The sequence below is a fragment of the Rhamphochromis longiceps genome, linkage group LG15 (assembly GCF_057381845.1).
Source record: "Rhamphochromis longiceps isolate RC_006_pf linkage group LG15, R_longiceps_female_GT1.1, whole genome shotgun sequence".
NCBI lineage: Eukaryota > Metazoa > Chordata > Actinopteri > Cichliformes > Cichlidae > Rhamphochromis > Rhamphochromis longiceps.
Genome location: NC_140571.1, coordinates 24443660 through 24514031, shown reverse-complemented (window position 1 = coordinate 24514031; position 70372 = coordinate 24443660). Strand labels below are relative to the sequence as shown.

The window sequence follows — 70372 nt, the reverse complement described above, 5'->3', positions numbered from 1 at the left end:
CATGCCATCAACTGGGTTAAAACCTCACAGAGCCCTGAGCTGCAGTCAGCCCTGAGAAAATAGGATGTTCAGCAGGATGTTCAACAGGGTGTTTTACATACAAGTTAATGCTGATTAAGAACTTTGATAAGAGAAAACACATCTCAAAACCTGTTGCACGAATCCCTAGAATGATGTTCAGCTCAGAGACCATAGCCAGAAGTTCACATGTGGTTCCACTTCTCAATGTATTCCAAAGAAAAGGGAATAAACACAGCGAAACAACTGCCACAGCTGTACTTCTGCCGTGCAGCTGTGGCACGAATTAAAGGTCTAAATGTTCTTTTATAATGTTTAAGAAACTTGCAGTATTTTAACTCCAATGTTCGTGTAGCTTGATGGACAAAATCTACAAGACATGGAAGTGTGCAAAAATAGAAAAGAGGTGTGAATGTTTTGTGAAAGTCTTGTTTTTTGTAACGCTTTCATTAACGCTCTTCAACAGGTGGCACAAAATAGTGCGGCGTGTCTAACAGAGTAATGGCAGAGTAATAAATTCAATGTTCTGGCAACAAAACATACTCTTAAATCCATCACTTAAATGCTACAAACAGATTTGCATAATTATATAGAAACTATGTAGAACTGTTCATGTGCAGAGGCCTGCAGATGGAGGGGCAGTAAACGTGTGAGCAAAATCACCACAATAAAGGAAGAAACTTGGATTTAACACAAATCACATTTTAAATAACCCGTTTTTGCTTTATATAATTCCTTTTATGTTTGCATGCAAACATTTCCTGTTTCCCTACAAAATAAGGTTTAGTAAGGTTAACAGCAGTCAATCGATTTAATACCAAAGTTAGTAGTTTTCTGTCTCTCAGCTAATTTAATGACTAATCACATCAGCATAACAAAAAAAAAAAGACGCTCGTATCAGCTCGTATTTTCAAAGCAAGAATGAGATACTATTGTGGAAATAATATTACACTGTATATCCCTTCGTGGTTACCTAGCATGTGGGCCACAGGCTAATATTACAGGATAATGTAAACTGGCTGAAATCCCTTATTAAGAAAATTAAGTGAACGATCTTCCGTTTAACAGGAAAGTAGGACAGCTGATGTCAGATGATGTTATGCCTGTTTCTAGAAATGTAGCTCTCGGGCATCCGCTGGTGCCGCAGTTCCATTTCAGCGAAATGCAGATTTACCAGAATGAGTTGAATCACTCAGATCGAAAGTGCAAATGATCCGGGCCGGCTGCCGTAAACTCGAAAACCCGTTTACCACATTAACAATATACTGTAAGCCTCGCATTAAGCATCCACCCAACCGCCGTGTTTCACGCCCAGATTCTCATCAGTGGGAGGAGGAAGAGGAGACCAGAAGGGCGGGGGGGGGGGGGGGGGATTTCCCGGATACCCCGTGAAGACGATGAAGAACACGAAACAAAAGACGGGGAGGAGGAGGGCGAGGAAGAACTGCAGCTTCCCGGAAAGAAAGGGAAGGGCAAAATGAGGACATGATGAAGAATTAAATTAAGCAGATTAATAACACAAAATAAAGTTGGGTTGTTTTTTCTTTTTTCTTTTTTTTGTTCTTCATTTTAATTCACTAAGAATATAAAATGTCATGAATTATGATAAAATATATTGTTGTGTGCTAAAAGGTATATGGTACGAATCTCTACTATGAGCTGCATATGTAAGTCTATTGCGTTTCTTTAAATATTAGGGATTCTACTGTATCCTTTCCGTTAAATTATAGTAATGATTATAAATAAAAAATAAATGCAAATAAATACAACGCAAGCAAGTTGATGAAAATGACTCCAGTGGAAATCTTGTATAAATTAATATTGTTAAATTATAAATAATACACAAAAAGTAGTTCATGTTTCTTTAAAGATAAATAAATAAATAGAGTACAATTTTTAGAACAGCTAAATAAGGCTTTAAAAATACAATAAAATGTATTGTGCTTGTTTTTGTGTTTTCTTCAGAATATTTATTTATTTATTTATTTCCCCCTTGTGGTGTAAAAACTGTAAACAAAAGCTCCTCCGCCTCCTCATCTTTTATTATTCCCTCCAGGATTACGTCACCCTTTCCGGGAAATAATGCCCCTTATCCTCCCGGTGGCTTTACCAGGCAACCAGCTGGGAACCGGGAAGAGACACCGGCAGGATAAACAGCCTCCTCCTGTTCCAACACTTATCGTTTTCACCATAAATACTTTTATATTATTATCGGAACATTTTAAAGGTGAAACAGGAAACAGGAAGGCTGATCTTCCCAAAAAACAAATCATTTGTTCCTAATCTGGAAATTTGAGTGAGGAGGTGTATATTACGTTATAATTGCTATATATGTTACTGTTTTAATATAGATTTTTTGTTTGTTTGTTTGTTTAAATTGAGCTTTAAAACTGCAGGTTTATATGGGTAGATTTCTCTGATACATATGCAAAGATGAAAACGATGTCCGATCATGCTCCATGATTCAATTAAACAGTGCGGGACTCTCGTGAGTTGTAAGTGTCTCTGAAAAGTGTTCAAATAACTGAACGTGGCCTGTTGTTGGAACAAAGGGATTTTTTCATCCCACTGTTATAAAGGTAATAAGCATTCTATGTGATATCGCTATATCAAAGTTATGGACTCATTTTAGCTTTTGCACCTCATTTAACTTTAGAAAATAATTACAAAACCTTTCTGTTTATTGGTAACTTTCTTGTGGACAAGCATACTATACAGACACAATCCACCACATATATCACAGCATCATTAAACGCCAATCATGGGTTTGTGCTTGTAAAATACCCTGTAAATAAAGGATGGATGTCACCAAGTGATGTTACCAAATAATTTCATAATTTTTCACCTTTCGAAGTGAGAATTAATCATATCTCGACAAATGGGTGCTAAGATATCAGTTAACACAGAAATTTGTCAGATAATTAAATTAAAAGTGGTGCGTGTTCAGTGACTCCATTCAGCACAGGTAAACCACTGCAGGTATGCTCACAGCTTCCTGATCAACACACCTGTCTGTCAAAGCAGTGACACATTGATGTGTTCAAAACAATATCTGTGTAGTTGTCATCGAACTTTCCAATGATGCGCAAACTGTCTTCTGTACCAGGCAGTGAACTCACTATTTATTGCTTCACAACTGGACATTTGAAGTTGGGAGGAATGTCAGGCTCCATGATTTCGGTCCTGAATACAACATATTCATCTTTTCTCTGAGAACAGTGTTTGCTGTTGGTGGACTGTGTCTTTCAGCAGCTGCAAGTGGGCCGGTGGGTTTCTGGTTCCAGTTGAACAAATTCAGCCTGGAATAACTGGTGGGTGGATCGTCCTCTGTATGAAGGAGGCTGAAAAACTAGGCTCTCCCTTCCAGATAAAGAAACTCTCCCGCATTCTTCTTCTTTTTTCTTTAGTTTCTTTCTTTTTGAGGGCAGATGATTAGTTTATTTTCCTCATTTCTAGTTTACATTATGCATCATTTAAGTCTGGGAGCTCCTTTTCCCCAAAACCTCAAAATCATTTAAATTATTTTTTTCTAGTATCATCTATAAATCTAAATCAAATGTTAAGGAACTGAATTTAACATAACCTCTTAGTGTTGCTGTTACAGACAGTTCCATTTAATTTTATTTATATACCACTAAATCACAACGACAGTTGCCTCAAGGTGCTTTGTACTGTAAGCTAAAGACCCCCCAACAATCAGATGACCTCCTCTGAGCAAGCACTTGGGAAAAACTCCCTTTAACAGGACGAAACCACCTGCAGAACCAGGCTCACAGAAGGGCGGCCATCTACTGTGATCTATTGGGAGTGAGGGGAACATAACTGATTGAGCCCTAACTATATTCTTTAGCAACAAGGAAAGTTTTAAGCCAAATCTTAAACGTAGAGATAGTGTCTGTCTTCTGAATCCAAACTGGAAGCTGGTTCAACATAAGAGGGGCCTGAAAACTGTAGATCATGGATCTTTTCCTTTGATTGTTGCAACACTGCTACTTATATTAGTTATTGATTATGACAATTTCCCCATGCCTCACTGGGTCTTGTGAAATTCCAAATTGTAAGACTATGAAGCTACCATTTGTTCAATCCAAGTATTGATCTCAAAGAGTTTTTTTAAAAAAAACTGCAGCATTGTCCGGTGAATGCGGAGGAAAAAAACAAAGAATTTATAAATGAGTATCACCACATGGATATATAGATGGTGCTGAATATGAGGCGTGTCCATGAGTTTTCTGTCTGAGCTAAAATTACACATGTAAGGGTCGAGATAGGATCTGAAGAAGATTTCATTCTTCATACAGTTCAGATTAGAGCCAGAACTATTGTTTTATTGATCTGTTCTCCATGTCTATTGAAGTTATACTAATAACAAGACAAGGAAAAGCAAAAATCCAGACCATGAGACCAAAAAACAAACAAAACAAGGAAAAAACTAAAAACTAAAATAAATAAATAAATAAAATGGGGGTAAATAAAAAAAACTAAAATGAAAATAAAAATGCCCAAACAAAACAACCCTGTTTCAGAAAAAAAGTATGCCATCAAGCATGTGAAGCTTTTTATTTTAATTGAATTTTCCCATCTCCTACACTCAGAAAAGGAAAGCTAAAGTGGTTTATTCCCTTTTTCTATTCCTTTTTTCTGTTACAGTAACTGTGACAACCGTTAACGGTCAGTTACTTTTCTGTTTGCTAACCGCCTTTGAGTTTCAATAGCCATAAATCACATTTTCAGCCACAAGTTTCTTGTGACACGTGCACTCTTGTTGGTAAAATATAGAGCCACTGAACATGCAGGACATTGTCTCAGTATGCGGCGTGCTGTCACACAGCAGCAAAAGCAAAGCCAGCCTGTAAAGTCCTAAAAGGAACCCCCGTTGAATCATTATTAGGGCTGCAGTGAGTTTTTACTGCTATTTAACTTGATTCCAGTGCAGTGGGTTTGATCCCTTTCTTTGTAACATTTTCTTACATTTTGATTAAGTTAATCCAACATGTAGCCCTTTGTTTACTTTGTCTGTGCAGCCATTGCCCCAGTTCTACTCACTGCCCTACAACCCCAGTTAAGGATCTGAGGCTGTTAACCTGCTCACGCGGAGGTCAGTATTTCTGTCATGTAGCTTGAACGCAGACGCTGACACACTTTAACACTAAATCTTAAAATCAATTCCAAAACGTACAGGGTGCCAATGGACAAGAGCCAGGACATGTGACAGCATGTGCTAAAACCATTAAGAAGCTGCTGCTGCATTTAGAACTGGCTGGAGGCAAGAAGGTGACTTTTTTAATAAGACACAGTTGCAGTAGGGAAGCTTTTACTAAACAGAAGCATGAATGAGGTGTGAGTTAATGTGCAGCCTGAACCACGAATTGCAGGGTGTTTAGTGTTTAACTGAGGGTTTAAAAAGTAGGCTTTGCTTCTCTAGACTGCTGCACATGGGCTTACGAATTCTTCTTTGGTTTTCACTTTCTCTTCCACTGAGAGCAAACTCTCAGAATGAGAAACTCGCTCTTATTCACATTCCTTTCTGTCATAGTGAAACCCGTCCTCTGTCCTGTTTTCTTTATCAGCTCACATCAGGAACTGTTTTGGAGATTAGGTAGGAGTCCAGGATGTGAACTGTAAGCAGAATAGCAGGTGAAAGTGAGAGTTTTGTGGCGAAATCCTGCGGTGCCCTTATTTACAACTTGTAAGAAGAACTGTTTTTTTTTTTAGGTTAAACTGAATAGAAACAAAATGATTTATTATCACAAGGAAAAGTTATGGTTAACTGGCCAAAGACCCACTTACATATTATACATCACCCTATGTACTTTCTGGGATTAATATATTTGTTTTCATATGTTTTTGTAATGTGTTTACACCAGATTTATTTAGAAACCAGCTAAAATTCACTGTTTATCTTTTAATTTAGCTTTTTAAAGTCCACCTGTTTCCATTATTGGATTTTATATTTTAAAAAGGTATGAATTTTTTGAAGTTTGACATTAAGAAAGTTAATCTGATAGACTGTATTTTCCTTTTTAAAAGCTGCCCAAAGAGCCTGCTCCTCCATACTGTATGTGGATATGAGCACACGTAGCTCTTTGGCATGAAACACTTGAAACATAAAAATAGAGAATGCAATATTTAGCTGAGGAGGGTTAGCACTCCGATCATATGGTATTAATAAGCGACAGTGTCAGCAATGACTTCATGTCGCAGCATCAATCTGGATGACCACACTGACCTCATAAACTTTTCAACACTCGTCTGGCTGCTCGCGGAGAAAGACAGAGGAGTGGAAATGCGAGCGTGAGCATTTTTGCCATTCAGCTCGAGCATTTTGACGATTGTCTGGCGTACTAAAAATAAAAACTACAACTCCAAGCGTGTCAGCTTTTAATTAGATGCAGTGTAACATGGATGTATTTTGAGGCGAGGTCAAGCATGCGCCACAGTAGATCTGTGAAGTGATAATCAGCACAGGTAGCATTTCTAAAAGGCACAGTTAACTAATGGTACGGTTTAAAATCAGAGCTGGGAACAAACGACACTGGACTTTATATGTCGAGTATTTCTCTGGCAGATTCAAGACAAGTTGACAGAAATTCAACTAAACTAGATGTGAAAATAGCTCAACTAAAAATATTTTAGTAAAACCTATAACATCTCTATTCATAATGTTTGTATATGTTATTGTGAATGACTGTGATGTTCTGCTCTTACGTTAGTTGTCTGGGCTGGTGACCTTTTAAAGGAAGTTGTCAGCTGTAAAAGATTAAATATGTTTCTTTGGAAAACTCTGGCGCATTTATGTTGGAAACACCTCCCTCCTCCCGAGCACCTTTCCAACGTCAGGCTGAGGAAGGGGAGTACTGTAACTTTCCAGAACAGCGTGCACACCCGGGCCTGAAGTTCTCCATCTGGGGCTCTGAGCTATGAGACATCACATACTATAGGACATAAACATATTTTGACAGGTGGATAACCAGAGCTGGTGGGAGTTTGCAAAATGTGTTGCAAAAGCCAAGGCTCCGCATTCCACTGAATGTATTCACTTTGATAGCAACAAACTCAAAATGTGCGAAAACACTTTTCTTTTCTATTTTTTTTGCTTTTGTCAAGATAAAAATCATCTTTATTTATAGGTTTTGTTGGTTACGCATTTTTGCTTTTTATCATAAGAGTTGTTCTGAATTAAGAATAAAAATATATAAATAAATTTCCCAATGAAATGAAATCATCACTACAAGCTTAATGTTTTAAAACCATCTAAACAGTATTAATATAACCAGTTAAACGGGGAAAAGTAAACTGAAACCAGCGTACCTACTCTATGAGTTAACTGAAACTACACTGAATCAAAGCATACATTGAGTCTCTGCATGACTCACTGTTATAAATGTAAGTGATGGCTAATTCAGATCATGTGACTCTTTATGAGGTTCAGAACTGGACGTCATTTCATTTCCTTCAGCTAAATTCAGACGAAACTTGCCACCAGGTCGTAGGTCACGCTGAACAGATTCTCCCACCGGCTGCTTCTCGGCCTGAAAATTTCAAGCTGGTTGCAAATTATCTTGAAATCTGATTTAATTAAAACCTAAATTTCGAGCACCACATTGTGAGACTAATGCAGTCATGCTTTTATCATCTTAAAAATTAAAAAAAGATGTCATTTAAGATTTAAAAGTGTGCTTTTACATGTGTCAGCCTTTTTTTCTTTCCTGAACTAAAACTCTATTTGAACGACTGTAGACTATAAAGAAGTCAGCAGCCTCCCATCACTCCCATTTTGGCATTTTTAAACTGGCTCCCAGTATGTTCTGGAATAGTCTAGATTTGTCATTTTGATTACTTTTGAGGCTCTTCCTGCTCCCAGTAGAGCAGCTGAGCAGCTCAGACTCAGTCCCTTCATTTAATTTGCCCCTAAAAGTGTTCTTATTAATATATTACTCTTCTTACTTTCATTTTTATTTAGCCTGCCTCTGATTTGTCTGTAACAATTTATGTTTTCTTTCTTTGAGTGAGTGAGTATTCTTCGTTGGAAGAGCTTTTTAGGATCCTAAGTTTGCTTTGGAAACCCCCTCCCCTATCCTCTGTGATGTCTGATTGAGCAGGAGTTCTGAGTCGGAGCATTTTCTTAACTTTCCAAACAGCAGTCACTCTGCATTTATGTTTTCCATCTGGACCAAAACTAAAAGCACAAAATCAAGCCATGTGACTGTGAGTTAGCACATACATTACATGTCACATGCACAGGAAACGTAGACAATGCATTGAAGAATTCAAGGGCATAAGTCAATGAAGTCACTTTCATTTAGTCTGAGGCCGACAAAAGCATCTGTGGTATGTTTTTATTTATAAGAATATATATGCTGGGTTAAATTATATTAAAATAATTTTTATTAGAATTTATTTTAACCTATTTCAGGGTTTCAGATTTACAGCTTGGGGAAACAGCAGATCTTTTCTTTCAGTTCCTGGCAAAGAGAAATATTTCCCTTGTTCAACTCGGCCTTCAAACTTACCGTCTAAAAATGGAGAAAACACCTCAGCAGGTCACCACTACATAACCTTCTTTGTCAGGGAGTGTTTTTTCAGAGGTTCACATAAGGCCAGATGTTTTCCTTAGCAGTGGAAACTCATTTGTTTAATTATTAACCATTTTATGGCCTTTACAACTGGGTGGGATTCATAGTTACATGAATTTCTAGATCAGTCATGGCAGTCATCGTTCATGTGACAAGTCATGTCTCCTTGGCTTCATTTCAAGTAAAGTTAAGAAAAGATGAGATGCAAACATAGTGACCACTTGATGATCACTCGATTTTGACATTTCATAATTTCATGAAATAGTGAAGCAATATTGTTTCCAAGAAAGTCTTGAGTTGGCAAAACTGAAAGTCAATTTTGTTGGTACACTCAGAGAAACTGGGAGTTTCAAAATTACAAAACCGAGAGGGCATTATACTGAAAATGGCAGGAAATGAGAAAAGGAAGGAAAAGATAGAAAGACTACAAGGAAATAGGAGGGAAAGAACCTTTTCTTCAGTGTGTGAAATCACTCGAACAAATAAAAAAAACCTATGACACTTACAAGTTAAGCACATAAACTGCAGTAGAGGTCAACAAGATGCCCAAAAGCTTGCATCTTTTAATCAGAATTAAAACATCCTCATGAATCAGGTCACTTAAAATCTAGTAGGAGTAATCTAGTGGAAGCAGGATTTTACAAAACTGCAGAGCTGTTGTTGCATGGTTCGTGTTAGATAACAATCTATCAGGAAATTATTGTATCATGTACGCAAAAGTTGAGCCGAGTTTTCTGCTTTGACAGGATATGTAGGCATCATAACAGACACACACACACAAAATAATAACGTTGTTCTGTTTTCTGACAGAAATATTTGAGACAAAACAATCTGTTTCTTTTCTTTTCTTTCTTTTTTGGAATGATTCTGAATCAGGATGACGTCAGCATGCTCTGCTTGTCTTTGCTAGATATGTGTGCACTTTAAAGCCATGCTGCTTTCTGCTTTATGGCTGCACATTAAAACAGCCCAACATAAACAGCTGCACCTGATGTGGGTCAGCCCATATGGAAAAAAATAGAATAAAATAAATGTGCGTTTCATGAACCATCTTCTTTTCCAGTTTTGGACAATTCAGTAAGCATAAAATAAACATTATGTTACAGTAGCAGAGTTTTATAGCTAAGGTAAAACCCTTTAAAATGTATTTTCCTTTAATCTGACTGCTAGGACGAGGACATTACTGCTAGTGCTGAAGTTGCAGGTGTAACTTTGAAACTATTATCAATAATAATACATAAAACTAGTGTGAAAGACTGCTAATAATATCGATTATTATGTCTGAATATTATTAACATATAGATGCTTACTAGTTGTGTATTTCCACAGCTGCCACGACTTACAATTTAAATTTAGATGTTAAATAGTGAAAATTCGCACATATTTTTGTATTCTGAAGCCAAAAACCAACATTCTCACAGGAAATCTGTGTCAGCAGTCGAGTAAACAAGATCATCTGATTACGACTAATCAAGAAAATCCCTGCGTGTAGATTACATTTACTGGCAGTCTACAAATCTGTGACACACACACACATGTAAAAGCACAAGTAGTTCAGAAATGAAAACATGCAGAAAGTTTTCTTTACCTGTCCTCACATGACAGGTAAATGTCATCATATCATCAGACAGGAAAAGGAAAATCATTATAATCCTTCCATCCATCCATCCATGCAAAGGTCCATATCTGTCTGCATGTCTGTCTAACCTCTTTTATACCCCAGCTGGTGAGTGTGGTGTAACCGCACAATAAATAACCGTCCACTGTCACTCAGCCTGAACGGCCTTATTCACTCGTTAGTGTGGAATGCCTGGAATGGAAATCCATGTCAGTGTCAAAACAGGGAGAGATGACAGAGAGGGAAGGGAAGCGTGTGAAGAGGTGATGCTTATGGAAACAATAATGGAGGGCAAAGAGGAATAATAAAATGAGGCTGATTAGTACAAGACGGGACATGTATGGGGGTGAAAAAAGTGGAGGAAAGAGAGAGAAGAGAAATAAGATAAAAGAAGTAGAAGAAAGAGGGCAAAAGACTTCAGGTGAATAGAAGAAGGAAAGATGTACAAGTACTATGATGAAAGAATATAAAAACATGGATAATTAAGAAAAAAGTATCAAAGTAAATACTGGGAAAAAGTGAGCAGAAAGAACTTGGAAATATAATGATGGAGGAGTGAAAAAGGAAAAGACGTGAAGGTTTTTAGTAGAAAACAGGAGACAAAATAAAAAGGGAATAAAAGAAACTGCAATTTTAAAAAGAAAAAGATCAAACAGGTTAAACTGGTTATCTGTAAATACCATCAACCTACCAGGTGTCGCAGAGGAAAATTAGCCCGTATTTCTAAATTTGGTAAATTTACGAGACAATAACAAAAAAAGATTCAAGTGATTAGTGGAGATGCGTGTGCAGGAGGTACAGCAACGAGTGGAGAAGAGACAACTGGAAATAGGATGACAGAGATTAGATGGGAGGGAAGATAAGAGAAAAACATGTTATGAGAGTGGCAAAGAATAGAGGGATTTTGGGACATAAACCATGGAAATTTGTGAAAAAGGCCAAAGCTGATGGGGGGGATTAAAAAAGGAGGGGGATAGAAACTATACCAAAAAAGAGGATTGGAGATGATGAATGAAGTGTTGAAAAAAGAGACAAATATAAAAACAAAAAAGGAAAAAAAGGATTAAAAGATTGGGAAAGGAATAACGCGTTGGTGGGAAGAGGGTAGGAAGCAGAGAGGAGGAGGAGGAGAATGAGGAAGAGCTGAAAATCTGCGGGAGGATAGGCAGAGGAGGAAAAAACATGAGGAGGAGGAGGGAGGGGACGCCTGTCCTGTTATGGCAGAGAAGAACACTCGGGGTTGCTAGATTGCATCATCGCCGGATCAGCCTTCTAAAAATAGGATGACGTCACCCCCCCTACTCTCAGGCTCCCAACCCTAGCACCCTCCCTCTCTCGCTCTCTAGTAGCGTTGCGTTGCGTCATGTGTCCCGCCCCTTCAACCAATTTAAAAGCGCGAGGTGACGCAACGTAAAGGCCACAAGAGCAACCGTAGCCAACGAGCAGGAAGCCGACACAGGAAGAGCGGAACGCACAGACATAAGAGAAGGTTTATTTTCTTCACGGCGCACTTCATCCGATCCGGACACTCACAGCTTTAACAGGTAGGCTGGAGATCTGTTTCCCGTGGAGGAGGACGGGGGTGTTTGAGCGTGTGTGTGAGGGGCAGAGAGGCGGTGTTGTCGCTCTTTGATCCCGGTGAGAAGCGCAGAGAGCCGGTGTCTCCGTGCGCTCCGTCCCGGGACACTGCGAAAACTTCCGCGCGTGTTTTTGCGTGAAAATATAAAATATATAAACAAGCGCATCTTTTTGGAGCAGTTTGCACTAACGATTTTTCTTTTTTTCTTTTTTTTTAATTTTAGCGTATTTTGTATTTATAAAAACTTGTTATTGTTTTTGTTTCAAATATGACATCATGCGACGTTTTTCTTGGATTCTGCTTGAATGCATTTTGTTACACTTTTTTTGTAACTTATTTATAATCAGGTATTTCGGATTTTTGCACTTGTTTCCTCACTTTTGACGAGACTTTTAATATTGTTGTTTCTTTTTTTTCTTCTTTCTTTTGAGTTAACTTTATAATAACAAAACCAAAACAAACATATGAATAGCACAATTCTCTCTTATAATTACCTGAACACATAATAACGAAACTGAAGGGAACAGAGGGAGGCGGTGGTAAAATATTTGTAGAGCTAACAAGACTTTTTAAAACTTTTTTTTTAATTCTAAGAAGGTGCAGCTGTGTGCAGACTAATACAAACCATATCATTAATGACTTCGTTGCAAATGATTTATTACTGGAGAACATAAGAATATAATATAAATGTGCTTGTTTTGGTTTTGGTCTCAGAGCTGATGTAAACACCTTCTTATCTGGCTGATGGCCATAATTCAACTCTTTTCACTTCTCCGTTTAGATAACAAACATCCACACCTCCCTAATTAATGAGCCTTTTTTACAGCATGTTTTCCACAAAGCAAATATTTGCTCAGTTTTGAATGACACAGCTATTTGTCTTGTCATCACAATCTGTTTGTCCTCCTTAACATGCCATGTTGACCTTTCAAACCGATCTTAGCTTTGGATTTCCTTCTGACATTTGTGTCATTGTTACTCAGCAAAAAGTTGAACATTCCTTTATTATTCTTCCCACATTATTTATCTTGTGACTTTCAGCGTTGGGTTCATAATGACTTTAGCTCAGTTTCTTTTGAATTATATTAAGTGTTTCTAACCCACCTGATGATTTTCATCTCTTGCGTTTACAGAATGATGCTTCAGCACTCGGGTCCTTCTCTGGCTGACATCAGCTGCTCCGCCTTGGTTCCTTGCTTCTCCCCTCAAGGCACACTCACCCTGGACGACTTCACCAACTTCACACCCATCGTGAAAGAGGAGCTCCGGCTGGCAATCCAGAGCAAGCGACTGTCCAACGGGCTTAGCACCGACATGAGCTCCGATGGTGCCAGCTCCAGCTCGGATCGAGCCTCTAAGCTAACTTCATACAGGAACGGGGTCAAGCGAGAGGTAAGGCAGAGGGGGAATTACAGCATGTAGTTATCTGTAATGTGTCTGTTATATACATACATACATACATACATACATACACAGAGAGAGAGAGTATTTTTTTCTTAATGGTCTATATTTCTCACTTTTTTTTAGTTGACATCTGAGGAGCATGAAAGAAGGAAAAGGAGGAGGGAGAGAAACAAAATCGCTGCCGCCAAGTGCCGCAACAAGAAGAAGGAAAAGACTGAATCACTCCAGAAGGTAGTTTTCCACTTTCATCAATCTGAGCATTGGTTATTCTGCACCTACTCTTAGCTTTTTGCACCCTCACAGTTAGACAATTTATAAAGCATGACATTCGCAGCTTGCGGTGAGAAGTAGCTTATGTTTCTCGGGTGAATAACAGTCTTCTTCTTCCATCCTTCTCTGCAGGAGTCTGAAAAGCTGGAGAGCATCAATGCCGACTTAAAAGCTCAGATTGAGGAGCTTAAGCAGCAGAAGCAGCAGCTGGTCTACATGCTCAACCTGCACCGGCCGACGTGCATCGTCCGAGCCCAGAACCCCCAGACGCCCGAGGACGAGCGAAACCTTTTCATCCAGCACATCCAGGAGAGCACCTTACAACTCCACAACCTCACCTCCACCACCACCTCATCCGCATCCACGTCCACAGCAGCGCCTCTCGGCGGAGGACTTCTGACTCTCGATCATGTCCAGTGCCCCAGTCACTTATGATCGCCCAGAGTGTTATCTAGGGCTTGCAATTCTTCCATCTCCTGCTGCTGATGTAGGACTGACTGGTTTCGCAGGAGGTGGAGTTGCCACATACAAACTTATGACCTGAGAATGAAACGCCACCTATGACTCCTCACGCCCACCTGCCGTCCATAATGCTGCTAGAGAAAAAGAGAGCGGTGTAAAGTGACCTCAGCACCTTCCGCTCCCTGAACCCGTAGCTGCTGATTGGACAGGAGTGAGAAATGATGGACAGCACTTTGACTTGCATTGTGTTTCTTTTTTTTTTTTAAACATTTTAAACAGTCAGGGCCAAGAACAGATGCTAAAGCACTTAAACAAAGTTCAACAGCTTTTCTTGATTTATTAGTATTTTGAATAGTCGATGGTCTGATTTTTGTACCAAAGCACGATTTCAAGGTGATCAAGGCACATTATTTAAGAGTTCACCCCGACAGTAAGGAGATTCAGAATGACTGTGTGAGTGTGTACAGATGCAAGTCACTGACTTTAAAAAGAAGCGGTCTCTGTTTAGTGTACAGCAAAGATGACATATTTATTAAATGATTACTGTATGTTAGGATGTTGCTGTTTTAACCCTGTCTGCTTGTCCTGTATACAAAGTGAATTACTAAAAACGCTGCTACTACTAACCACTCAGGACCTAGGTATGCTATAGACGTCCGTTTTGTTATACATAATATGAGATGACTCGTCCAAAAGCATGAGTACGGGTCGGGTTCCTTGCTGTGAGTGTAGCAGACACAAAAGGGAAATGTACGTTGCAGGCAGGGTTTCTAATTCTGCACTTAATGAAAAAAGCCTAGTACAAAAGACAGTGTAATCACATGTATAGATAAGTGTTTTGTTGTGGGGTTTTTTCTTAAGAATTCAATATTTTATGGCAATCACAATTGCCCAATGGACACTTTATTTATCACTGTGTTCTCTCTTAAAGCAAAGGGGATTTTTTTTCAACCTGTTCTGTGACAATGAAGCTACATAAGTGTTATTTTACAGATGTGTTTTCTACCCAGTGTCTTGTATAAAGTATCAAATGCATATTAACTATGTGCTGCTGTATGTAAACACCAATGCCTCCTTTGGTCTCAACAGAGCAAAACCAAAAGTTATTTTTTTAAAAATGTATTTATTGAAAACATTTGGTCCGGATGTTGTGTTCATTAGATATCGTTAGCTAGGTATCAGAAGCGCTGCATCAGTTTACTCTGAAGTTATGCAAGATTTGTTGACACGTTAGAATCTAAGTGTGTCGTGAACTTCCACTGTTTGAAAACGAACTGCCAAAATAGTTGTTGTTCACTTGCACACCCTTTTCCATTGTAAAAAAAAAAAAAAAAAATAGCCCAAGGAAAAAAGCAGTTTATTGCTCAAATTGCTGTTTGTTGTTTATTGGCAGTAAAATAAAGCCAAACATGAGATCAGAAGCCCTTTATTCCTGAGCGACACTCTAACTTCTCATTCTCAATCAAACTGAAACTCTGACGCACAAAGCGAAGGATGAGTACATACCAGAAGGGGTTTCCTTTGACAGAATAATAATGAATTTTGTAGACTGAAGTTGTATTCCTCTGTTAGAAGGTTTATATTGTTGTATGTGTTGTGTGAGAGTCACATTGTTAAAGGGACGCAGGCGTCTTTGTGGTCATAGTACTTTTGTCACCTGTTGTCCCGATGCTAGTCATTACTAGATAGTCACTGAGCACTGAGTGCATGTATTCATATTGTGCCTATTTCTACTACTGAAGACTTTTTTTTTTCTCTATAGCTGTGTCATAGCAGAAATAAATAAAGGATGTCAGGTACAACTGCACTGCTACTATCACTGTGTAACTACTTCCATCTCTGTTTTGATTTTTGATACTTTGATAATTAAAGATGTGAACTGAAAATGCGACCTGTGAGATGCCTTTTCTGGAAATGGATGGGCAGATGTGACATCAGGAGTTTCTGGTAGAGAGCAGAATTCATGTTTCCATCAATTACAGCAACCAGTGAGGTCCTGAAACAGGACAGCAGTCCCAGACCGTCACCCTGACACCACCATGTTTGGCTGTCGTTTAATGAAATGCTGTGTTAGTTTCACACCAGATGTAACGGGACTCATTATTGAAAACATTTGGCTTTGTCACCCTGTCCAGACTGATAGATGTTAGCGACTAGTTATCTCTTTCTAATATTATATTTTGTTTGATGATCTGAAACATGTAACTGGGACAAAAATGCAAAAAAAATTGTTATTAACATATCAGTAGTACATAATAATAATAATAATGGTTAGAGCTTAATAAATGTGCAGCAATAATTGTAGAACCAAAAACAAGCTCCCTGAAGCTCAGTGGAAGTGGGCTGAGTAGCTGATTTCTTATGATAATCTTAAATTAAATTATGATATGATTATTGCTACAGTGAGCTCACATGATGCTGTTGGAAAAAAAGCTGTGATAGTACGTTGATAACACTAAACAGAGCAGAAACAGAAATATTAGCGCCTTGCTCTTCGCTGTTGGAGCTGTACAATATCATATACCTATAGACTTTCTGCACTTATGAAAACATGTGCCATCTGATGCAACACGTTGTAAAACAAATGTTTGCAATGCTTATCATCAATAATCACCACTTTCTGACAATGCAGTTGACCGGTCAGTTGCTTTGGATTGCATCAGATCAGTTTTGAAACAATGATTTTCATTTTGTAGCCATTAACCCGCTCGCGTATGTCTCATGTTCTCCATGTCTGAAAATGACAACAGCAGAACTAACAAAACTCATGCTTGATCTTTAGAAAACTAACTCTGCAGCTGTGGTCTTCTGCTTTACTTTAGGAACACAGTTACATCAGCACCGGGCCCTCTCTCATTAAAATAAAGAGTGTGTTATGAATATCAGGAAAAATAACACAGTTTCCTTGAAGGATACTCGGTTTTAAAATGTTTTAAAAGCTTACATTCCCAGATGTACTAGCAGCTTCCTAGTACCCATGGGTACTAGGAAGCTGCTGTACTTCTATCACCATGTTTTTTTTCCACAAGTGGAACAATTTCACAACATAAACGTTTGCTTACAAAAATCTCCGACAGAATTCCTACATGTAATCACAGAGCAACTGTGCATGTGATGGAGCTGAAGGACAAGACTGAACATGTTCTCTTCAAAGAGGTAGAGGCAGGCAGAAGGGTGAGGTAACACTGCCTTGTTAGATATGACTGGATGTTTTCTACAGTATCTGTCCAAGAAGGCTCTGACATGCAGTTCAAATAACAACAAACCCGCCCAATAAGGCCACTGGCCTTAGAGATGTGCGGTACATCACACCGTAAACAAGCGTGTTCAAACACGAGCCAATATGTGGAATGTGCAAAATCAAATCCATTTGTTTCCCGTCTTTTTTTCAATACATAGTTATGCCAAAGTTGCAACATAGAATGATGTGAATGATGTGATAGGGAATTAATCCGATGAAACCATTCAAATTAGCTTTCTGATGAAACGTGACATATGTGTTCTAAACAATCCCGGCAAACTGAAAGTGTATAAACAGATAATTGCCAGCCCGAGATCTGCTATGGTTTGACCCCACCTAGCTGTCACTGAAAGTGGATGAAAGCAAACATCCAGGTATACAATCACTGTAATCAATACTTTGCACCTGTCCTAGTGAGTTTCACGGTACCAATAGTTAGTATTCCGGTAAGCTGCCCAGAACCTAGAGAACACATGACGTTCCGCCTCTTTCCTATCACAAGTATTCTGATTTCCTGTTAAACTCCTTAAAGAGCAAGTCATCTCATTTCAGGAAACCATGCATGGAATAAAAGAGTGAAAACAATCAATAAAGAAAGAGTTCAGTTCACAATTGTGCTGATATTTTCAGAAGAATCCTTGTGAGTAAGATTCTCATAAACCAAGCAGCGTGAGAAAAAGTGGGTGGGGCAGCATTTTACCGAAGGTGATGTCTAAACCTGCCCATCAGTTTAATTTACACAACTGGTATGTTAATTACAACTCATCACAAACCAAAAATAACATTCCAGTTACTCTCAAGTTTCTTCCCGCTCTGTTTCCATATTGACATTTTAATAATTTCCCCAAATACTTCTCCTAATAGGGAGAAGCAAACCTTTTTGATGTTGAGCTCGGTGGCATTTTTTGTGTTCACATGTCAATTATTCAAGGCCTTTCACAACAGCTCTTATCGTTTATCAATCTAGTTGTTGAAGTGATGAAATAACGACACTCTTTGAGTCTATTGTACACTGCAGCCCTACAGGTGGTGTCCCAGCCTCCAGATATATGTGGACATCAGTAGTATCAGTCTTGGGTTACCTAAGATTTCAGTGGATATTAAGGTCAGGTTCAGGATCTTTGCGCCCATATATAAATCTCTAACCTTGTGCTGTGTGTGTGCTCATCTCAGGCATTTCTTGGCTGGCGTTTAGTCCATTTTTGATGTTTTTATGCTCTCAAATGATGTTTGAACACGAGAGACTTTCAACTTGTTGACATTTTAGAGAAATGTATCCTTCTACAATTTCCTGTAAAAAAAAATAGCTCACAGATCATATCTGCTGGCTAGTCCAGGTTCACTGACACTCACTTCTGTTGATACCTGTCTCTGCTGACATTCAGAGTTGTTCATGAGACCGCTGGGATCTGCTTGGCTCTGAGTCATCAGACATTGAGACCGAGGGTCCATGTGGATGTCTGCATGCTTGCCAATTTTCGTGACTGCACAGACTTGTCGACAGATCATTTACATCACGTTACAATGTACCGACCATACGATATGACAACTTTTTTGACTTCAAAGGAACTACTTCTCCAGCTCCGGCAGCAGAGTACAATTGAGGCCTGGATTTTGGATGTAGTTTTTTATTTTTTACAGATGGAGCTCCCAGACAGAAGGAGGAAAAGAGGAAGACCACGGAGGATTTGTGGATGCAGTGAAGGAGGACGTGCAAAGACTTGGTTTGACAAAGGAGGATGATAGGGATAGAGTTAGATGGAGGCAGATGATCTGTTGGGAAGACCCCTAAAGGGAGCGACTGGAAGAAGAAGAATTTATCTTAAGTCCAGAATTGAATCCACACCCTAAACACTCCTGTCTATAAATGCCTCTGTGCCCACATACGTTTCTCATTGTTTCTATGCCCTACCCTCTCTCACGCGCACTTTGTCAAAGGTATCAGTCAGGGAGCTGCTGCCAATACTTCATAAGGCTCCAAGCTTTGTTGCTTCATTATTATAAAACATTCACATGTGGGGTTTTGGTACTTGCTAGTGAATGATGAGTGCAACAAATAGAATAAAAGAGGACTCCACTCCTCATTATTCAGTTTATTAGAACGCTGGGATGAACAACAACGGGGCTGTGACCAATTTATCACATCTGTATAAACACCTTAGTTTCATTATTATCATCTTGTAAAGAGATGACTTCAGATTGGCTTAAGGTATACTCCTGTGTCATAAAAAACTACAATAAAAAGTTCAAAACTGTGTATGGGATCTTTTCAGAGGTGAGCCAAGGTTCAGCGTTCTTCAGCTGCAGGCTGTAATTAACAGGTTCAGTGGGAATGTCAGGAGGAGATACATCAGCAGAACAGCATCTCACATGAAGGCGTTTGTAATGCAAATGGGATTTCTCCTTTGCTTTTGAGAAAAAAAACAGTTCCAACTATTTGGTCAATCTTTTTGTGCGCTCGTTAAAAAGGAACTAAGATTGCACTACTTCACAGTATGCAGGCATGGGGAGTGTCGTTATGCACTGATATGACAATAGTTTTCAAACTCATTAAAGTGTTAGTAATGGTAACTAAGGTGAACTCCCAACTCTTGAGCCACGATCTCCCCGCAATCTCATTGCACACAATCACAAAATTAACAAACATTGCTAAACTGTTATAGTGTAAGGGCATAATATGTGGCAGATAACATTATTTCTGGCCCATAACTTTTAAGTTGAGTTTTTATGTTGCTTGTTGCCATGCAGGAATGTTTACTTTTGGCAGGTCAACAAAGTTGTTGGGACAAGTTTAATGGCAACACCATTAAGGGCAGGGTGGCTTACATAAGTGTTATGGTTTTATAAGCATGCACACATCTGTTTGGGTCCGAGTTGTGCTCTGAGACAAGTTACGAAAAAATTGTGCGTCCGTTCTTCAGCCTGATTCTAAACAGACTTTAAAAATAGACAACTACTTGTCCCTGGCTCTGTTTCAATTCATTTGACACTATGTGACATAATAATCAGTTTGTTTGAATTTGTACTTCCCCTCCTCTACCAATCCTAAAGTTCATTGCTCTATAGTGCCTGCGACCTGTTGATTACAGTGATGTTTGGCCATGTTTTAGGAAATGTCAGACACCAATGATGCTGGAGATTTAAGAATATTTTCCTTCTGTAATCATTATAGTTTGTTTGAACATTAGTCTATGAATAAAAGTTTATTTACAAGAAGTGAAAATGGCTGATGTTTTCAACCTGATGAGAACTGTTCTGCTTCATTGCTCAGTTTAATGTCATTTTGAATTCATTAATAATAAATAATTAAGTTAAAAAAAATAAGCTGCTGAAATAAAGTTTTATATTTTCAACAGCAATCAATCTGTAACTTAACTTAACTCAAAAATAACTGAAACACAAATTAACATCCTTTATGGGTTGTTTCTCTTTAAATTCTTTTTTTTTTCTTTTTAAAAAGTAACTTTGTTTCTCAAATTTCAAGCGGAAGTAGAAGTGGGAAGTGCATGCTTTGACACACCCTGAGTGCTGCGAAATCAGAGGACAGTTTATCCTTGGGTCTTTTTGGGGTCAAAAGGTGACATCATGTTAAGTCATTCCAGAGGGCGAACTCAGTTTCTACCTCTATGTTTGATCATAGTTGGTTGTTTCACTGGCAAACACGTATTGCTGCCTGTGGTCTCAACTGCTGGTTGTTTGTCTTGAGTGTGTCCCATGAGTTGTTGGCTAATATGGAGCCAAAGTACACACAGGCAGGAAGAAGGGGGGTTGTAATGGAGAGGAAGGATGGTTGGTCACTTGCTTAAATGAGAGGGAAACTGAGGCAATTCAGTGACAAGCAGACGAAAGACAACTGATGAAACAGCAGTGTCATAATCTCTAACCAATGTCACCCTGTGTGGTCAAAAGGTCCAATGAAGACTAAAAGGTCATTAAGGGAGCAGTTCACGGTTAACGAAACTACATTCAGTGCATTCGCTGTTCTAATCATCACAGCTGCTTACTTAGCTACTGACGCATTAACAGAATACGAGAAAGATGAGTGTGAAATATGAGGAAAATCTGGCATCCAAAGGGCTCCATTTTTCAAAGAATCTGTCTGGGTAAGTATCCGCTAACATCTGGGAAATGATTTGGTAACACTGGAATGTATTGCATTATTAATGTAGGAGTATCCTGTCAAAACATTTGATTTAATTAATATAGTCACCCTGGTGTCAAAACCAGTTTCAACAGCTTTGATTGTGTATTTTGTATTTTGTGGTAAAAACACAGCACATCCTCTTATAAGGTTTGATTTAACAGCACAAAAAATATTGGTCATTATGAGGTTTTAAAAATTACAACCTGTGTCATTATCTCTTTATTTGTCAAAATACAGAAGGAGAGTGTAGATAAACGGTCTGATTTGGCAATGGCCCAGGCAAAGTCCACATCTTGAACTGATTGAAATGCCGCGTACAAATAAATGCCTGTAGTCCTGAATGAACTGACGCAATATTATCAAGAAGGGAGGGCCAAAATCCCCCCCCCCCCCCCCCCCCCCCCCCCCACTGAAATGTAAGAGATAAAGATATGAAATTACACAGATGAAATAATAAGATAAAATTACACAGAAACGTATTACTTACTTACTCAGATTCTTGTTACGAAGGGTGGTTCTACATTCCTGTTCCTAGTAATTCAATTCAATTCAATTTTATTTATATAGCACCAAATCACAACAAAAGTCGCCTCAAGGCGCTTCATAGATACAGAGAAAAGCCCAACAATCATATGACCCCCTATGAGCAAGCACTTTGGCGACAGTGGGAAGGAAAAACTCCCTTTTAACAGGAAGAAACCTCCGGCAGAACCAGGCTCAGGGAGGGGCGGCCATCTGCTGCGACCGGTTGGGGTGAGAGAAGGAAGACAGGATAAAAGACATGCTGTGGAAGAGAGACAGAGGTTAATAACAGATATGATTCAATGCAGAGAGGTCTATTAATACATAGTGAGTGAGAAAGGTGACTGGAAAGGAAAAACTCAATGCATCATGGGAATCCCCCGGCAGCCCAAGTCTATTGCAGCATAACTAAGGGAGGATTCAGGATCACCTGGTCCAGCCCTAACTATATGCTTTAGCAAAAAGGAAAGTTTTAAGCCTAATCTTGAAAGTAGAGATAGTGTCTGTCTCCCGAATCCAAACTGGAAGCTGGTTCCACAGAAGAGGGGCCTGAAAACTGAAGGCTCTCCTTCCCATTCTACTTTTAAATACTCTAGGAACAACAAGTAGGCCTGCAGAGCGAGAGCGGAGCGCTCTAATAGGGTGATATGGTACTACAAGGTCATTAAGATAAGATGGGGCCTGATTATTTAAGACCTTGTATGTGAGGAGCAGGATTTTGAATTCAATTCTGGATTTAACAGGAAGCCAATGAAGGGAAGCCAAAACAGGAGAAATATGCTCTCTCTTTCTAGTCCCTGTCAGTACTCTTGCTGCAGCATTTTGGATTAGTTGAAGGCTTTTCAGCGAGTTTTTTGGACATCCTGATAATAATGAATTACAGTAGTCCAGCCTGGAAGTAATAAATGCATGAACTAGTTTTTCAGCGTCACTCTGAGACAGGATATTTCTAATTTTAGAGATGTTGCGCAAATGGAAGAAAGCAGTCTTACATATTTGTTTAATATGTGCGTTGAAGGACATGTCCTGGTCAAAAATGACTCCAAGGTTCCTCACAGTGTTACTGGAGGCCAAGGTAATGCCATCCAGAGTAAGAATCTGGTTAGATACCATATTTCTAAGATTTTCAGGGCCGAGTACAATAACCTCAGTTTTATCTGAATTAAGAAGCAGAAAGTTAGCGGCCATCCAGGTCTTTATGTCTTTAAGACATTCCTGCAGTCTAACTAATTGGTGTGTGCTATCTGGCTTCATGGACAGATAGAGCTGGGTGTCATCGGCATAGCAGTGAAAATGTATGCTATGTCTTCTAATGATGCTGCCTAAGGGAAGCATGTATAATGTAAACAGAATTGGTCCTAGCACTGAACCCTGTGGAACTCCATAATTAACCTCAGTGTGTGAAGAGGACTCTCCATTTACATACACAAATTGGAGTCTATTAGATAGATATGATACAAACCACTGCAGTGCAGTACCTGTAATACCTACAGCATGTTCTAATCGCTCTAATAGGATATTATGGTCAACAGTATCGAATGCTGCACTAAGGTCTAGCAGGACAAGCACAGAGATGAGTCCACTGTCAGAGGCCATAAGAAGATCATTTGTAACCTTCACTAAAGCTGTTTCTGTGCTGTGATGAGCTCTGAAACCTGACTGAAACTCTTCAAATAAACCATTCCTCTGCAGATGATCTGTTAGCTGTTTGACAACTACTCTTTCAAGGATTTTTGATATGAAAGGAAGGTTGGAGATTGGCCTATAATTAGCTAAGACTGCTGGGTCTAGAGATGGCTTTTTGAGTAAAGGTTTAACTACAGCCAGCTTGAAGGCCTGTGGTACATAGCCGATTATTAGAGATAGGTTGATCATATTTAAGATCGAAGAATTAATTAATGGCAGGACTTCTTTGAGCAGTTTTGTAGGAATGGGGTCTAAAAGACACGTTGAAGGTTTGGAGGAAGTAATTATTGAAGTTAACTCAGAAAGATCAATTAGAGAAAAAGAGTCTAACTTAACATCAATGGTACTAAGAGTAGCTGTAGATAATATTACATCTGTGGGATGATTACTGGTAATTTTTTCTCTAATGATAAAAATTTTATTTGTGAAGAAGTTCATGAAGTCATTACTAGTTAACGTTAAAGGGATGGTTGGCTCAAAAGAGCTCTGACTTTTTGTCAGCCTGGCTACAGTGCTGAAGAGAAACCTGGGGTTGTTCTTATTTTCTTCAATCAGTGATGAATAGTAAGATGTTCTGGCTTTGCGGAGGGCTTTCTTATAAAGCAGCAAACTATTTCTCCAGGCTAAATGATGATCCTCTAAATTTGTGACACGCCATTTCCTCTCCAGCTTACGAGTCATCTGCTTTAGGGTACGTGTTTGAGAATTATACCACGGAGTCAAATACTTCTGATTAGAGACCTTAGTTTTCACAGGAGCTACAGTATCCAGAGTCGTACGTAGTGAGGAGGTGAAATTATTAACAAGATAATCGACCTCTGTTGGGGTAGCGTTCAGATAGCTGCTCTGCTCTGTGTTGGTACAGGGCATTGAAGATGATAACAGTGGGTGGATTATATTCTTAAACTTAGTTACAGCGCTTTCAGAAAGACATCTACTTTGATAAAGTCTACTCTCCACCGCTGTGTAATCAATTATTGTAAATGTAAATGTTATCAGGAAATGATCAGACAGGAGAGGGTTTTCAGGAAACACTGTTAAATGTTCAGTTTCTATGCCATATGTTAAAACAAGATCTAGAGTGTGATTAAAGTGGTGGGTGGGTTCTAAACAAACAGTAAACAAACAGCTACAGGGTGGATTGTTCACATGTTTGTTTCAGTCTTCACCCCAAGGATAATTTAACATTGCAGGCATGTAGCTTTAATTTCCGAGATGTGTCAAATCAACTCGACCTGACCTTATTTATTTGTGAGGGGACCAAGTCAAGTTGTGGGCGAATGCGCTGGGAACAGTTTAAAAACCAAAAAACTACTGAAATCCAATAAAGTTTACCTCTAAAAGCAGTAGTATTACAATATACAGTTTGACTGTGGTGTTCAAAAAGATGATGCCTGAAGGGACATGTGGCTATTACATTACATGACTGGTTGTAGGATGTATTGTTTTTAATTTGCTATCTCTCTAAATAACATTGGAACGAATGGTATAACCTTCCTGGAAAAAATTGGGAAAGACTCTTTTGTGCTCAACGGCACATGAATCCACTGTAGTTGCTCAGGTAGTTACAGGAAGCATGGTTTCTTATGGTGTCAATGACGTCCAGCATCAGACCTGTAAAAAAAAAAAAAAAAATGGAAATACCGCATATAAAAAATGAGGGCACCTGTCTGTGATGGCCTTTACGTGGAAGGTTAACATTGCATCAAAGTGCAAGAGGTTCCAGTGCAAAGACAGAGACACCATTTTGCTTTGGCTTTGTAAACACGTTGCTAGAAGCAGCAAAACAAGCCCTCACTTATAATTCCAGAGTTAAAAGAGGATTTGAGTGAACTGTGTGATGAAAAAGGCATTCAAAAAGCTTTCAAAGTGTTTATAATTATTTAGTGCTGCTTGCACTAAATTAAATCTATTTGTGAGTTGCAGACCAAAACCTTAGACACTTAAACTACTGCAGAAACAGATGATCTGTCCATTGGCACAACCACTACTCTTCTAGGGAACTTACTGAGAATGCAGTTCATATTTCAGCAGAAGTGTGTGTGTGTGTGTGTCTGTGTAGATGCGTTGGAGGTGAATGGAATTTTTATGTCAGTATGTGGGTGCATTGTGTCTGTGTGTGAGATAACATTTTTTATTTTTTTTATTTTTTTATTTTATATTTCTATTTTCCCTCAGCTTTCCATCAGTTTTTGAGAAGTTTCTAAAGGAAACTGGAATTACTCCAATGCTATTTCATGCACCCCACCACTCAGCAAGTTAGCACTTTATTTTAATGTCTCATAATAAATCTAGTGAAAGCTTTATTAAATAGATGGTCACCAATAAACTGATAAAATAAATCATTTTAAATGTATAATATGTTCATGATCTCCCTTTCTATCCCTGAATTATGCAACTGAGTAATTGCTAGAAACGTTATGGTGTAAGTCGACTTTAAAAAAGACAGAGAAGTTGTAATTTGATTTAATTTGATCTCATTAACATTTATGAATACATTTTATAATTCGCCTAGGAACTTTTGAGCTATGGTCACTGAGGTCACCCATTAGCTTACTGAATTTTTCGGACCATGAGGCGCACAAGATTTTAAGGCGCACTATTGATGAACACGTCTGTTTTCATGCATAAGACACACCGGATTATAAGGCGCATTAAATGAAAGAAAACAGATAAGTCAAACTTTACTCAACTCTTGCTTCCTCTACATCCGTACCATTGATTCATTAATGGCCAGAGGGGCCGATGGCGCGATATGGCAGCCTCGCTTCTGTCAGTCTGCCCCAGGGCAGCTGTGGCTACAACCGTAGCTGCCTCCACCAGTGTGTGAATGCGAGAGTGAATGAATAGTGGTATTGTAAAGCGCTTTGGGTGCCTTGAAAAGCGCTATATAAATCCAATCCATTATTATTATTATTAATGTTGAATTCTTTCGCAGCTGCTCTGTTCCCGTGTTGTTGCAGTATATGAATGACTAACCTCGTATTGTGGATACATTACCTCAGTTGTTCTCCTGACTGAAGTTTGGTCCGTTTATAGCATCCTGCCATGCGATTGCATTTGTCCCTAACCATCGGGAACCCTTGGGTTTCCACCCTAGTGGAAAAAACGTTAGCATTCATCTTCCAGCTTCACTGTGTTTATGTTGTGCTAACATAGCTGTGCCGCTAGCGATCACATGGCACATCATTATATACCAGCTAGTCCAACTTCAGCAGCCCTACAAAAGTAACTGCTGTTTAGTTATCTGTCTTCATTTATGTTGAAAGTGATAGCAGAGCTGTAAGTTTTAATTATTTCAGAAATCTCTCAGTCAGAACATGGTATATCATGTTTACGTGGAAACTAGCGAGCTAACTTCCTGCTAACTGTGAACTCCGTTAAATGTAATAAATTCTGTTTTCGTGGTTGCCTGGATGTGAAACTTAATTGTTACACCTGGTAAAGCAGCAACGCTGATCATTTTATTAAAGAAAGAATTTAGAAACAATTTAGACAGTTTTTAACTCTCAGTGATGCCGCAGTGTTCTTTTGAATTTGGGACCTGAAACAGACGGAGTTTTGGACCCAGATTACTCTGCGAGGCTCCTGACTACTCTGACAATCCATCAAGCAGTGCAGCTTTGTAGCTTACCAAAGTCGTACTAAAACATTTTTTTGAATGCCGCGTACCACATAAAATTGGTTTGAGGACAGTAAGTATAACCAGAATTCATACATAAGGTGCACCGGATTATAAGGTGCACTGTGCCTTATGGTACGGAAAATACGGTAGTGCTGTAATTTAGTATCATAATCATCTATTTTATGAGTGCAGCTCACAGAGACACATAATAAAGAACTTTCATTTCACCCACAAAACTGAAGTGCAAGCTTTCCAAATAGACTTTCATTCACAAAGAGCCAAATTATATGTCAGATAATTAAAAATCAGTCAATTCATATAATTCAAAGACTTGTGTTGTCAAAAGTAAAGCTTAGTAGTCAGTAATCAGCAACAATGCTTTTTTTCTGGCAAGCCCGAACATCCTAGTGTATTGCATATAGTTATAGAAACACTGTAGATATGTTTGTTTCACAGCTGAAGATGGACATTTTAACATGAGAGACTATGGTGACTGACTCACTTTTGGAGACAGCCTCATGTGACCATTGGAACTGCAGTTTTGGCATTTCTGCACTGGCTTCACCTTTTAACCATGAAGGTTTCCTGTTTTTTTTATCATGTCGTTCTTTGTGAAGCCACTTCGATCTTTTAAAATCAGTTAATCAGGTCACGGCTGTCCCAAGAATAACCAATCACAGTTTGTAGCAGGATACCAACACAAAGGGAAATAAACTGTAGTCTGTGAGAGACTTGGTTTAAAATATAACAACGCCTAGGCTAAAAAACATGGACTTTAACAAATACAAACAAACAGCTATAAATTTGGTAGAATTTGAAAAGTTTAGTGTGGGGATACTGTACAACATCATACTGTCTAAACATTGTCAAGCTAAAAGGCAACAATGGGACTCAAACTGTACTCTCCTGAGTAAATGTCCTCCTTTAAAACAAACACTTGATCCCATTCCCATGCAGAGTTTGTTTGCAATTTAATATCGGTCACCTCTGTCACTGGATAAACTTTTCCATTACAGTATACGTTTCCTGAAAAACGGAAATTTTACTATGGAATTTCATCTGATTTATGATCTCAGCATTTCTAAAACATTTCCTACAGCCCTGTTCTCATCATTCTTTATCTGTACACAGAATGAAAGATTGTATCAGAATTTCAGCAGAACTCTGTGGATATTTGTGTGTGTGGTGTTACTTGACAGCTGTGTAGGTGCCTGAATGCCTTTATCTTTGTTCTGTGTGATTGAACATATATTTGTAGCTTAATTATCTGCCTCAGCAGGCTGCCTACTGGATTCCTCTGAATAAGTCAGTGACATATTCGTTTCCGCCTGGGCAGCGTTTCCTTACTTATTGTGCACCGTGAGTTGTTTTAGAGAATGGTTCACTTATACGTTGGTCTTGGCTCAGTTTCATAGAGTCTGTGCTGCCAGTTTCCTGAGGATGTCTGAGGAACTGGAGAAGCCAGGCCAAATATGGTTTAATTTGTGTAACTTGGAGACCTTGATGGGTGGAGTTCAGCACAGTAAGGCAACTGGGAGTTGTCCAAGTTTTTTTTTTTTCCCTGAAACTGTTGATCTGTGTTTCATTAGAAAACATTTTGTACTGTTTTTTGGCCAGTGGTGTTTACATTGCAGCAGATTAATGAGTGGATGTACGGTAGGTCAGCTTTTTCTGGGTCCTAAGAATTTTTTTTTCCAATATCCTTGCAAAATATTTTCTCTTAAATTCAACAGCTTAACATGATTCGTTTCTTCAGGCTGTAAAAGGTAAAACTTCCTCATTTTCCAAAGTATTCAGATACATGGACAATAAAATGAACATTAGAAATAATTTAAAACCACTTGTGGAATATTTTAACCTTCACGCTGGGGGAAGCAATTATTTGATCCCAACTGAATTTGGCAGAAATGACCAGTCTCTCATTTTTACGGTAGTTTTATTTTAATGAAAAGAGAAAATATCAACCAAAACTCCAGGAAAAAACACATTACATCGAAGTTATAAATTGATTTCTGTGTCATTTAGTGAAATAAGTGTGTGATCCCCTACGACACAGCTAGAATTCTGGTTCACACAGGTGCAGTGTGCCCATGTGACACACAGATTCCAATCAGTCAATCAACCAGTAAATCAGATACTCATGAGCTAAACTTGTTATGTGTACAAAGCACACCTGTCCACAGAATAAGTTTCTTCCATTCCAACCTGTCTATCACCATGGGCAAGACCAGAGGAGGCGTCAAAGGACATCAGGGACGATCCGCACATGGCTCGATTTGACAATATGACCATCAGCAAGAAGGCAAGTGAGAAGGTGCTAGCTGTTGGTGTGATATAAAATAACCCTCGGTCTGGAGCTCCACGCATGCAGAAATGGGGGGGGATCAGCCCAAAATTACATGGAGATTTTTAATGATCTGATAGATTGAAGTCTTGCAGTGCCCCGCAAGGTGAGAATGACCCAAAGAGCACCATCCCCGCAGCCAAGCACGAAGGTGAAAACATTATGCTTTGGGGCTGTTTATCTTTTAGAGGTACAGAACTTCACCGGGATCAATGGACAGGGGCGTGTATCGTAAATTCTTGGACCACAACCTCCTTCCCTCAGCAAGAACACTGAAGATGGGTCATGGACATGTTTTCCAGCATGACAGTGACCCAAAACATATCACCAAGGCAACAAAGGAGTGGTTAAAGAAGAAGCACATTAGGGTCCTGAAGGCATACCTCAGTGCCAACTACTGGAAACATCTTATCGCTGGCTTTGCCAACAAGGTTTTCTCCACTAAGTACTATAACATGTTTTACGTGGGATCAAATAATTATTTCTGCCACTATACATAGAGTATGGGTTAAATTTGACCTGCTGCAGCCTATCCCCACTACCATAAATTCTTTTAACCTGAAAATTAATGACTTCTCTTAAAGTGTGCAAAGAGGCTTTTCCCGGTCAAATTTGACCTGTATGTGGTTAGATGGATTTTAGAGGGAAAGTTTCAGGGAATCCTGAAACTGTGAAAGCATACTATGGGAGGAAGTGGGAGTACTTGGAAAGAACTTCCTCAGAAAGAGGGAGAACATGCAAATTTCACATAGAAAGGCCCAAATGTGAATTTGACCAGGACCTTTTTGCTGTGAAGTGACATATCTCTTTAAGTGTTTATTTAAAAAATTCCACCAATGTTAAAAAATATCCAGAATCTAAGTAGATTTAAAGTTTTAAAGAAGTTTAAAACCTACTATTCATCACACCTCTTTAATAATACATATTATTATAATTTATTCATTATGTAGACATCATTAATGTTGTTTTGACTGATTTTCCATGGAGCCGCCTACTGCCAGCTGTAATTCTAACACGCTGAAAACAGCTCACCTTCCCACTTTGTTTCTTTTTGTCTTCAAAGAATTCATCAGCAGGTTTGTGGAAGAAAAGCATCCGTTTGGCTTCCCTGAAATCTTTTGCTACGAAATGGTTGGTCTCTGGTGGTTTGCTTCATCATATTCTGTGTCGAAATGATCCACTCACCTCTTCATGTGAAGGGGGAAGGAAGGAAGGAGGAAGGAAAACTGAAGTGGGCTCTGTACTGTGCTGTCTTAAACTCTGATGCAGTTGCGGTCAAAATGGAGAACTGGTAGCATTTACCAACTTATAGATTTCTATTCATATGCTCAAAATGACCTCAGGACTTCAAGTAAAAGGATGTGATGTCCTCAAAGACGTTTCTGTTACTTAAACTGATGATGGTGAGCATTAGCTTCGCAATTAGCCCGTGACACAATTGAGAGATTTTGCAGTTTTCATACATCATGCAGGTCTGGTGAGCTTGACCTTTTGTGATTTTGACCCACACAAACACACACAATTCACGGTGAGCAGTTTTAACGTTCTCGTTGTTTGGTGTGGTGTCACTGTGGGACTTTGAGAGGCAAGCATGGGAAGAACATGGAAACTCCACACAGAAAGGCCCCATGTGACCAGGAGATTTAAAACCAGGACCTTTATGTTGTGGGGAGACGGTGTGCTAACCGCTGCACCACCGTGCATTAGAAAACAAAGCTTTGATTCAAAGTGTGGTCTGTGGGTTTAGTACTTGACGTGCTAACATTTCATGTGTCTCTTAAGTGCAAAATAAAGTGCATTGCTGTGCTTTTCTTTCAACCAGGGCTCATGGCGTATTAGCATATAGCAGCACAAAATAATGCTAAAGGAACATTTTACTTCAGTGTCAGCTTCTTTAGGGATTATCATAAAATTTGGTTTTAAGATTTGACTTTTTTTTAATCACTGGCAGAGTGAAACAGCTACTGGAAGAAGCATTCTCACAGAAACTTTCTGTCTCTGAATTAAAGTTAATAAACAGGTTATTAACGGGGTTTTTTAATATGTCTTGTGCTTTAGGAAACTGTATTGCCACACCACGTAGACACAGTCAGAAAAACCTGCTGAAGTTCAAGCCAAGCATCGGAGGAGGAAAGAAATCTGATTTACACTACATTGCACTCAGTATGGTTGTTAGTGCCAGATAGGCTGGTCTGGACATTACAGAAACTGCTGATCTGCTGGGATTTTTCTAAGGCCATTTCTAAGGTTCACAGAGGATGGTCTGAACAAGAGAAAATATGCAGTCCTCTGGGCAAAAATGCCTTGTTGATGTCAGAGGTCTTAGGGGAATGGCAGACTGCTTTGAGCAGACAGGAAAGAAACAGGAACTCAAATAATTACTCATTACAACCAAAGAAGGCAATATCTGTATGCGCAACAGGTCCAATCTTGAAGCAAATGTGCTCCAGCAGCAGAAGGCCACACCAGCTACCACTCCTGTCAGCTAAGAACGGGAAACTGAGGCTACCGTTCACACTGGCTCACTGGGCTGGTATTGTATTGTAGAATCAGTATTTGGTGAAAACAACATAAAGCATGGATCCATCTAGCGTTGTAACAGCAGTTCAGGCTGCTGCTGGTGTTGGAGATATTTCCATAGCACACTTTGGGCCCCTTAGTACCAAATGAGCAATGTTTAAGCCTGAGCAGTGATTATTGATGAGTAGGGTGTGTCACGATCTAGCAGGATAACACACCCTGTCACAAAACTCATCTCCACCGGGTTTCTAAAACATGACAGGGAGTTCGCTATACATGGATGACGTCCACAGTTACCAGATGTCAATCCAATAGAGCATCTTTGGAATGTCATGAAACAAGAGATTCTCATCACGGATGTGCAGGACCTGTGTGAGGCTATCACATCAACTTTCCAGCACCTCGCTGAAGCTACGCTACACTATGAAGAATTATAGCAGCTCTGTGGGTTAAAATAGGGTCCAGTCTTGTACTAGTGAGGTGTACCTAATAAAGTGGCTACTTAATGTGTAATTTCTTTCAATCCCTATCCCTGATTAAACTAATGTTGTTTTATGAGCAAAGGCTTCAGACTAGCTTCTATGAGAAGAAGAAGGAGATAATAGTAATGGCCCATCTTTCATCATTTAGGAACAGTGAAAATGTATAACCAGATCCTTTTTGTTAAACATATGTCCACATACGAATGAGTCAGTATTTTATTCTGATCACAACAAAGATAACAATATTACACTGACGTTGCTTTTCGACTGATAGCTTCGTATTTGCTGCAGCTCAGGTCTGCTCTCAGTAACATGATCAGCTCTATAACAGCACCACCAGAGGACGCTCTTCACCTGGATTTCAGATCAGCAGCAGCTCGAACCTGTTGCATCGTCACTGTGTGTAAGCGTGGTGAACAGCGCTCTCTAGAGGTTCACTGCAGCATTACAGAGACACCAACTCTCAGATACATTCAGAAGTTTAACTCGTCTTCAGAGACTTTGTTCCCTGCCTCAGACAGAACGGGCTGCCATGTTCTCGGGCTGCAGGGTGGAAGAGGTGGAGGAGGCAAAGGAGCAGTGCATGATGAGACAGAAGGGCTCGTGGGCTCTAAGAGCTTCGGTCAGCAGGTGCTGCTCCTCTGACAGAGAATCCACCTGGAGATGAATTCACTCTGTTACTGCTGTGTAAAAGCAATGGAGGTACACCAGAACTATTTGCTTTCATTTCTGCTGTGTTTTATGCATTTCATACAAACAGGACTTGCTGCTGTTTGTATAAAATAAAATTGTCTATAAAAGACGAACAGAGACAGAATTAGCAGTGTGTTTACCTCTCTCCTCAACTTCCTGTTCCTCTGCTCTAGCAGCTCACAGGCCTGGAGGTGAAGAGGGGGAAACAATGTGGGAAATACATGTTACATTAAAAAACAAAAGCTTTCATATGAATAAAAAAAAAATATTTATTTGAAAACAAAAGCTAGACTGAACATTTCATCTTTGGGGTATTTTGATTGGGATTGTAACTTTGGAAATGTGATTTTTGCATAGACACATAAATGTGGCTGCCACACATTCATTGCATAAATGCACAATGGGATTTTTATTGCTGCAGTCCCAGCTTGTAAGCACTCAGTCATCTCTGGATTTGAGAATATGGAGACAGAGAAATCAGAGAGCACTCTCCTTGCCCTATTTCAAAAGCCAACAAACAGTCAGGAGACACGCATCACTTTTTTTTTTATTAATAAATTAAAAAAAAAAAAAAAAGCTATAAAAGTAATATTAATTAACTCAATTTCACTTCATATTTTTATCCCGGTGGTCCACATGTAAATTTGCTCTTCAACTGTCAGTTTGCTTTAAACCAGCAGCTTCAAGCAAGAAAGGACCTGTCAAAATACTCACTCTAGTTTATCAGCCACATACAGCCCAATTTGATCTGAACTGTAGTAAAACCTAAAACAGTTTGAGAAACAAAACAGCCAGCCAGAAACACTCCAGCTGTAAATCAAAGAAACGTGTTGGCATGGTCGTTGGTTTAACCACCTCACTTTAGCCGATGTGTTATGGTCAGTAACAAGTCTGTAAAGGTGAGCGGGCGGTCATCTGGCTGTGATGAAATTAACGTCTCAGACAACCAGTCTCAAAGACACAATCTGTTCTCAGTGACTTGCAAAATAAACCTTCATGGAGGAAAAAAATACAGTGCAAAAAATATTTGCAACATTTTGCAAACCTGTTAAGAGCCCAAAAATAGACCTTTTGGTGGGCCACTTTGGGCCCAAGTGCCATATGTTTGACACACCGACTTAATGCATATATCAGAATCTGATCAGCAGAAATACGTTCACCCACCTCGTGCAGCAGGTCGGCTCTCTGAGTTTGTCTTTTGCGGCTCTTCTGAGCTGCAACTCTGTTCTTCTCTCTCCTCTTCATCCTCCGCCCCTCATCCTCCGAACACTGACACAAACAAACAAACACTATAATCCGTTGACACGTTCTACAATTGTGATATTTTACGTCTCGTTTTTTACTGCTTAACCAGAGTTTGTTTGTGCAGATTCATGTGAGGACACTGGCAGCGTTACATCACATATCTGCCTATTTCTCACACAACCTCCATGTGAAGCACCGAGGGCGACCATAGCGATATCAGCCTATATACACAAGATGATGTTTTAAACCATCTTTAAAACCTCTTGACCCTTGACCTCCCCGTGGATTAATAGGAAGGTAAACAGTAAAAAAACAAACCTAAATGTACACGTGTTAAGAAAAAACACGATGACGTGATCTTTCTTACCTCCCATCCTTCACAGAGCTGGTTGGTGCTGATGTTATTCTGTTGAGACTGGCATGAAAAACCAGAGACTGACATCACAGGGTTTAAAATCAAAACCTAAAAGGAAAGACGACGGTGTTCTTAACACTGGTTCTGTCAGGAGACTGATAGGTGTGTGTGTGTGTGTGTGTGTGCTGGGCACTGAGTCCAGTCAAGTTCAAACACACTGGGTAGAAAACTAGCTCGAGTTTCACTTCAGCTTACTTTTCAATTTCGCTGCCTTTTTTAAAGAAGTGGCGAGCACAGTTAATGTAAGTCACGTGACTTGTGGGGCCCCATGGTTAACCTGTATTTAGCATATGGAAGAAGTCTGTCTTCAGGACTACCAGACAGCCAACTGAGATAATCAACAGACGAAGCAGATTCTATTTAAAAACAACAAACTGGTGAGACGCAGGACTTTCACCCTGGAGGTTAGGGTTCAGCTACTGTTTACACTCACACATTAGATTTATGCACCAAAACTATTTGGTTAGATTTACAGAATGAAATGTTGTGCATTAAAATACACACTTCTTCCATTCATAAACATGTTTTAAAGTTTCTGTTTTTACTGTGCGCACAGATCATTCCCATATTCTGCAGGTGACAACTATAAATCCACTACTTACAGTTTCTCTCAGTTAAAGTTTTGAAAAACAGAAAAGGGATTTAAAGAGTTATGACATAACAATATATTTAACTAAGCCGACAGCTTTTACGGAGTTTTAACCATAAATTTAAGGTTTATGAAGCTCTTTAAAGTGGATTAAAGTGACCACAAAGTGACCAATATGAGAAACAAGTACAAGCAAAGCCCCTGGAATTGTATTATATACACATCATGCACAAGATAACAGAAATGACATAAATGATTTCATTTGATTCAACACTAATCAGTTTTTCCTTTACAAAAATCAATTTAGACTAACAAATGAACAAATCTGATGCTGATCAAGTTGAGATAATATGCAAAAACATGCTGCACGTAACTCCACAAGATTAAACCTCTGATGCTACTTTAGTCCTTGCAAGTGGACAAACAAATCAGCCAGTTTGAGGTATTTTTATTTGTGCTTTTGACTTGCCAAACAGTATCTCTGTTGCCGCCCACACATGGAACTGAAACTTCTGTTTGGCTTCATGGAAAAGAATGATCATGTTTACACTTATTAATTTCAGCCACAGACTGGATATTAAAAAGGGATGTATCCACTTTGACACAATCTGGTATATTTTAAGGCCCCAGTGTTGCTATTTTGGCCACCACAGTGCTGGTGAAGCGCTGACAGAGAGAGCAGTGAAAAGTTTTTGGCTAAGTTTGGACGGCAAGCTGCATACAGACACAGACCAGATCATACTAAAGCTAAACCTTGTACAATTGTTAAAGAGGGTGGAGCAGGTTACAGAGAGCAAAACATTTTTGTAGCAGCTTGTAAAGCACATTTATTTCCGCTGTAAAGTTAGACATTTTAATGTGGGAGTCTATGGATGTGCTGGCTCTTGGGATCAGCCAAGTGGCCATTAGAGGAACTGCAGTGTTTGGGAATTTCACACTGGTTTAATGTTTCTTGAAGTGTCACTCGAGCTTGTCCTCTCCCACGCAGCACTCTGGTTTCTTGGCTTGGGGCACATAGCCCTCTGCGGCTGCTGCTTCCTCTACAGCTCTCTTGATTGGTTGCTTGTTTCCCATGGCTCTTTTCGCAGGAGGAAAAGGAGCCTCTGATTGGTCATTAAAACCAAACACTTCTCTGTGTATCTCCAGAGAGGCTTGGCTGGGTTTCATTTTGAGGATTTCGCATAGGCCTTCAACTTGTGTTTGCAGAGTGTTGATTGACTGTAGAAAAAAAATATGTGAGTAATGACTCCATACATGAAGGTGTGACTCTATACATGAAGGACAACTTGCTAAGAGCTTTCAGTGTGTTACCTTTATGACCTGGATGGCCTGCTTTACCACACTAGGAGCGGCTGCTGTCAAATCATTCATGATGTTCTCTGGTAAAACACACAAGAACGGCTCTGTTATCGAGGGTAAACTGCACGTCAGCTGTGTCTACAGTTAGTCTTGTCTGTCTGCTTAGGCATTGTGGAGATTTGCTGCAAAATAAAAAGAACTGTCCACACTGATTTAACACAAAGAATATCACAAAATAGTCACAGAATCATTGGAAATACTGAAACTAAACTTACTCTAGGTGTGTGCAGAAGGGAATACTGTCTGGTATAAAATTTGTAAGGAAACAGTGACTATATCTGGACAAATACTGCGGTTTTATTTATATAGGACTGGATCGAAACAACAGTTACCTTGAGTTAAAGACCCTACAATAATACAGAGAAAACCCAACAATCAAACAACCACCTACAAGTAAGCACTTAGTGACAGTGGGAAGGAAAAACTCCCTTTTAACAAGAAGAAACTGCCAGCAAAACGAGGCTCAGGGAGAGGTGGCCATCTGCTGCGACCGGTTGGGGGTGAAGGTAAGAAGACAGGACATACTGTGGAAGGCAGCCATTGATGAATAACAACTAATGATTAAAAGTAAACTGGTGGAAGAACTCATCTATTTATACACCATATAAACATATCTGCTTGAGCCATTTGCTCCTCAAGCAGATATGTTTATATGGTGTATAAATAGATGAGTTCTTCCACATTCTTCGATACCCAACATCCACAATGATGGCGAAACAACTAGTAGCTCAGTGTTCCAACATTCGAAAGAAGGGACTGCTCTCACAGCTAGAGATTGACGAGGTACAACACAAATGCTACGGCAAGGAGGAGTCAGGACGCCAGGTCAGGGGGGAGATATCATCACCCCCACCCGAGATTGGGTACATAGCCCCAAGTGCGATAGGAGAAGGATCGTTGAGTGCGAGAGGAACTGACCTGAAAAATAGGATAGCTTGAAACCTGGATCCCCCGTAGCCGGTTACCAAGATTACGTGAAGTACCCTCAGAAAGTCTGCTAGATGATGTTAATGCAGCACTACGGACAATACCTACAACCACAATTACCGACACTAACAAGCTGATCTACAATATGGCAGCAGTGATCAGTGAGATGCTTGGCTACAAGTTGAACAGCCACAAGGGGCAGTACCCTCCATGGAGAAGGAGGCTAGAGGGCAAGATCAAAGTAGCACGGAGGGAGGTTAGCCAACTAACGGAGTTGCAGAAAGCTGCGACAAAGAAGGTGCATAAGAAATACAGCAAGCTGTCCATACCTGAGGCCTTGGAAACTGCCAAGCAAAGACTCACAGCCTTGGCCAGCCGCTTGAGGAGGTACACCAGAGAGATAGAAGGCAGGAGAATAAACCAGCTGTTCTCCACAGAACCAGCAAAGGTGTACTCTCAGTGGCAAGGGAACAATAATAAGAGAACAGCACCACCAAGGCTGGAGACGGAGCAATACTGGAAGAGCATATGGGAGAAGGACGCAACCCATAACGGCAATGCTCAGTGGCTAGTGGATCTGAGGGCAGACCACAGCGACCTCCCTGAACAGGGTCCAGTAACCATCACAGTGGCAGATATCCAAGAAAGGGCCTCCAGTATGAAGAGTTGGACAGCACCAGGGCCCGACATGGTTCACGCCTACTGGCTAAAGAAGCTGACTGCACTCCACGAGCGTCTGGCAGCACAAATGAACCAGCTGCTAGTTAACGAGAGACACCCGGAATGGCTAACCGAAGGTCGGACGGTCCTGATCCCCAAGGACCCCAAGAAGGGACCGGTCCCCTCCAACTACCGACCAATAACCTGCCTCAGTACTACATGGAAGCTCCTGTCAGGCATCATATCGGCTAAGATGAACAGGCACATGGGTCAATACATGAGTGGGACACAGAAAGGAATTGGCAAGAATACCAGAGGCGCAAAACACCAGCTACTGGTAGACAGAACAGTCAGCCGAGACTGCAAGACCAGACTGACCAACCTGTGCACTGCCTGGATTGATTACAAGAAGGCCTATGACTCAATGCCCCACAGCTGGATACTGGAATGCCTAGAATTGTACAAGATCAATGGGACCCTAAGAGCCTTCATCAGGAACTCAATGGGGATGTGGCGTACAACACTAGAGGCCAACTCCAAGCCCATAGCACAAGTCACCATCAAGTGCGGGATCTACCAAGGAGATGCTCTGTCCCCACTGCTGTTCTGCATAGGCCTGAACCCCCTCAGTGAGATCATTAACAAGACTGGCTACGGATACCGACTACGGAACGGAGCAGTTGTCAGCCACCTCCTGTACATGGATGACATCAAGCTGTATGCCAAGAGTGAACGAGACATCGATTCACTGATCCACACTACCAGGCTATACAGCAATGACATTGGAATGTCGTTCGGACTGGAGAAGTGTAGTCGGATGGTAACAAAGAGAGGGAAGCTAGTCAGAACTGAGGGGATTGAACTACCAGAAGGCAACATTGCAGACATAGAGGACAGTTACAAGTACCTGGGGATCCCGCAGGCAAATGGGAACCATGAAAAGGCCGCTAGAAAGGCTGCAACCACCAAGTACCTGCAGAGGGTCAGGCAAGTCCTGAGGAGTCAGCTGAATGGTAAGAACAAGATCCGGGCCATCAACACGTACGCCCTGCCCGTGATCAGGTACCCTGCTGGGGTAATAGGCTGGCCAAAGGAGGAGATAGAAGCCACTGACATAAAGACAAGAAAGCTCCTTACCATGCATGGAGGGTTTCACCCCAAGTCCAGCACCCTGAGGCTGTACGCTAAGCGGAAGGAAGGGGGCCGGGGACTGGTGAGTGTCAGCACCACAGTCCAGGATGAGACAAGGAACAGAATACATTGGGAAGATGGCCCCAACTGACCGAGTGCTCAGTGAATACCTCAGGCAGCAGAAACCCAAGAAAGAGGAGGGAGACGAGGAACCATCATGGAAGGACAGGCCCCTGCACGGTATGTACCACCGGCAGATAGAGGAGGTGGCTGATATCCAGAAATCCTACCAGTGGCTGGACAAAGCTGGACTGAAAGACAGCACAGAGGCACTAATCATGGCAGCACAAGAACAAGCTCTGAGTACAAGATCCATAGAGGCTGGGGTCTATCACACCAGGCAAGACCCCAGGTGCAGGCTGTGTAAAGATGCCCCAGAGACAATCCAGCACATAACAGCAGGGTGCAAGATGCTAGCAGGCAAGGCATACATGGAACGCCACAACCAAGTGGCCGGCATAGTGTACAGGAACATCTGTGCCGAGTATAACCTGGAAGTCCCGAGGTCAAAATGGGAGATGCCCCCCAAGGGTGGTGGAGAATGACCGAGCTAAGATCCTGTGGGACTTCCAGATACAGACGGACAAAATGGTGGTGGCTAACCAACCGGACATAGTGGTGGTAGACAAACAGAAGAAGACGGCCGTAGTGATCGATGTAGCGGTTCCGAATGACAGCAATATCAGGAAGAAGGAACACGAGAAGCTGGAGAAATACCAAGGGCTCAGAGAAGAGCTGGAGAGGATGTGGAGGGTGAAGGTAACGGTGGTCCCCGTGGTAATCGGAGCACTAGGTGCGGTGACTCCCAAGCTAGGCGAGTGGCTCCAGCAGATCCCGGGAATAACATGGGAGATCTCTGTCCAGAAGAGCGCAGTCCTGGGAACAGCTAAGATACTGCGCAGGACCCTCAAGCTCCCAGGCCTCTGGTAGAGGACCCGAGCTTGAAGGATAAACCGCCCGCAGGGGCGTGCTGGGTGTTTTTTTTTTTTTATATATATATATATATAAACATTTTTCATGGCAACTGTATGAATGACTGTGTGACCTGCGATACTACAGTAAAACTATTGTTATCGCTTCATGAGTCATTTACAACCTGCCGATATGTTTTTATTCACAGCCTTTGCTTCATTCTACTAAAAACGGTGAACAAGAAGTACTGATGTGTTTAGGTATTTCACTTCAGTGATGCTGAAACTTTCATGTCTGCCTTGAAAAAGAACCAGTTCTTCCTAAATGCACTTTAAAATAGCAAACACCCCCTCACTGAACAAAGGGCGCTTTATGTGTTTTTCTTTTTGACTCTACACGTAACCATAAGATGTCTAAATTTACTCTCCAAAGTAAGACAGTAACACTGTCCTGAGCCAGCAGTACAGCACTCTGTAGCTGGTGCTCAGCAATTCAAGTCAGCTGCAGGTGAACAGTCACTGGTATACCTGTAAAGATTTGGGGAAGAAGCTAAAATAAAAAATGTCTGTGTCTATAGAAATGATCAGAGGCTACTACCTTGATCAGGATCTTTGACCACCTCTTGAGGTTTGATGGCCTGCTCATACAGCCCCTGAAACATGAAACAGTTTGTTTCAATCTTTAGACAAATATCTGTTCATGAAAGATTCTGTGAAATCTATAATTAGCAATAAACATTTTCTCAAAGATAGAAAATACTCTTTGCTTTGAAAAACACTTGCCACTTTTGCACTTTAGTTATTCAATATATTTGTTTATTTTTATACAAAAAACTCAAATTGAGAGTAATGCACAATAATCAGAGCTGGTAAATCAAAAAATAAACAAGGAGAAAAAAAAAGCCCCACCATGATTTTCCGTTCAGCCTTGAGGGCATGCACCACATGAGGAAGGATCTTTTTGGGGAATGTACGGCGCCTTCTTGTGGTCTCAACAATAGTATCGTCCAGGAGGCTTTCCAGATCTACAGCTTCATCCTCTGCTGAGGGTGTTGGTGGTAGAGAAACAGACAGCATAGTTGACTTAATAAAGCTTTCCTTAAAATATAATAATTGAAACAAGAGTATGAAAAGGGCGAAGGATCACCTTCATCATCGGGCGCCTCCTCCCAAGGCCGTCCATTCACCAACACGTTAGCCTGAACAGCAGCCTCAAAATTCTGCACAGTTTCAAATAAACAAACACACAATCAGTGGCAACACACATTAAAATATGATGTCAGCTGTTCAACTGCAGCAGGATCAGATCAATTTGATAACGTTTCTATTTTGGTCAACACAGGAAGCCATATTACACTTTATTTTGCAGGACTGTCCTGATTAATCTAGTCCCAAAGAAGACTACCAGGATCATTTTCAGGAAACTCTGTTGCTGTTATTATATGAACACTGTACAGTCCTCCATACAAAGGTCAAACGTTGATCACAGTTGTTTCTGTACTTAGTTCACATGAAGCTTAAAGTGGGCTACAAATAATCTGCACAACTGAAACACTGTTTTCCCCAAATTTCCATGAAAACTTGGTTTCTTCTGCTGCAGCGTGATGATGATTCAGTATGAAGCACATAGCTCGAAATACGTGGGATGCACTTACTGTGTACTTAAAATAATAGTGTGATAAAAAGACTAAAACAGTCATGCCTGTCTTTGAGGATTTAGTCAGTGCAAAAACTGACACGAGTCACAACATAAACTTCAAACGCTGCGTTGGTTACAATAAAATAATTCGTTAGAATACTGACAGCCGGCAATATCTGTAGATTGTAAGTTTATAACGCAAGTATCCACACAGCAGTCAGCACAACTTAAAACACAAAACAAACAAACACACAGTATTTACACACTCTCCATTTAATTATTCTCCATCCTAGAGCATTTAGACTACCCCTAAGTGAAATTTAGTACTGTCACCATATCAGATTTCCTCTATGTAATTTAAAAAAAAAAAATCACCATAGTGGCATTTTTTCAGCTGTCTGTCTGTTGTCTCTTTTTGGCACAGACAGTCTGTAATCATAGGTGCATAAAGGATTTGTAAAAATAACTAGATCAAAAAAATGGGGTCATCACAGCATATCATCTGTCTCCATCTCATCCTAACCCATGCATCCTCATCTTCTCTTCAACTCCATCTTCAACATCCATTGTCCAATAGAGCCATTATCCCTCCTCTGCACTTTTCCACACCATCTGTACCTCACCTTTCCAACTTTGTCTCAAAATGCTCAACCTGAGCTGTCCTTCTGATGTACTTATATCTAATTTTGTCTCATCACGTTCAACTATCATCTTTTTCCACCTCTCGCGTGCACTGTCCATTTCTTTGAAAGGTGACCCCAGGTATTTAGGCTCCTCTACCTTCGCTACATCCGCTCCTTGCATCTTCGCTGCTACACCTGCCTTCCTCTCATCCACACATATCTATCCTGTCTTGCTTCAACTGACTTTCCAGAGCATACCTCCATTTCCCCTCTTCCACCTACTCTCAGTGTGGTCTGCTAACATCACAGCCCACAGACACTAATGCCTGACCTCATAACTATTACTGGTGAGCTTAACAGATGTGGCTTAATAATATCAAGCTGTAAAGTATATATGCAAAGATTTTATAAATACGCCTTCATTAAAACAACTATCAGCGGCCTGGCATCTACAGTTTAGCATTGCCCACATCATGTTCAGTTACAGTCAATCCCAAAATGTGAGAAAGGACTCGGACTCACTGCCAGCAGCTCCTGCAGTAAAACTCGCTTCGTCTCCTCCGGAAAGTCCTCCGGCTGCCCGTCCAGAGCCGTCTTTAAAAGTTCTTTGTATTTGTTCACCTGCTCACTTACTACTTTCTTCGAGGTTACCTGGACCCTGTACTCTGGATTTGTTTCCTCACTTGGTAAGATTTCACTCTCTACAGCCTCCATCTTTACCGCCAACTTGTTTATATTTTTTTTTTTAACGCAACCCGGAACTGAACAGAAACGAACCGGTCCTTCTACCATAAATGACCGTGAAGGAACAACGTTTATTTCTGGAGGAGTGTTCCGGGATGGTTGTTAGCTATGCTACTAACGCAGAGAAGTTATTCTAATATTATTTGGTCTCTTAGCTTTTATTTGTTGATTTTCAATGGAGAATGGCTTCGTTGATTGTCACTGTCATATCTCGGCTCATGAGTTTGAAGAGGTAAATTGTCACATGTTGGAAATTATCCGTCACCTCTTCATGAACTGCAGGAAATTTGGAGCATTATTTACTCTTTTTATTTACAGTCTGATTACAGCTCCTAGCTTTATATATACTACTCAAATATAGCCTTTCTTTTACTTTTAGGATTTCGAGGATGTGATCCTGAGGACGAGGGAGGTAAGCATAATGAATTCCTTTTATACCTTCACATATGCCTTACAGATCTTGGCCATTTGAAACCTGTAGATATTTTCAGAGCCATTTGGAAATACAGCCTGAAACTACAGATGAAGAAAACGTGTAGTTGTATGTTTCATCTTGTTTCACACAAGTACAATAAGTGCAGTTTAATATAATATTTAAAATAGTAAGCATGCAGTTATGTGTGTCTATGTGTAGGCTGGTGTGAAGACTCTGGTTGCAGTTACAGAAGAAGTCGGAGAGTTTGCCCGAGTTCTCCAGCTGCAGGAAAGGTCTGCACGTCTGCAAAGCACATTGTCTGTCTCACAAACATATATTATGCTGCTTGCTTTTTATTGAGAGGACACCAAATTGAAGAAAAACGACATCAACAGCATAAAGCCTAAAAGAATCATTAAGATGAAATAAGACAGGAGAAAAAGAGACAAAATTTCAGTTATTTGCTGATGAAATAAATACAACTATCCAGGAACTTAGGTGCAACTAAAGGTTAGGTTTTCTGAACTAATATTTGTATAGTAAAAGTACACAGACACACTGAGGTGCGCTCACAGTAAGAACAGAGCTTGTGTTACTTTTCCTCTAAAGTCAGTCATGCAGAGTGTAAAGAAAACAAATGTGTATATACTGTTCTGCACAGCTGTTCACAGCTGGAAAGCATTGCATTTATTATCTTTGATGTTATGTTGAATTCCTTTCTCACAGCTATCCAGATCTCGTGGCTCCGTGTTTTGGCATCCATCCGCTGCAGGCTGCCGAGGGCCCTCAGCAGCGCAGCGTGAAACCTCAGGTAGTGAACCAATGTGTAGCGCATCTGTCTTTTAAATATTTTACTTAAATAATCATGAAAAAATGGGAAGGAAATCTGTATCCAGACTGTATCCAGTGATTCATGTAGTTTGCTTACTATGGTAGAAATCTGCTTTAATTCTTCATGGCAGCAATTCAACCAGGTGCTTGAAGTATTCCTCAGAGATTTTGGTCCAAGATAGCATTATCCATCCAGTACAGATTTGTTGGCTGCAGATCCATGATATGAATCTCCTGTTCCACCGCACCACACCCTAAAGTGCTCTGTTGGATTGAGATCTGGTGACTGTGGAGGACATTTGCATACATGTTCAAGAAACTAGTTTGACAAGGATGTACCAACCAGCTTGAAGCAACCATCAACAGACAGGCACACTGTGGTCATAAAGGGATGGAAATGGTCAGCAACAGTAATCAGAAAGGCTGTGATGTTTAAAGGATGTTCAATCTGTTCTAAGGTGGTGCAACGTGTCAAACCATTACACCACCGCAGACTTGAACAGTTAATACAAGGCAGGATCCATTTCATGTTGTTTATACCAAATTCTGGCTTTCTGTTTTTCAAATTTATTGTTGTTTAATTTTAGCGTCAGTTTTCCTTTCTTCGCTGACGGGAGCGGCAGCCCATCAGAAACAGAATGCTTATTAATCCCTAAGGAAATGATGTAATCAGACCACCATTGTGGTCTTCTGCTACGCATTTGCTTCAAGTATCTGTGAGTGCTTGTCTGTGTGCTCAGAGATGCTCTTCTGCACACTTTAGCTATAACAAGTGGTTGTTTGAGTTATTGTTGCAGCAGTCTGGCCATTCTTCTTTGATCACTGTCATTAACGTCACATTTAAACTCACAGAACTGCTGCACACTGGTTGTTTTCTCCTTTTCAGACTATTCTCTGTAAACCCTGAAGATGGTGTGGGAAATTTCCAGTAGATCAGTGTTTGCTGAATACCCAGAAAAATATTTTTTTAATGTTTTTTTTTTTTTTTTTTCTTTTTTAAACCTCACCTTTAATAAAGAAATATGTTCTACAGGATCTGGACGTCGCCCTTCCACACTTCTATAATCACAAAGAACGCCTGGTCGCTGTTGGAGAGGTAGACTTTTAACCTCTAACTGAACCTTATAATAATCTCTTTTATTAAACTATTTTTAATTTTTCTGCGGATTTAATAAAACATGTTTATATGTCTAAGCTAAACGTCTTTTTAAATTGACTAAGAAGTGTGCTGCATCTCAGACTCCATGGAATGGAGCTCAGTAGGAAAAAGTTTAACCAAAGTTTTATATAATAAATAATTCCATGACTGGAAGACTTCATAGATAATTTAAGTTATATCAGCTTCTGAAGGCTTAAGGGTGGTCATGGATTCAACTGTTACAAACACACACACTAACACACACTGTGTCTGCCCCATGTTAAAAAAATCTTTACATTGTTAACGTAACCTGTCTTGAAGCAAAGCAGATTAAACTTGTTAAAAGCCCCGATTTACCTGCTAATCTCGCTTGTAAGAAAAGGTTAATGCACACGGTCAGTAACAATCTTTCTCAGGCTCACAGACAGTCACACACACTAACTGCTCTCCAGCAGGCGCTGATGGTGCAGGGAATTTCTACATGGTCTCAATGAGGAATGTGTGTTTTTTCAGCACATTTCAGGCGTCACAGGGCTAAATCGACACTCTCCTACTGCTGTTTCCAGCTGTTGGATTAGGTTGGAGACGTAGAGCTCCATCCTCTGCTTCACTGAGCACATTTTAGTTCAGCTACAGTTTGAATCTGTAGCCTTTTCCCTCATATCTGGTCTGGCAGTTTTTTCTTTAATCTGCGGATGCTTGAGTGGTTGAGGGTACTTTGTGGTTTTAGGTTGAGCAATCAAACCAGTTTGACTCGACTTCATTTGGACATAAGCTCTGTGAGAACTGACTCACTTGAGAGATGGCGACTTAAACCTCTTCCTTGCCAGAGGCTCATGCACCAGAGCAGGTGTCAGTTTTTAAGGTGGCACACACAAATCCAATGTAGCATTTGGTGCGCCTCATTTCTGTTTCTTATAGAAATTTCTTATGTTTCTTCTCTTATGAAACTTAATCAGTAACGATTCACTGACATAGATCAAAGTTGAGAGTTTAAAGAGCGAACCTGAGACCAAGGTTTAGTTTCTACCGTAGCATGCATAAACCCTTTGAATACTGAACTTGTAGATCAGTGCGTTAAATGTTTATGTCAAGTTAATGGTGAGCATTAAGATGCTAGTCTGAGTGTACCTTTTCAGGAAATGAAATTTTGATTAAATTTGTTCTAAAAACGACTTAAAATTTGGAACGATCATAGTGAAAAAGAAATGCAAAGTGATTCTGGTCTTCTAAAACTTTTCCTACATTAATAGTAGTCTGGGATGGGATGACTGATTTAAAAAAAAAAGTATTTATTTTTTACGATTTGGGCTTGGGGTGTGTAAGGTCCTACTTTCAAATCCCGGATCAGCCCCAAACTTTTACGTACTCTTAAAGGGTCCAGGGGATGAGGGAAATATCTAAAGGAGACGTGGGAGGCAAAATGGTTAAATTAAAGGGTTTTATTAATGTTTTTATTAGTAATTCAACTAAAAGAGACGGACAAGCCCTATCACATTTTAAAGAAGGAAAACGACAAAACCCAGTAGTTGGTCAATAAACTGAAAAGTAAGTCAAAAAAGGGTTAGTCACCGAAACACACTCCTCTCCACAGAGCAGGCCACCTACAAAACCCAACAAGGCTCTTTGGCACTAGACCTGACCTGTCTCTGGTCCTAATTGCTGATTAGAGTCAGCTGTGCAAAAAGGGTGGCACCTACGGTAGGAGAGAGCAGGACACACCCACACAAGTTCAATTTCACAGGAGGCCCTGCTAGGGCCATAACAGCCTTCTTTTAATTTTTCAGATTGGTTTAGACTTCACTCCCTGGTGCGCCCCGACTCAGCAGGACAGAGATGACCAAGTGACCGTCTTCATCAAACAGCTCAGCATCGCCAAGGAGCTGGACTTACCTGTGTGAGGACTAATTAAAATAGCTGTTGTTAGAGTTCAAATTCAAGTTCTTTCCCTTTTCACAAATATAACACAGGGTTTATATTTGTGTACTCCACTGTGTTGAATTCCATTGTTTCATTGCTTTAAGGTTTGAACTTTTAAAGTGTTTGAACTTTTAAATGACGGATTTCATTTAACACATTTTAGGACCAAACAAGATCTTATAGCTTAAAGAAGTCCTAGTGCATCAAGACTCAGTGTAAACATGAATGAACAAATCATGCAGAGTCCAAGAATAAAAATATGAAGCTCACATTGAGCTTTTTACCCCGAGCCTGTGTTTCCCAGAAATAATCAAACAGTCAGTCTGCCGAGCATGCACAAGTCGCTAAGTGAAGGTTTTTAATCCACATAGAAGTCTGTGTAACGTGTCGATTGTGAATTTCTGTTCAGGAACATCCACTCCAGATCAGCTGCTAGGGTCACGATTGAGACCATGAAGGAACAAGGTGAGTGTTAGATTCCAGCGAACCGTGCAGACATCTGAACGTTATCTCATGTTCTGTTTTTCTGTCAGGCATCAGCCGAGCTCTGCTTCATAACTTTGCGGGGAAGCCATCGGTCGCTCTGGAAGGTGTGAAGGCGGGCTACCTCTTCTCTTTTCCCCCCGCCGTCTGCAGAAGCAAACAGGTGAGATGAAAAATGTCGTCCTGTGGAAAAACATTTTTTAACATTTTTTGCTGAGTCACCTGAATAAACAGTTTTAGTACCGCCACACAGAGAGACAAGTTAATCAAGCAGATCCCATTGGAGCACATTTGTCTTGAGACCGACTCTCCTGCCCTCGGGCTTCACCAGCATGTAAGTTTTAAAGGCTTTAAAGTCATCATCATATTGAGACACAGCGCCACAAGTGCAGACATGTTTAATCTGTCTTTTGTCTGCCAGGTGAGGAATGAGCCCGCTAACATCATCCTGCCATGTCGCTACATCGCCGATGTCAAAGGTCTCCCTCCAGAAACTGTTCGGCTGGTCACCGCACACAATGCATACAGACTCTTCCCCAAAGCTAAAACACGCTGACAGTGACATGAGCGTGATTTCGAAATCCAAGGCTCACCCAGTGTGTGACGTCATGGAAAAGATAACTCCCTTTACTACTTAGGGGTGAATCAATTTTTTAATATAAATTTATTTTGCCCAAAACGCCAGAATCTCAGGTTAAACCTCACAAAATTTCAACAACCACCAAACAGCTAAAACAGTAAATGCGAGCAGGAACACGGATTCTGCACAAAGACGTAAACACAAAGCGCGGACCTGCTGACGAATCAGTGAGATGTCGCCTTTCTCACCCGACGGCACGGACACGTTCGGGGCTGAAAGCGGTCGCGCTTTGTGTTTACGCCCTTTTTGCGCTGATTCTAAAGCTGTTAGTTTTATCTCTCTCCAAATATATTGACTGAACCAGCAGCAAAAGAAGATCCAAACGCTTCACATAAACAGTGTCATGAATTCACTCTGACTTTTGCCGTTTTGCTTCCACCACGATAAAATCACACTTCATGCACAGCTCTCTCTCTCTCTCTGTACTGTTTTCTGCATTATTCGCTTGCTTGTTACACAAGTCTACCGTTGTTTACAGCGCTGTCGGCCGCTGTTTCCCCCCCCCCCCCCCCCCCCCCCCCCCTCTTTAATTACTTCCAAAAAGAAAACGTAATTTCTGCCGTTCAAATAGGCTTCTGAACAAATTTAAACTTCTTAAATTATGCAAAACGCTTAGCCGTGTCTCTAATAAAACCTCTGTAACTTCAGAGGTAATGTTCATATGTTGATTAATGTTTTTCTTTTGTTTTTGATCTACTGCAGCATATTTTTATAAAATCCCAGGCCAGGAAAATCACCTTCATGTTTTTCTGTGTTTTATCTTCAGCTACTTTGACACAAAGCCATCTGCTCTGATGCTCACACCTATATATAATATTTCTGACTGTCTGAGGCAAAATTTCCCAGATTCAAATCGAATCGAATTGAATCGAATCGATTCGGGACCTTGTGAATCGGAATCTAATCGATTCTAGAGATCAGTGACGATGCCCTATTACTACTGTCCGCCTCTCAGTGTTTCACTGCGAGGCTGTGAACTTTTTTAAACACGTGATGAACACTGCTAACGTTTGAATATCAGAAAGGTTTTTCTTTACTTTTGAGGGTTTTTTTTAAGTTTCACACAAGCTAGAAGCTTTTTGCAAAGTCTTGCAGATGATTTTAATAATTAATGAGATGTGTCTTTCTTGACCAAAGCGAGTGATGCATGGAAATTATTTTTTAAAAATGAGTTTTTAATTTCGGTACTGTCAATAACAAGTACAATCAAATCTTTTAAGACCTCATGTGCCATGATCTCCAGCGTATTTGGGGTTTTGTATCACGTCATATATTAGTTGTGAAAATAAAATATTGAAAGTTGCCCCACGTCTGGGTCCCTGGTGTATCTGCAGTATGAGCTCAGGTCATCTTCTAAGGCTGCAGCTCTCTAGACCAGGTGAGTTTTATCTGGAAGAGAAGAGACAGATCTCAGGAGTCAACAGCTGCTCATTTTCTTTTTGATCACTTTATAGAAAATCAAATAATACGGCTGTTCTCAAACTTGTTTTTCAAACAAGTTCTATTGAACATTAACAAAACAATACTTAAGTAGAATTTCAGTTAAATAAAAGCAAGAAGAATAGCATCAGTTTTGTTTTCCTCCATAAATCATTGATACAGCATAGTTCCACCTCATGTTTTTGATAAATATGTTTATGTCAGCCTGATCAAGACATGCAGCAATTAAGTGGTGCACTACAGATTTTAAACTTTAAGCCAGTTAACTACAGTACAAGTGGTAAATTAGCATTAGATGATTGCCTGGGTAAGTGATGTGAAACTCATTTTACTTTGTGGGCCACATACCATCAATTTAACCTTAAGTAGACTGGACTGGTAAGACCACTGCATCAAGTTTTTAACATCAAGCTAATAATAATACGCCTCGTTTTTTACTTTTCCCGTCTACTGTTAGAGAAAGGCATCAGCGTGGCTCCTAGGTGTAAGTAGATTAGTAAGGTGTTGTATGACACATTGTGGGTAAAATCTTTTAATGAGAAGGCTGAGAAACTGACCATGATTCAGGGTTGAGGCTCAGATTTAGCACGTTAAACAGCCATGCTCTCCTTTTCTGCAAAACCATCCAATGAGGTGGAAAGGACCTACTGAGGCTGGGTCTGTCAGCAAAAACATGTGGGCCACATGTTTGACAACAGCAGTCATAAAACAGGTGACCTGTAGGGTCCTAATGTAATGGCATGTGTGCAAACTATCTCTCATTACTAACATTTCATTTCATTTCTCTGTACTGTGGAGCAAATGAAGGTACTAAACAAATTTCATCTTTAATAATGTAATACGGGAAATTGGAATATCTGGAAAGTGGGATTCTTTGATAAACTAAATAACTGTGGATACAGGTTTGCTGTAGTTTTAAAATATTGAATCTTTCAGCCTTTTAGAATTTAATTACCTAATTAAATATTAATATCTTTAAAGTATTTGGGACAGACACACAGTTTCTCGTGTCCATATCAGATCTACAGAAACATTTCTGTAAAATCTTCAGAGAAGCCTTCTTACAGCCCTCCTCGAAGTGCCTTCTCTCCGGGAGCTTGATGGGGGCAGGCCGCTGGGTGCAGGCCTCTCTGCGCTGCGGTCCGCCGGTCAGAGCTGTAAGGAGAACCGAGCTGGACTTCAAGTGACTCCGGTAATGTCTCCTCTGTGATCTCTCCCAGCCCTGCCGGGGGTTCATCTCCACCTGACACCACGTCTCCCTGCTCTGATTCAGCTCCAGCAGAGCCCGATCCTCATACCCGGACATTACTTTTTATCTTTGTAGGAAGTATTAATGTGGACTAGATTTCCTTTCATAAATTATCCAAAGGTAAGCTGTGAGAATGCACTAGTTACCTGGGCAACAAGAAACCGGAAGAGGGGTCTCAAAGATAATTTATTAAGGGAGATGAGCCACTCTGTGCGAGCGAAAGTAGAACATCCCTCGCCTCGAGATTACTAGAATGTGGAGTAAGAATCCCACATCAGATATTAAATTTCAAATTTAGTCGAGGTGTGATCTTAGTTTCCTTTGGTTTTGTTTTATTCTTTAGTTGTCAGGCTTTCATAAAACACTGATACATGAGAAAACAAGCCTTGTACGAGATTCAACCTCAGGTATTCTACAGTCTGCAGAACCTGTAAAGCCAGCTGCATAAAAACAAAATAAATAAAACCAACCACTGTGTATAATTAACGTAGTTGTGACGTCCGGAGTGGACAGAAGTTTGATTAAGCCCACTGAGAAAGAACCTAATAATAATAACTGGGATATTTACAAGCTGGAGATTTATAAATGATTGCAAGCTGAATATTTACACATTGTTCAGTGAAGTCAAACAACACTGCACTGCCATTCATTGGAAAAGAAACACAGAAAGGGCTGTGAAATGTTGCTTGCTTTGCATTTTAAAGTCCAGTAAAGAGATCAGATGCGTGTAGATTTTACTGTAGGTGTGAATCACCTGTAGGATCAGACTTGCTGCGGCATCCAGTCTCACTGGGTCACACTAGGATTAGAGCAGATAATGCTCAGCATATGGACAGGCTACTTTGAGTATATGGAACAGGCAGCGTAGCTACAGACTAAAGGAACACTGATTAGTTTTATATTTTTTCTATCAGTTCTGTTCATCTTTACTTGTATACCATTTACAGTATTAGAGGAAGAACCCCTGCAATCTGATAATCCCCATTAAGGTAGGGCTTGGCGACTGTGGTGAGGAAGAACACTGTTTTATCCACGTCTCCCATAGGCTCAGGGAGGCACAACCATCTGTTGTGACCAAAGAAAGAGGAGTGTAGACAGTGTAAACATAAAATCCACGAGAGAGTGGCCAAACATTAGTCGCATAGAGTAGTGGCATATTAGCAGCAGGAGTAAAAAGAAAAAGAAGGAAATGCTTAGTGCATCATGGGAAGTCTCCCAGCACCCTGGGCATACAACAGCATAAATATCAGGTGAGTCAAGCGTGCCTGCTCCAGCCCTGCTTTAAACAAAGCAGCCTCTACTTTGTTTAAAGCAGGGCTCTAAAAGTAGAGGGTGTGTCTATTGCTCCCAAACTGAGCTGTTTCCACGGGGGAGTCTGACAGTTTAAGGCCGTGTTTCTAGGAGCCGCTGACTATGGTACCGAGAGATCTCACAAGAAGCACAGATTACATGAAAATAACTCACTCATCTAATTTGGTAGAAATTAGAAACAGTCTAACATCCACAAACATTTAAATGATCTCGCGTTACTTTTTTGGTATTAGAAAGCAGATTAAAGAGAAGATGATTTAGTGACGAAACTGACTCGTTTTGACTTCCTAGCAGAGACTTTTCTTTACGTGTGCATCAGAGCTTCCACGGTTACCATTCACACATACGCCCAGACAGGCAGCGCTACTAGATACTACTACAAGCTCATGCTGCTCTGCTATTGGCTCATCGTTATCGAAAGGCTTTGTGTCAGAGTCGGCTTAAAAGGTAGAGAGACGTATTGAAACCACCAGACAGGGAGAGAGAGAGAGAGAGAATCAAGTGTGTCAGACCGGGAGCAGCACGCTGTTTGACAGAAGCCGGGTATTGTTTTCTAAGGAGTGTTGAGTGTTCGAGTATTTTCATATTTAAGGATATGTAGTCAGCAGTTGTTCATATTTCAGTCATCTGCAGCTCAGCCTTCTTTTTCACCGGTAACCAAATGAGGAAACCTCTCTGTTTCCTGCTCAGCTCGCCTCAGTCGATCATCTCTGGACTCAGCATCGCGCAAAAAGAGCAAAAGGCTGCGAACACGCATCATGGTCGCCGGTGAGCTCGTGCAGGAGCATCTGCGCGCGGGTACCGGCGCACCTGACGACATCACGGTCGGCAGGAAGGAGCCAGAGGACGAGGAACGGCCAAACGAAGCGGTGCACGCGGGCGGGGCCGGGGAGACAATCTCAAAGCGCGCGCAGGAGCTGGAGGAGGACAAGGAAGCTCCGCCTGATGAAAGAGAGGTGATGCTACCTAACGGAGGAGGAGGAGGAGAAGGCGAGGAGGAGGAAGAGAAAAGGCTGGAGACCAGGGTGTACGCCCGCCGGTTCGCCGTGCTGGCCGTTTTCAGCCTGTACTCCCTCGTGAACGCCTTCCAGTGGATCCAGTACAGCATTATCACCAACGTGTTCACGCAGTACTACGGGGTGACAAACGACAAGGTGGACTGGCTCTCCATCGTCTACATGGTGGCCTACGTGCCGCTCATCTTCCCCGCCACCTGGCTGCTGGACCGAAAGGGTCTGCGCTTAACGGCCCTGCTGGGCGCCGGCCTCAACTGCGCCGGCGCCTGGCTGAAATGCGCGAGCGTGAACCCCCAGCTGTTCGCAGTCACCGTCACCGCGCAGGTCATCTGCTCCGTGGCGCAGGTGTTCATCCTCGGCCTGCCTTCCCGCGTGGCTTCGGTGTGGTTCGGACCCCGAGAGGTTTCCACTGCGTGCGCCACGGCAGTGCTCGGAAATCAGGTCAGCGCGTGCGCGTGTCACAGATTATTGATAGGTTAGGTTTGTGTGGAGTTTAGTGAGCAGACCGAGTCAGGGGGGAATAGAGACGTGATTCTATTTTAGTGATCATTCAAAGTTTTTACAGCAAATGAACAACAAATACAATAATAACAGCCAAGAACTCACTGACAATTATTGACCCCCCAAAAATCATTGTACCCACGAACGAACAGTCTAAATTCCAACATTTTCATTACTAGAAATAGAGAAATTAGAAAAACTAGGGACCAGTGGAACATACTAGGACTAATAAAACCTAAGAATAGGCCTATAGTAGATGAAAAATAATTTCTTAGCCACAGCCAACTAATGGACAACACTATCATCACCAGATTATCAGCTCTTTATATGCTCAGTTTAGCAATAGTAATATTTGTGTAAGTAAATAATCTCTTCTTCTCTCTCTTCCTGTGCCTTTTATTTGTAGTTGGGGACAGCCATTGGCTTCTTGTTGCCTCCTGTTTTGGTTCCTAACACCCCTGATAATGTTGAACTCACAGGTCACAACATCATGATTATGTTCTACGGTACAGCTGCCGTCTCCACGGTCCTCTTCGTCCTGGCAGTGATAGGTACACATTTAATATCACACAGTCGCACGCTGGCTTACATTATGCAAAGCAGCATACGTTTTCTTGGTACTGCCAAATGTTTCAGTTGCCAGGGAGTGGTGCTCAAACTCAGACTTCTGTTGTGTACATGTGTACAGAGGCCTGCAGGTACAAAGAACACTGGCACACCTCTGCTTCCAGGTACACAGGTGTGCAAGTATGCTTTTGTGCATCTAAGGGCCAGGTTGTCTTCTTGAGACTAAGATTATTGTAAATATTCTAAAAAACACTAAGCATCCAGTTCAGGATCATGAATTGGGTTTGAGATTAAGATTCTGCATCATTCTGTAAAGTGGGGTTAATAGTAGGTGTCTTTAAATATCTATGACACCGTATGTAAACACACAGTGTTGAAACTGCAGCTGGTTTAAAACGAGCCAATCAAGAGTTGACATATTATCAAAGTTCCATTGCAGTAATTTCAGGAACTCCTGGTTTTGGCAGCTGACTTCCTGAAACTACCTCAGACTCTATAACAAATCTCTGATTTAACCTCATACTTGAATTGAGTCAAAAATAATCTAAATAAATAGTTTATAATTCAAAATGTGGGCTGTATGTACGCAGATGTGTATTATTTACATTTGATACCACATATCAATAATTTCCTAACTTTTCTGGTTCTTGTATGCTCACAGAGGCTCTGATTTATTTTCTTCTCACATAAAAGGTCCATGACTTCACTGTTTCTGCCTTTTCCACAGTCATAAAAGACAGACCTCGTCTCCCTCCCAGTCAAGCACAGGCTGTCTTACCAGACTCCCCTCCTGAAGATTACTCTTACAAACAGTCCATCCTCAACCTGGTGAAGAATAAAGCCTTTGTCCTGCTCCTCATCACCTATGGCAAGTGTAAAACACCTGACTTTTACATTGTTTGTCTTTATTTTTGGTAACATTTTGGAGACTCTTTCAGGTCAGCAGATCTAATACATTACCATTAGTCAAAACAAACCCTGGCCACACTCAGCATATTCAGCCCTGATATTTCCTCCAATTATTTGATATGATATGAAGCAGGAGTCCAGTAAAGATTGCGTAATACTACGATCATTACCTATGTTATCCGGACTTACGGCCTATGCTGTTATCATCATGATGAATAGTAGCAACTTCTTCTCACCCACCATTATCACCTATACAGATTATCATTACAATGTCACAACCTTATCACTATAAAGTTACTCCAGATAGCAGCATTACCCACAGTACTGCTACACATATTTTCTTTCATTTGGTATGCTTTCTTTTTATGCTAGAATTACTTCTCTATGCACACCTCTGTTTCTGCATTCTTAGAAAACAGCTGACCGCTGTCTCACCTTTGATAAGCTCCATTAAACAAACACTGTGGCACCAAGGTTGAATTTCATAACCTTTTTTTGCTAGTGTGTAAATTTCAAGATGCTTGGGGCGATTTGTTCTAAAAAGAGCAGCACTGGGATACTTAAATAATAATAACTGGATATGCTAATGATAACTGGGATGCTCACTTCATCTTCTCTCCAGGTGATATTTGAAGAGTCATTAATAAAACATTGTCTGAAAATCACTGAGGGTATAAATCACATCCTTTATAAAGAGTATGAGTTGAAACCCTCAAGAAAAAGGTACAGGGTATCAAACTGTTATCTTACATGATGTGTTTTCCTCATTTGTCCAAGACAATTTTCCCCTAAAGGAGACAATAAAGGCTAATCTAACACACACACACACACACACACACACACACACACACACACACACACACACACACACACACACACACACACACACACACACACACACACACACACACACACAAACAGAGCTGTGCATTTAGTAATTTTCCATCAAATAAACATTAACTTCTAAAGTCGCAGCAATTCATTCTTGTGCTTTGTGAGTGAAATCAGTCTGAGGCCTCTGCATCAAGCACAAAGTATGCACCCTACATGAGTCCTACTGCACTGGCAAGAGGACATTGTGGGCTTTGTAGTGATGCATCCTATCTGAGGGTTGGGCTAACAGATCACATATTTTCTAAAATCATATCAGATTGTTTCTTCGATATGGGGTGCGTTAATTAAGTTTAGTAGGATTTCAGAAATATACATCAGTTTTACCCTTTTAAAACAAAGGGTATTCCGTGTCCTTGGCAGTGTACGTGGATAAATGACTTGCTAACTCTTGGTGTCAACCTACGTCCCTCCTTCAGGAAGCTGAGGAAAGAGTGAGGTAGAAAGGATTTTGCTCAGAATTGTAGAAGGAGAATCAGACCTATTGTAGTCAGAAGAGGAAGTGGAGGAGGGTAGGAATTAGAGCAAGATGGTGAAAGTGCAGAGGAGGCTGTACAAGTTATTGCAGAGCCTGAGCAGAGAAAAAGTGACAGCACCGTTATGGGTAAGAAGCAATTTGTAACCCAGGGCTTTAAAGCTTTTTGGGATTACAATGTGTACACTAAACACACACACACACACACACACACACACACACACACACACACACACACACACACACACACACACACACACACACACACACACACATAAATGTAGAATGCATAATGAGCTAAAATTTAGCTTACATTAAAAACTTTTTTTGATTTCTGTCATTAGTAATACATTTGCTAAAAGTACATTAAAGGTTGGCTCTGAGGGGAAAACAATAATGCCCTCTGGAAGGTGAGACCTCTCTTAAACGGACTGCAACAGGACTACATCAGTGCTACATCAGTAGCTGAGGAGATGTCCTGTTCTCCACTTTGTGCCAGAGAAACCAAATCCCACAACTTCAGCCTAACATACACAACACTTCGTATCAGTAATAAACTTCAGGTATAGTCATTTCCTCAAAAGTTAGTATTCCCTCCTCTGAGCTTTCCTGTTTTGCTGTCTGGCCCTTCTCTACCTCGTCTCCTGACAGCACTAAGTCTGAGTCCCCTTTCACAATTCTGAGTGAAATCCTTTCTGCGTCACTCATATCACTCTGTCATGTCACACATGATCAGTGGGAGATATGACCTAACAACCTTAGTGATAATCAGGTGTGCAGAACGAAGTTTAAGCTAAAACTTCTTTGTTAAAATCATGTTTTAGTCTTCAGACATGTTACCTTCACCTAACTGTTGATGTCCATGAAATAAAAATACATTTTACCAGAAACCCACACAAAAATGAAAACAATATCATTACATTAAACCATTCTGCAGTCAAGCAAGACCAGATGTCCTTTACATAGGACTAAAAATAAATATTTTTTTTATTTTACTGTCACATATTTCTTTCAACCACAATACTTATATTATATAAAAATAAATAAATATCAAAAACTTTGATATTTTGCTTTTTTTGGGGGTCTCAGAGGCTCAATGAAAGAAGAGCTATAACATCAATTTACAGTACATCACTACTACTAATGCTACTTTTACTGTTTGGTTCTTATTTTAATGTCTGCTTTGGGTGTTTACATTCAGAATTATACTTATTATTTATTATTTATAATTATAAACATCCAATTCTAGCTCAGTCATAATCCTCATGGATTATTTCAATTTTAAGCTAAATGCAAAACTGTGCTCACCTTTGCCTTTGCTGTCTGTCTGCAGGTATAATGACTGGCTCCTTCTACTCTGTCTCAACACTTCTCAACCAGATGATCATGGCCTGTTATGAGGTAAAATCATCCATCCGTCCCAGCTGAGACTGGGCAAGATGACTCTGGAGAAGTTATGAGTATCACGAGGTCATTTTAGAAATGCCAGTTAACATAACATGCATATTTTGGGACTGGGAGTTATCCATAGCACCCGGAGGCAAACCAAAGCAGGAACAGGGAGAGCAAACAGACTCCACACAGAGAGGCCCCACAGAGCATGTGAGGCAGTTAGTGCTAACCGCTGTTACACATTACAGTACAATAATGTAGCAGACATCCATGACTACAAACACTCATCACAATCAAGTTGATTTGATTGTGAAGAGGTTGTTATTAATAATTAACATAGTAATCGTTATTCTGAGCTCTTAGCTCATGACGATCTTCACAGTTTTGTAATTTTGATCAGGTTGATTGGTTCTGGTGTCATTAAACTGGTCAATGGATTGCTCACTAGTTTGATATACTAATAAACATATTAATAAATCTTGTGCAGACATTTTGATGTTTGCACAAGATCAAGCCCAATAACTCTGGAAACCCACTGGTTTGAAATTTCCATCTTACTTATTCTGATACTTTTGATGTTAAGAAGCTCTTTCGTTTGGTAAAAGCGCTGGAAACTTGCAATCAACATGCTTACTTACTTATTGGTAAGATAACTCCGTTTTCTTATATAGCAAGATGTTAAGTAATACCACACAACCTACTAACTTTATTCATGTTTATCTGGCTTTTTTACTTAGGCTAATAACTGTGATGCATCTGTTTTTGTTTTGATGCTTTTGAGACTTCAAGAAACAAGTAAAAGCCACCTAGAGACCAAAGTTGGGGAGTCATGAATGTGAGACATAAATGCTTTTAAAAATAACCCAAACAATAACTGGTGACAGTCAACAAAGCTAAACATCTCTCCTCCTTGCATACAAGTGTCTAATATATATACCGATTTCCAACCTCTACAACACAGAACTCAATAGACTCTTTAAGCATAAAAAACGCTTAAATTACACATAAAACCATCTGATATTGCACTTTAATATCAGCAGCTGCAGTTCTGTGTGTACTGTATTTTGAGCCAAAGGGCAAAGTGAAGCCTTCAGTTCACTGTTTCTCTTTGATTTGACCCTCATGTTCTTAAAGGTTATGATGAAAAGAGCGTGAGTGTGGACGCAATGTGGGTAAAATACTGTCATCATAGTGGAAAATTGTTACTCTGTCAGCACATATGTGCACCAGCTGCTCCACTTCGACCACTGTAAACCATGTTTGTGTCATTTATGTTACTCTGGTGAATGTAAAATGCAGATAAAACAGGTGTTAGAAAACTGCAGAGTGGATGGAGAGGCTGAGAGGGAGAAATATACAGAGAGGTTATTGAGAAAGCAAAGAACAGAGCAACTTGTGACGGCTGCGATGAGACACGAGGTTATTGTCTATGGCTCTGAGTTCATTAGCTGCTTTCATGCATGCCTGCATCCCACCATAACACACACACACACACACACACACACACACACACACACACACACACACACACACACAAAGCTAAATCAACAGAGAGCGGGCTGATTCAGTCACTTTGACAGACTCATGTCTTTTTTTTCTCTGTCGCCATCAGACACTGTACACACACTGAGTGATGGAAAAGCTGATGCTCATTCAGCTGCTGCTTGTCTCAGCAATACAAACACACACACACACACACACACACACACACACACACACACACACACACACACACACACACACACACAGATCCTCAACCTTACATGACCTTAAAAAAGTCTCCGTCTCTTGGCTAAACTGTTAGATGACTTTGCAGCCCTCTCCCACCAGAAGCATTTTAAACCTCTGACCCCCCTCCCCCCAGCCTCCAATTAACAGCCATCATACTGACAAAACATGTGACTTTTTTTTAATCTCCACCTGCAACTGAGATAAGTTTAAACGGAGGCTAATGCCTTTGAATCAGCTGTCTGCACTGTGGCTCTTGTAACCTCTCCTCTCCTCTCCTCTCCTCTCCTCTCCTCTCCTCTCCTCTCCTCTCCTCTCCTCTCCTCTCCTCTCCTCTTCTCTCGTCTCCTCTCCTCTCCTCTCCTCAGAACCAGGAGTTGAATGCTGGTAGAATCGGTTTGACTTTGGTTGTTGCTGGGATGGTTGGATCTATCCTCTGTGGCCTTTGGCTGGACCGCACAAAGTTGTACAAGTAAGCGACACTTACACACTTACACAAGCTATAGATATAGTTTATGTTATAGGCTGGTGTCAAAAATATGACCCATCAGCCTGCAGGATGGTTTCTGGATGGCAGAAATATTAGTGTATTTTGCACATCTTTAAGAACGGTGATCCATTAAAGGCAGAAAGACTTCCTAATAACAAAGACATTACCTTTGATCTGCCAAAGGACACTGAAGTAAGACTGTTAAACCAAGGAGCTGTGCCAGTGTGTTTCTGAGGGATATTACAAAAGGTTGATTGATTTAAGAAAAACTGAGACATATTGCTGAAAAGTGAAAAGTGTTTTTTCAGCGGTTATTATACACTGCAGTGTATAATAACTGCTATGGCATGCTATGGCATGCTATGGCAGCCTCCTCTGCTCACTGGACACTGCCACAGCAGCATTTGCTTGAATTATAAGGTCTATTTCACATTCAGCACTTTTGAATGTGTTTGAGAACAGGCTCTGAACCAACGGAGGAAGCATTTTAAGGTTGAGACAGGAAAAAACCCTCCCCAGAGAGCTGACATAACATTACTAAAATATTATTGTGAACTGTAGCAGTAAGATTCCCCTTCATGACAGCTAAGACCAGGCTGCATACTTTTGATCATATAGAGGGATATCAGAGTTGTTTCATATGTCTGACACAAAGAGTGGTAATCCCTCAGCCAGGAGGGCAGGTACAGTAAATTAAAGCAGTCAAACACCTGCCACTTTGGCCATGATTCAGTTTCTGCAATTAAAGCTCTATTTTAATGTTTTCTCATAGTTTTTGTCAGTTTGTTTTGGTCTGTGTGGGAGAAAAAACAGTTTGATATGTTGAGAAGTATGAAGGCTGTGTTTGTGCTTGGTGACCATAGTACGGGGGCTCTCATGTTCGCGCTGTTGCTTTTTCACAGGATCACCACACTGATCGTGTACATCCTGTCGTTTGTGGGCATGTTGGTCTTCACCTTCACTCTGGACCTCAAAAACATCCACTTGGTCTTTGTCACTGCTGGAGTCCTGGGGTAGGTCCAGCTGTTCTTAAGAAGCATTAAAGAAATATATATACATAGAATATATTTAGTGTTATAGTTATATTATTTAATAACAACAACAAACAAACCAACAGAGAACAGGCTTTACCTTCCTTTTAAACTGAGTATACAGATCTCAGTTACAAACTGATTAGCTGCTTTTCATTTTGCAGGCTCTGTTGCTGATGCTAGTACGTTAAATTAGCTTGTTTGCAGGCCACACATCTTTCAGTGTTTTTTGTTGAAACACACCCCACCCCTAGGGAGATACAGTGCCGATGTTTACATGTAAATACCAAATGAAAATACATATTCTTGCACATTATGTAGATCAGGTCATTGGATTTTGTTTTGACTCTAAACCTCGTTTCTGTGACTTCTGTGTTTCAGGTTCTTCATGACAGGTTACTTGCCACTGGGCTTTGAGTTTGGAGTGGAGATCACCTACCCTGAGTCTGAGGGAACATCATCAGGACTCCTCAATGCCTTTGCTCAGGTACTCCAGAAGCTGTGCAACACTTTCTCATACTTAAGGAGCGCCTTCTATTTGCACTATGGGCCACATCTGCAGTAAGAAAACATAAGATTGGACCTCTTTCTCCAAACAGCTTTTGATTCCTCTAATAATAAAACATTTTTTTTATCTGAAGCATTTATTTAAAGAAGCTAAATATTATTTTTCATTTTATACCTTTTGGCTACAAATTTTCCACATCTTCTTATCACTTTGCCAGTGATCAGAGACTGGAATGTTTTTTAAGGATGTAATGTACTTTATTAGCAATTGTTGCTAACATGCTATGTGGGTGTTTACTTATCTTGCAGATATTTGGGATTATTTTCACTCTGATTCAGGGAAAACTGACCACAGACCATGGCCCACTGTCTGGAAATCTCTTTCTCTGTGCCTGGATCTTCCTGGGAATAATTCTTACAGGTAAGCAGTGTGTGTGTGTGTGTGTGTGTGTGGGGGGGGGGGGGTTATATGGATGTCACTATGTGTTCATGTGTTCATTAAATGAAATATTAGATTTCTAATATTTCATGATGTTTTGTTTTCAGCCTTAATCAAATCAGAACTGAAAAGACACAATGTGAACATGGGAGCAGACAGCAATCACCTGAAAGCGGTAAGTCCTTCCAGGAATGTTTCAACTAGATTAAACAGTTTAGCTAAACAGTAAAATAAAATATTAGTATTATAAAATGTAACCTAATAAAGTTCTTTGCCTCTTGAAAGTAGAGTCTTTATCCGGAAACAAACAAATGTAAATTCACACGCTTACAGAAAATAAAAATTATATTTTTATTGTAATGGCAGAAAAGTAGCAATAATTGATAGTAAATGGAAACCATTCACAGGCACCTTTCAAAATATCTCTTTTACATTATGTTGTTGGCTTTCTGTGTCCTGTACAGCTGACTGTATTTAGTTTGAGTGTCTCTTTGTGTGATATTTTAATGTGACCTTCAGAGGTGACAGATTCTTGAACCTTTCTCTACTTTCCCTGAACATTGAGTCTCTTTTTGTTTCTGTTCTGGCATTTAGCCTTGCAAATTGTCCTCTAAGCAGACAAGGCTTTAAAACCCTATCTTTCGCACATTATCTTGCTGCCAGCTGGTTGTTTCTAATCATTTTGCTTAAAACCCTTTAGACAAGCCAGGCCTTTAAATCTGTTTAAGGACTCTCCATTCAGTTGATAGACCACCTTCCCACCATCCTGCTGAGCCACAGTTGAAGCGCCCTTTAGAGACCCGAGTTTATTCAGGCTCTCCTTCGTTGCTTTTATCACGTTTGAAGTTTTTTTTAAAAAAAAATGGTTCACACAATCTTTTGTAGGTTATGAGGTTACCACAATTTAATAAATGCAAAAAATAAAATAGCAAAAATGATTTGTCCAACTGTTCCTTTGCTTCAGGGGTCACAAGTAATGCCTGCATGTTTTTATTGGTGCCATCTGGTGGCAGTGTTAAGAATAACGTTTTAGTAGGTGCTAAATAGAGAACAGGACTGTGCCAGCTTCAATCAGAACAGAGATTTAATCACACAAAATCTACAAATAGTAGATAATAAATTACATAAAGAGTAATGCTGGATTTGGATAAAACCCTGAATTGCCACATTTCTGAAATCCACAGCTCAGAAAAACCTAAAACCATGAGAAGAGATGTAAATAAGGAAATTGTCACGGTCTGGCTAGGGCAGACCGTATGTTGCAGGGAAGGACTCAAGCGCAGACCAAAATGAGATGTGAATAACAAAACAAGCCGTTTATTAAGGCAAGAAATGAGGGTACAAAATAATAGGGAATCGATGAAAACTAAACAATGACCTAAACTGGGTGAACTAAAACGAAACATACAAAACTCTAAACATAACAAACTGACAGGGATACCTGGAGCGGAGACATAGGAAACAACGGAGCAGTACAACGGACGACCTGACAAAGAATGACTGAGAACACACAGACTAAATGGACACAGGAGGATAATGAGGGAAGTGGCAACACATGGGAACCCAGCTGACACATAAACATAATTACGTCACAGGGGGAGAGTAACTGAACATGATGAACACAGACACACCAGACCTCTTCACAATAAAACAGGAAACACAGTGAGATATAGACATGACAACCTGAACTGACAACATAAGCCACAGACATGAAATACATGAAAAGCAGGGGAGACTTAACATAGTGGAAACACGAGGGGAAAATAACTAGAAACACCTAGGCATGATTATGATGAACTTAGGAAACCTGAAGGCTACATAAACTAAACACAAAACGCTGGGTCAGCAGACCCAGGATCATGACAGAAATATCTTATAGTTACAAGAGTCACAGGAGTTGTTCTTTTGTGGGTTATTTGGCAGTTACTAGAAAAAGCCCAAAAAGAGATGTGTGCATCAAGTCTGATTAATTACATTACAGTTCATTTTGATTTCTTGTTTGTGTCCCAGCTTACTACTGATTGTCCTGGAGACTGCCCTTCAGAAAAGAAATCCAATGGAGACAAGATGGAGCCCTCAGTCAGCTTCTCTCGTGAAACCTCACTGTGACCTGCCAAGTCACACAATCACAAACAAGTGAGACTATCTCCCTGCTCCCGTGGGAAACAAGTTGGCATCAAATACCTACAGCAGTACCTGCTTTTTGTTGCCAAAAATCTCCTCCTTAAAACTTGGAAAGTTGAAGGCGCCGGGCGTGAGGATGTAGGCACTGTGACATCACCAACCCACAGTTTGAAACCTCAGCATTAGCAATTTGGAAGCTGCCACGCCGTGTTTCTTTTGGAGTCAGAAGTGACCATATTTAGATGAGAGGGTGGGGTGCTAGCTAGGGCTCAGCTAACTTTTGTTAGCAAACTGCATCCATAAAGTGCACAGGTCCACAAACACTGATCCTAAATAGTTCCAAGTAAAAGACTTCAAATTATGAAAATAATAATGAATATTTAAGTTTCACGGACAGCTTGGATGGGCTTTTCCACACAGACAGCCATTAAAAGTCTTTCACAAAGCATCGGCACAATGGAGACGTCAATTTAGGGAAGTTGGTTTAAAAGATTCAGTTCAATGACATTTTATTTATACAGCGCTAAATCACAACAACAGTCGCCTCAAGGCGCTTTATATTATGAGGTAGACCCTAAATTTATACATACAAAGCGAAACCCAACAATCATATGACCCTCTATGAGCAAGCACTTTGGCGATAGTGGGAAGGAAAAACTTGCTTTTAACAGGAAGAAACCTCCAGCAGAACCAAGCTCAGGAGGGGCGGGGCCATCTGCTGCGGCTGGTTGGGGAGAGAGAAGGAAGACAGGGTAAAAAGCATGTTGTGGAAGCGAGCCAGAGATTAATAACTAGTATGATGACTAGTATAATGCAGAGAAGTCTATTAACACATAGTGAGTGAGAAAGGTGACTGAAGAAGAAACACTCAATGCATCATGGGAATCCCCCAGTAGCCTATGCCTATTTTAGCATAAGTAAGTAAGGATTCAGGGTCACCTGGTCCAGTCCTAACTATATGCTTTAGCAAAAAGGAGAGTTTTAAACCTAATCTTAAAAGTAGAGATAGTGTCTGTCTCCCAAATCCAAACTAGAGCTGGTTCCATAGTCGAGGGGCCTGGCAGAAAGTTACTTGCCTGTGTGGCACACCTGTGAAATAAAGGAGCCACACCCTCACTTTAAGCCTTTAACTTTATCCAGATGGATGGTTATAGCTAAAAAGAAACTCAGCTCTAGTTTAGTTGTCATGGTGGGAGAAATTAGCTTCGCCCAGCTGTTTCTTGTAAATATGTTATTTTCATGTCATGCTGAATTTGGGCATTTCAACATGGGCGTCTCTGGGAAATGACTCGTTTTTTGCGCCAATGGCAAGTGGCCAATCAAGGAATTACACTTCTTTGCTAGATGATGTCTAAAAATCACCATGAAGACCTCATTGCGTTTAACTGTAGTTTCTTTTTACCGCAGCATTGTGTATAGATGTGTGCTGTTTTGCTGGACACATTTAAAGCTCCAGTGACATTTCATGGTGACTGAATGCACCTACTTGCTACGTCCCCCCCAAAAAGGTTCAATAGTTAAGGAAATGAATAATCCCTGAGCATTGTACCTTCTTTCTTCTGTTTACACACAAAGATAGTGTAGGATCAGAACACTTGATCTTAGAAGCTCTTTTTATAGAGACGCACACAATCATATCCTAATGTGAACACATGCAGTCACAAAGAGCAAATAGTTTAGTTATCATTTGGAGGGAAGGCGAAAGCTGATGACATGGTAACTCGGCGGTAATATCGCTCAATAAAACAGATTGTGGAACTCATAAATATGTGACAAGTGGAATGTGCTGCAGTGTTTTCCAAATTTGGACCAAACAGAATGTAGCGCACAGTTCAGCGCACAATTTTAAACACAGGCACAACTTTAGGCCTTTTTCTGAAATACATGATTTCAGTTTTAACTCTATCCGTTATGCATGTCATGGCTGGTCGAGCTGCCGTTTGTGGGACGAGGAAAGCAGAGTGGACAGGAGAAGCACAAAAGTTTGACATCTGAATATTCTCAGTTTAATATTCCTACTGTATCCATAAAAGTTTTTCTTTTTCCTTTTAAAGTCTTGCATAAACGCAGATACTTTGGTCTTAGCTGACACGTAGCCTTGTTTCATGTTTGTGTCCAAGCTCGTAAACCTTGTAAGAAACACATTTGTTTTCACTTATTTTGACCTCATAAGTCCTGGTCTATAATGTGAAATGCATGAAGTCAGACTTCGATTCTATTTTTACTTAAAAATTGTAAATTAGAATAAATAACAGACTTATTGAGTAAGTCTCATTACAAATGTACTAAATAGGATGCAACAAAGCACAACAAATCATATGCACCAGGTGGCCTCTTCAGTAGATGTGCCGCACTTGTCAACCTTAGGGCTAATTTGTTATGGCTACTCCTCATACTTGATCGGTAGGAGGGCTTAAAAAAATCGGGCTCACCATCACAGACATTTACCTGTCCATTCTTGTGTTCTTTTAATTCAGCTAAGAACTGAAAAGATGTAGAAAGAGAGCGTTTGTCTTCCTCCTATGTGCAAGATTTTTTGGTATAAACATTTATTTTTCTGCTTTCTGCTGCAATCTCACCAACTCTTCACTCCAAGAGGATTCATGTCAGTTGACAGGGTCTCTTTGTTTTTCTGGAATTTGTAAGTAAATAAATATTGATTGACAATTACATATTGATACCACAACCTCAAACATTTTACTTTTTTATACCCTTACCTTTGAGATGGTAGGGTATTTCTCCAAACAACTGTTAAATCCTCCGTTAAACCTTTCTTTTTTCTCAGAATCTTTAAAATACTTTTATTTTATGCATTTTTCCTGTTTTCTGGCTTCTTGTTAATCAAGATATGTTTTGTTTTTTTACTTTTTCTGACTCACTGATGTTTGTCATTTTTATAAACTACTAAAAGGTTTTATCTGGAATATAATTTGATTTTATTTATTTTCAGTCTATTTATTTTCCTGTGAGTATGTTACAGAAAACAGCACTTAACAATTACAATGATGAGGTGGTGAATAACATGGCCTTGTAGTCTGAAAAGACTTCAGCCTCTGGGGTAAAAGTATTTCATATTTTGTCAGCCATATTTTACACTGTCAACATCCAGTTTTGAACATTTCTTCATGGAAATAAATTATGTGAAATCAGTAAAGCATTATATGCTTCCTTTGTCTTGGGGATACTGTTTGTATTAACTGGGTCACTGGATTTAGTGGCTATTTTATATCAGCATTAGAAACAGTTTTTATGCAGCAGATGTTTTTAATGCTTTTGCATGATTGACAGTTTCTGTTTTCTGACATGTAAAAATCAAGTAGTTGAGGGTAGTTTGCGACTTTTTGTTCTCCCACACAAGTTTAATCTTTAAAGGCTAAATAGACCAAAACAAGCTGCTGCACATCGCACTGCATTGAGCCCCTAGCTCACTGGTATTCTCTCAAATGGTCAGCCAAAAGTTAAAAATAAAGAAAACTGGTTAAAAATTTGAATTTTTGCAAATGTGGAGGACTATTTTTTTTATCTGTGGATGGATACAAGAGATGTACATAAAACTTTTACTGGATTTTTTCTTGTTTTGGGTCTTTGTAGAGAATTCTGTTTTGACTGTAACAAAAATATGAATAATGTCACTTACCCGTGAAACAAGGATGTATATTGTAAATCTCAATGCCAATTATTGTTGAATATTTTCAAAGAAATAGCACAGTAGCCAAAAGTAGCTTTTATTTTCAAAGAACTTGTTATCCAGACAAGTGAAACTTAAAATAAGAAACACCAAGAAAATATCTTGTTTTTCTTCACTGTCAATAAAAGCATTTTACTGTAACATATTTGTTCTTACAGACTTTTTCTCGACTCAATAAGTAAACCCAGAAGTGAACAATCAAGCTGATCTACCTATAAGTTCATTTACCTGAAAGTGAGTTAGACTGAAAGTAACAGACAAAATAAGTTGCGTGCGAGCGACAGAGGAAAGTTTTTGTTTGAAGCTGTGGGCAGTTTGATAGTATGAGGTTGTAAGAATGTATTACGGATATTTACCAGAGAAAGACAAATACTTTATAAGACACTGCATAAAAATAGCATACTGAGGTAGGAGGGTTCTTCCAGGAACTGTGACACTGTTTTCCAGAGAACTGATCAGTAGGCGGTGACTTTGTACCTGTGTTATACCATAGATGGTTACAGCTGCGGTCACAAGTTTATAAAAACTCATCCTGAGCAAGAATTTCCTGTTAATTCTGGACTTTTAACAATTTCTTTGAACTGCTCTCTTTCCAGGATGCCATGATTGTAGTATGTAAGCCTTTAATGACTTTAATAAATAAGAATTAGGTGCATATAACAGCACAGTGGTGCAGTGGTTAGCACTGGTTTCTGTGTGCAGTTTACTTGTTCTCCTCATGTTTGTGTGGGTTCTCTCTGGGTACTTGGCTAATTGGGGATCTTAAAAAGGCCATAGGCGTGAATAGTTGTCTGTCTCTGTGATAGCCCTGCGTCAGAGTGGCGACCTGTCCTGGCCCCCATCCTACGATAGCTGGGAAGGACTATCCTTGTGTATGTGTGTACATTTTCCAAAGAGGGTGTTGGTTTATGTATTGGTGAATGTGGCTTGCAGTATCAGTACTTACCAAGAAAGGTATAAAAGTCAAACCAAGACAGGAAACGCATTCAAAAACTCCAAAGTGACCAATGTCAGTGGTCTTATAACATGCCCTTTCAACCTATTTTTGGCTGATGAGTTGGTGCTGTTACACAATTCTTTACTCATAAATACAACCATCAACAGGAAACACTATCACTTGTGTACCAGGAAGCCCATTTCGAGCCTGCGAGATGCAAGAACCTGTAATAATCCTGATTTTTATGCTTCCGTTTGAAGGTAATTATTCCGATTTTCTTTTCTTGGTTCTGTTATCTATGTTGCGATGAAATATATACATTTTAATTGATTGTTGTTGCCATGTGGAAAAAAAGAAATACCAACATGTAAAGTATATTTTTAGGTTTTGGATCATAATTAGAAGAATTCCATTGAATTCGGTTGACAATAGAATGTAAAGGGTTTTTAGATATCATAAATCACTTGACCCAAAGCATAAAGTGTACTAGGGATCTTACCCTGGATCTTACAGTGCATATTCTTTCACTGACTGTTCATTCCAGTTGAATATAAAGCAGCTGAAGGAAGAAAAACTATTAGAAAAACTCAAAGCTTTGATCTTTTAAACGTTGTTTTAACTTCCTAAGACCCGAACTCTTCCACGGCATGCTTTTTAATTTCTCTTTGATATTTGGGCTGATTGGGACCCGATGAATGTAAAAACAAGAATTACCAGATTTTTTTTTTTCTAAGAAAAATGAGAGCCACATATGAGGATAAAA

The 70372-nt window shown here is 40.2% G+C and overlaps 6 protein-coding genes across 10 annotated transcripts; 3 read left to right on the top strand and 3 right to left on the bottom strand.

Annotated features, from left to right (window-relative positions):
- The first annotated feature begins 11421 nt into the window (after window positions 1-11421).
- Window positions 11422-15797, top strand: atf3 (activating transcription factor 3). Its single transcript, XM_085382874.1, has 4 exons — window positions 11422-11756; window positions 12925-13183; window positions 13319-13426; window positions 13598-15797. The coding sequence occupies exons 2-4, from the start codon at window positions 12926-12928 to the stop codon at window positions 13898-13900; spliced, it is 669 nt and encodes a 222-aa protein (XP_085239000.1). The 5' UTR covers window positions 11422-11756; window position 12925; the 3' UTR covers window positions 13901-15797.
- Window positions 15798-32767: 16970 nt separating this feature from the next.
- batf3 (basic leucine zipper transcription factor, ATF-like 3) lies at window positions 32768-35715 on the bottom strand. Its single transcript, XM_085381956.1, has 4 exons — window positions 34797-35715; window positions 34349-34453; window positions 33325-33369; window positions 32768-33148 (listed from the first exon to the last, which is right to left on the bottom strand). The coding sequence occupies exons 1-4, from the start codon at window positions 34869-34871 to the stop codon at window positions 33005-33007; spliced, it is 369 nt and encodes a 122-aa protein (XP_085238082.1). The 5' UTR covers window positions 34872-35715; the 3' UTR covers window positions 32768-33004.
- A 150-nt stretch (window positions 35716-35865) lies between these two features.
- On the bottom strand, window positions 35866-43505 carry nsl1 (NSL1 component of MIS12 kinetochore complex). 2 transcript variants are annotated; one of them, XM_085381950.1, is made up of 6 exons: window positions 43266-43505; window positions 41629-41701; window positions 41391-41524; window positions 41080-41134; window positions 36745-36812; window positions 35866-36651 (listed from the first exon to the last, which is right to left on the bottom strand). In XM_085381950.1, the coding sequence occupies exons 1-6, from the start codon at window positions 43455-43457 to the stop codon at window positions 36394-36396; spliced, it is 780 nt and encodes a 259-aa protein (XP_085238076.1). In that variant the 5' UTR covers window positions 43458-43505; the 3' UTR covers window positions 35866-36393. The 2 variants fall into 2 exon arrangements, with proteins under 2 accessions (XP_085238076.1, XP_085238077.1); XM_085381951.1 differs by having other exon boundaries at window positions 41391-41521; window positions 43266-43504.
- A 46-nt stretch (window positions 43506-43551) lies between these two features.
- Window positions 43552-50511, top strand: tatdn3 (TatD DNase domain containing 3). Of its 3 annotated transcripts, none has more exons than XM_085381955.1 (10): window positions 43552-43719; window positions 43867-43899; window positions 44122-44195; window positions 44629-44713; window positions 45767-45829; window positions 47659-47768; window positions 48201-48256; window positions 48325-48437; window positions 48515-48608; window positions 48696-48835. In XM_085381955.1, exons 1-9 carry the CDS (start codon window positions 43663-43665, stop codon window positions 48572-48574), a joined length of 651 nt encoding a protein of 216 aa, XP_085238081.1. In that variant the 5' UTR covers window positions 43552-43662; the 3' UTR covers window positions 48575-48608; window positions 48696-48835. The 3 variants fall into 3 exon arrangements, with proteins under 3 accessions (XP_085238081.1, XP_085238079.1, XP_085238078.1); XM_085381952.1 differs by having other exon boundaries at window positions 43553-43719; window positions 48528-48608; window positions 48696-50503; XM_085381953.1 differs by lacking the exon at window positions 45767-45829 and having other exon boundaries at window positions 48528-48608; window positions 48696-50511.
- Window positions 50512-50685: 174 nt separating this feature from the next.
- Window positions 50686-53160, bottom strand: spata45 (spermatogenesis associated 45). The gene has a single exon (XM_085382351.1). The coding sequence runs from the start codon at window positions 51658-51660 to the stop codon at window positions 51310-51312; it is 351 nt and encodes a 116-aa protein (XP_085238477.1). The 5' UTR covers window positions 51661-53160; the 3' UTR covers window positions 50686-51309.
- A 223-nt stretch (window positions 53161-53383) lies between these two features.
- Window positions 53384-65554, top strand: flvcr1 (FLVCR choline and heme transporter 1). Of its 2 annotated transcripts, none has more exons than XM_085382350.1 (10): window positions 53384-54371; window positions 54838-54982; window positions 55726-55866; window positions 58607-58674; window positions 60762-60865; window positions 61786-61896; window positions 62296-62401; window positions 62731-62842; window positions 62968-63035; window positions 64296-65554. In XM_085382350.1, the coding sequence occupies exons 1-10, from the start codon at window positions 53673-53675 to the stop codon at window positions 64362-64364; spliced, it is 1623 nt and encodes a 540-aa protein (XP_085238476.1). In that variant the 5' UTR covers window positions 53384-53672; the 3' UTR covers window positions 64365-65554. The 2 variants fall into 2 exon arrangements, with proteins under 2 accessions (XP_085238476.1, XP_085238475.1); XM_085382349.1 differs by having other exon boundaries at window positions 53385-54371; window positions 64871-65554.
- Window positions 65555-70372: the final 4818 nt, after the last annotated feature.

Coding starts and splice junctions, on each gene's coding strand:
- batf3 (XM_085381956.1), bottom strand. CDS start 34,871: ATGTCAGTCTCTGGTTTTTCATGCCAGTCTCAACAGAATAACATCAGC. Junction 34,454..34,796: donor AGCTCTGTGAAGGATGGGAG/GTAAGAAAGATC, acceptor TGTTTGTGTCAG/TGTTCGGAGGATGAGGGGCG. Junction 33,149..33,324: donor ACAGGAAGTTGAGGAGAGAG/GTAAACACACTG, acceptor ATTCATCTCCAG/GTGGATTCTCTGTCAGAGGA.
- nsl1 (XM_085381950.1), bottom strand. CDS start 43,457: ATGGAGGCTGTAGAGAGTGAAATCTTACCAAGTGAGGAAACAAATCCA. Junction 41,702..43,265: donor TACTGCAGGAGCTGCTGGCA/GTGAGTCCGAGT, acceptor GAAACTGTGCAG/AATTTTGAGGCTGCTGTTCA. Junction 36,652..36,744: donor AGGCCATCCAGGTCATAAAG/GTAACACACTGA, acceptor TTTTTTCTACAG/TCAATCAACACTCTGCAAAC.
- atf3 (XM_085382874.1), top strand. CDS start 12,926: ATGATGCTTCAGCACTCGGGTCCTTCTCTGGCTGACATCAGCTGCTCC. Junction 13,184..13,318: donor GGAACGGGGTCAAGCGAGAG/GTAAGGCAGAGG, acceptor ACTTTTTTTTAG/TTGACATCTGAGGAGCATGA. Junction 13,427..13,597: donor AGACTGAATCACTCCAGAAG/GTAGTTTTCCAC, acceptor CCTTCTCTGCAG/GAGTCTGAAAAGCTGGAGAG.
- flvcr1 (XM_085382349.1), top strand. CDS start 53,673: ATGGTCGCCGGTGAGCTCGTGCAGGAGCATCTGCGCGCGGGTACCGGC. Junction 62,843..62,967: donor CCTGGGAATAATTCTTACAG/GTAAGCAGTGTG, acceptor TTTTGTTTTCAG/CCTTAATCAAATCAGAACTG. Junction 63,036..64,870: donor ACAGCAATCACCTGAAAGCG/GTAAGTCCTTCC, acceptor TTTGTGTCCCAG/CTTACTACTGATTGTCCTGG.
- tatdn3 (XM_085381952.1), top strand. CDS start 43,663: ATGGAGAATGGCTTCGTTGATTGTCACTGTCATATCTCGGCTCATGAG. Junction 43,720..43,866: donor CGGCTCATGAGTTTGAAGAG/GTAAATTGTCAC, acceptor TTTTACTTTTAG/GATTTCGAGGATGTGATCCT. Junction 48,257..48,324: donor TGAGACCATGAAGGAACAAG/GTGAGTGTTAGA, acceptor TTTTTCTGTCAG/GCATCAGCCGAGCTCTGCTT.
- spata45 (XM_085382351.1), bottom strand. CDS start 51,660: ATGTCCGGGTATGAGGATCGGGCTCTGCTGGAGCTGAATCAGAGCAGG.